The following is a 71,273-nucleotide window of genomic DNA, read 5'->3' as shown; positions in this document are numbered from 1 at the left end:
CAAGTTTGCTGGGAAAGACTTCAAAACCTTCTCTATTTCTCCGGAAGACTTGCTTGCCTTTACTTTTAAGGCTTCCATTGGTGAAGTAGTCGAAGAATTTGGTGCCTAGGTCAGGGCAGCTGGGGATGAAGCGCTAGATGGTGTTACTGCTGAGGGTGCCATGGCTGCTGAAGGTGTGGCAATTAAGTAGTCGTGGAACGTCCAAGCTACTGAGGAGTAGTATTCTATGTAGTCTTTAGGATTTTCTTTGTTTTCCTTGTTGCTTTTGCGTTGCTTGAACTCCTTCAGTCTTTGCTAGTAGTTTCTCAATTTTGCTAGAAATTTAATAAACTTGTTTCCTTAGCTTTTCTCCATCTTCACTTCTTTTATTCATGCCCTAACCTTTAAACTTTATAGACCAGTGGCAGGCGCGCTACTTTTCTATAAGCAGATAGGTCGCGTAGCTTGTGCAACCGTAAGTGTTAGTGTAGAACTTTGCAAAGTTGTTAGCCATAGGGTCGACAACTGGACACCTTACTTACAGAAGCAGACAAGTCTACATGACCACTAGGCTATTAGCCTTGGCTTTCTCCAATTCCGTAGGTTGTGTAACAAGCATCATAACACTTCAGTACTTGGTGTAGGTCGTTCCCGGCTTGGCAGAGGTTAAGCTTATCGACTACGTAGCATGTCGGCAGTAGATAAAGCTTCGTATATGTACACTAGCTTGTTTAACCTTTCATAAAAATATGTGGTTGTATAAGTCTAGCATGACTTTACTACTCGAAGGGCAAGATTAAGAATGTACGAAAAATCTCTTTGTCGTTCAAGATTAAGAATGTACGAAAAATCTACAAGTGAACAAGAAAACGAAAAACCTTGAATGCGAGAGTCTTCTATGAGTGTTTTATCAAGACTCTCAATAAAAGCACCAACAATTATTACCTTAGGTCAAGGCCAAGAGCCTCACGAGACCACGATGAATGGGGGGGGCTTTGGCCGAAGAACCTCCAATGCCAAAGTTAGAATTTTGAGGGAAAAGTATTTGGAGAATTTAGAGAATTTTGCAAGAGGGTTCAACTTGGATTTTTGGAGAAAATGGGGTGATATTTATAGGGGGTATGGCTGGCCCCTTTGGGAGAGATGGGGACCGGCCACTTGGGTGGTTTTTTGGGTGTGATTCAGAATTTATGAGCTCATTAATAAATTAGTTGGGTAATAAATCAATTAATTAGCTAATTAATATAATTTAAAAGGAATGGTTTGGGGGTTACCTTGTGGAGAAGATTTGATGAGCATTGATGCAATAGGTTTTGAATTATTATCTATTTTGTCCTTTTTTCCCTAGAATTCACGCGTCGCCTCCATATTTTTGTCGATTATTTTTGGCTCCACAGTCACCATAGTCTAGAATAACCCCATGCATTGAAAAAGTTGAGTTGGCAATGGTTGGATTCATACAAAGTTCACTAGTTTGTGCCGTTTTCCTCTTCTAGGGTTATGAATCCTTTGAACCAAGGGGTCTGCCATGCTTCAGGGTAGGAGCAGATGATTAGCTAGCCGCAATGTATAGGGATACGTGGTAAGGTCCTTCTGGGGTGATGTTACGATGTATGGTATGTACGTTGATCCTTGCAAGTGCATTTGTAGCTGATATATTTTATCTCATCACCTTTGAAAAATCGGTAAAAGCATCTGGCATGCTTTGAGCAATGCTTCATAGACTAGAATACGACGCACTTCAGTTTCAGAGTGGGTAGTGCGGGATCTAAATAAGACATAGTGAGGGTAATCCATGACAATTCACAGCATTCTTATCTCCCCCCAACGATGGGAAGATTGTCTCATCGAAGTGACAATCCTCAAAAGGTGCGGTAACGAGATCTCTTGTCAAGGGATCTAAGTAGCACGTAATCAATGGAAAATCATAATAGGCATAGGTTCCCATTCTTTTCTAAGGACCCAATAACTAATTGTAATGATAAATGAGGTTGGGTAGCGATGGGCCTCAACGTGACCAACATAGTTGCATGCAATATTACATAGCCTCAGGCAGATACCTGTTATGTTCCTTTCAAGTGCAAATATAAGGATAGTATAATGGCACAAGTAAGGGTGTCGAACCACAAGGACTGATTAGACCTCTGCAAATTACTAGCTTTATGAGAACCCTAACTAAACAATAAAAATGCAAACTGAATTTAGATTTTTGTTTGGAAAGCTAAAGTAGCTTAAAATGCAAGACAAGATAAAGATGAAAGATTGATTCAAAGATTGATTCAGAAATGATGGGAACGGAACTAGGGATACCAATTTCACCATTACAGGTCAATTCCATGAAAATTAAGTCAAAACGCATTCAACTCTCCAATCTGCAACTAGGGTTCGTTTTACTCATTTATGATCATCCATTTGATGTGTGGTTGTGATCAAGTACTCCTAATCTGCAACCTAGTTGTGATGTTCGACTTAGATTACCAAATAAGAATTCATTAAGAACTAGAAAACTTCCAATAACCAAAGAAAACACATGATAGGATGTATGCCTAGCAGTTTCTTTATTCATTTGCATCTCTACCAAGATTAAGCATAATGTGTACTATAACCTTGATCAAATAATTCATAAGCAGCCCTAATGGTGATCAAACATTAAGATTAACAAACAAATTATACTATAAAACCAATGAATTAAACAAGAACATAGATTGGTAGTTTGAATATTTTAACTTCATAACATAGAGTAGGTTTGCAAGGCTACATTAAATTCCCCAGCTATAAACTCAATTACACAACATGACTACAGAATATATAAATATCAAGAGCAACATGAGTGAAATTAAAGTTCATAGAAGAAACCCCCTTGAAGCAATTCTGATGTTGAAATCCTTCAAGAACAGCGCGACTGTGTGATTTCTTCGATGGTAGCGGATGGTGAAGGGAAATAGGGTTTTGTTTCTGGAAGAAAGGCCAAAGAAAGAGAAAAGAGAGAGAGAGCTTTTGGCGACCCCCAAGGGGGCTTGTAAAAAAGTGATCTGAAACCCTAGTATTTATAGGCTAAATTGGGTTGTCGCTGATTGCAAGGTGATCCCAACCATTAAGCCAAAGTTTTGAACGTTTTTCCTTATTTGACTCCTCCAAATCAAGCTAGATATTCCAATTCCTTTCCCATTCTACTCCTGGTCTTCTAACAAGCCATATTCATCTTGGATTCTTTATTTGGGCTTCAAAACAGGGCACTAAACTTCTTTCCACGTTTGAATAAGGGTCAACCCCAAAAATGGTATGTTTTCACTTCTTTTGCCTTCAAATTGATCCTAAAATACATGTAATTGCCCACTAACACAAAATAAGGTAAAATACAACCAATTTAACTCAAAAACATCACAAAGAGGTTAGAAATGGATGGTATAAACGCATGAAATATATGAGTCATCAAATACCCCCAAACCTGGTTTTTGCTAGTCCTCGAGCAAAACTATAACTAAAAACACACAAAAACAATAAAATCTAACTATACCACTTTCGTTGGCTAAACGATTGCAATGAGCATGTGCAACAAGCCTTTCAACCTCTAGGTGTCCCTAGTCGGAGGAGTTATGTCTCCTAAGGGTTTACATTGATGATGCCCACAAAGATCTATAGACTCTGCAAACAAATTGGTTAAAGCATACTTGAAACAAACTAATAAGAACCAATACAAGCTTAGTCATACATCCAAACCAAAAGTCTGCCACTTCAAAGAATTGTATCATATGTAGAGTGTAAAAATATTACTCCATGCCTCATGACTTCAAAGACACCATACTCAAATGCTAAAGATAGAATTCGCCTCACTCTATTCCTCATAGATATCACTCAAATTTTCACTCAGATCATAAGGTGTAGTCTCTTAACAAACATATGTGAGTGAAATTATGTAAAAGGGAATCAAAATTCTCACATATGAAATATGAAATAAAAGCACAATTTTTGAACAGATCTCATAAAATGAATCAAACACTAAGAATATGGATAACACACATACTTACCATCACCTATGAATACATCCCCAAAGATCAGCTAGGTCTTTTACAGGGTTATAACGTAAGGCTTAGGCTATGGGCTATGTAAGAAAGGATAGGAAATACTAAAGCTTGGGACATACCAAAGTATCTTTGTTATGAAATAAGCAAGCTCTTCACTTGAATTGGTCTTTGTTATTTGTTCTTGGCGTCCAGGTCCCATGTATGATAGTGAAAGGATTTGGAAATTGCATTTTCTTTGACATGTCTTTTTTTTTCTTTTCTTCTTTTTTTCTTTCCATTTCTCTTTTTATTTTGGAACTTCTTTTATTTTGTAATTCCAGCACATGTTACCTCGGTACACACTACTTTTTTGATGTATAGCTCAATCATTATCTTTGACTACATCACTTTGGTATTCCCCAAACTATAGGGTATGGCTGTAATGGGCTAAGATGGGTAAGGTTTGGTGTGGGTGATGAAGGAACTAGGCTAAAAGTGTTTGGTTGCAACAAGGGTGAATGGAGCACACAAAGGGATGGGAATTAGGCCTTTTAGTGGTTAAAACATGCATAGCCTAACATCATCTCAATGAGTTCATTCATAGGTGACAATAAACACATGGTATCTGCAACATAGGACTATTCTTAGCATTCAATCAAAGAGAAATAATGAGATCATTTAAAGTGAAATTGAAAGAAAAAGATAGGAGCAGAACACTTTAAACCCTCTCAAAGAAGCAAATAGGCTCAAAATAACTCACTAGGGTAGTCTCCAGAATTTGAGCATGATACTTTTACCATCATAATTCCAAGAGTAACAGCTTTGTAAAAAAAAATAAGATACGAAACTTTTTCATGACAACACTGTAGCCCTCATATACATTCACATTAGTAAGCAAAGGCAAACTTAACCAAAACTAAAAACAAATGAAAATTTTCAATCCCACACCCCCAAACCTAAACTAAGCATTGTCCTCAATGCTTAAAAATGAATGGAATGCATGCAGTGCAAATAGGCAGAGTGTGTCGAATGGAGATAAAATAAAACTAAAATACACGAATAAAATGAAAGAACACAAACCCAACTAGGTTTCCTCCTAGCAAGCGCTTTCTTTAATGTCGACGCAAGACGCAGTGGGTATGATGGATGAACGCCTAGAGTGGCAGGAAGTCAAGGTACCTCCGAACCTTGGTCGGAAGAAGTGGTTTTTTTTTAGGGACTTTGAATATAGTGCGTTGAATTTCCGCAAGGACATGATTGTGATGGTGTTTTGGTCTCTCCTTACAAAGAAGCAGATCCTTAAAAAATTTTGAAGATGTGGCTAGAGCAATGATTTCAATGTATGAGTTTGTGGCTACTAAGGATGAATGAAATTCGTTCAGGGCAGCAATCTTATCATCTAGCTCCGAATCTTCTTTCTTATGGTGAATGGGCAGGAATGATTTGTCATCCAAGTTCAATTTGTTTTCCTCTTAATATGGCAGCAAATCATCTCCAAAAGACTTCAAATATGGCACATGAAAAGATGTAAAACAACATGGAGAATCTGGTATAGATTTTGAAAAACATTCAATTACATTAGAGGATAGAGGAAGAGCTTCAAAAACTATGTCCGACACAGTTTCACCAAGCACATCTATGGGTGACTCATCATGCTTTTGTTTGACAAATCTCCCTGGAAAAGGAATTGGTTGAATATATGGCTCGGGAGGACTATAAGGCTCTTCATCTTCGTAAAACGCAGGAACCTCACTATGAAGATATGCACAGAAAGTTTCCTTTGGTTGTTCCTCCTTCTCTTCTTGATCATCAGCACCAGATTGATGTTCATTTATAGCTTGGACAATCTGACCCACTTAAATTTCCAACTTGGTAAGTGCAGTAGAGTGTTCTTGAATCATGCTACTCGTTGATTGTTGAAATTGTAAAGTTTTTTAAGCAAGTAGCTTCAAACTGTCCTCCAAAGTAGTGTCAAAGGATTCCTGTTGTGCTAAAGGTGCAAATGCTTGATTTGGAGCTTCTATGTTGCTCCAAGAGTCATGATGAAAGTTTCTCCAAGCGAGGCTATAAGATTAAAGTTTCTCCAAGAGGTGCAAATGCTTGATTTGGAGCTTCTAAAGAAACACATGCGGTGTGAATGCTCTCGGACAAATATAGGAAACTTGTCTCTCCTTGGGCAAAATTGAAGAGGATGGCCAGTTTTAGCACATAACGGACATCCGCCATACATCTCTCTATACCACCTGAAAGCAAACAACCTAAAATGTAAATTAAAATTCTAAACTAAGAAAAGAAAAACATATAGGGTTTATAAACCAAACAATTATAGGGGACTGAAATTAGTCCGCGACAAAAGCGCCAAAATTTTGTTGTGTTCCTTTCAAGTGCAAATATAATGATAGTATAATGGCACAAGTAAGGGTGTCGAACCACAGGGACTGATTAGACCTCTACAAATTACTAGCTTTATGAGAACCCTAATTAAACAATGAAAATGCAAACTGAATTTAGATTTTTGTTTTGAACGCTAAAGTAGCTTAAAATGCAAGACAAGATAAAGATGAAAGATTGATTCAGAAACGATGGGAACGGAACTAGGGATACCGATTTCACCATTACAAGTCAATTCCATAAAAATTAAGTCAAAACCCATTCAACTCTCCAATCTGCAACTAGGGTTCGTTTTACTCATTTATGATCATCCATTTGATGTGTGGTTGTGATCAAGTACTCCTAATCTGCAACCTAGTTGTGATGTTCAACTTAGATTACCAAATAAGAATCCATTAAAAACTAGAAAACTTCCAAGAACCAAAGAAATCACATGGTAGGATGTATGCATAGCAGTTTCTTCATTCATTCATATGTCTACCAAGATTAAGCATGATGTGTACTATAGCAGCCCTAATGGTGATCAAACATTAAGATTAACAAACAAATTATACTATAAAACCAATGAATGAAACAAGAACACAGATTGGTAGTTTGAATATTTTAACTTAATAACATAAGTAGGTTTGCAAGGCTACATTGAATTCCCTAGCTATAAACTTAATTACACAACATGATTATAGAATATATAAATATCAAGAACAACATGAGTGAAATTAAAGTTCATAGAAGAAAACCCCTTTAAGAATTTCTGATGTTGAAATCCTTTAAGAACAGCACGGCTGTGTGGTCTTTCGGTGGCAGCGGATGGTGAAGGGAAATAAGGTTTTGTTTCTGGAAGAAAGGCCAAACTAATAAAAAATAAAAAAAAAATAAAAAAAAAAGAGCTTTGGGCGACCCCCAAGGGAGCTTGTGAAACAGTGATCTGAAGCCCCAGTATTTATAGGCTAAATGGGACTGTAGCTGATTGCAAGGTGATCCCAACCATTAAGCCAAAGTTTTGAACGTTTTTCCTTATTTGGCTCCTCTAAATCAGGCTACATATTCCAATTCCTTTCCCATTCTGCTCCTGGTCTTTGAACAAGCCAAGTTCGTCTTGGATTCTTTATTTAGGCTTCAAAACAAACCACTAAACTTCTTTCCACGTTTGAATAAAGGTCAACCCCAAAAATGACATGTTTTCACTTCTTTTGCCTTTAAATTGATCCTAAAGTACATGTAACTACCCACTAACACAAAATAAGGTAAAATGTAACTAGTTTAACTCAAAAACATCACAAAGAGGCTAGAAATGGATGATATAAATGCATGAAATATATGAGTCATCAATACCGGCAACTTGGTTCGCATAACCAAGGTCTAAGTTATCAATTGAAGGCGCTTTATGAAAGCTTCTTCCAGGCCGTTTTGGGTATGAACATGGGGTACTGGATGTTCTACTTCAATCCCAATAAACATGCAATAATCGTCAAAAGTCTATGACGTAAACTCTTCAGCATTATCCAGTCGAGTCGACTTAATCGGATAATTAGGTTGGTAAGCCCTAAGCTTAATAATTGAAGGTAGGAGTTTCGCAAATGCAACATTGCGTATGGACAGTAAGCAGACATATGACATCAAGTGCATCAACTAAAACCATAAAGTATATGAATGGTCTTCAATGTTGGTTAGATAGGTCTACAAATATCCCCCTGAATACTCTGAAGAAACATACAGGGTTATGAATAATCTTTGTAGCCGAGGGTTGAGTAATCAACTTCCCTAGGGAGCATGATTTGCAAGACAGGTGTCCAGGATAAGTTTTCAAACTTTGAGTTAGGAGATGCTCGTGTGATACTTTGAGGATACAGTGCATCATATCTCATCCTGGATGTCCTAAAAGTTCATGCCAAAGTAACAAAATGCTCTGGAACCCGGGCATAGGGTCGACCACATGGTGGGTCTCAATGGCTAGAATGGTCATGATGTATCACCCACTTAGAAGATGTTCCATCTTCTCGTGAATACTCTTCTAGCTATATTCGTAAAAAGTGATACAGAGAAATTCAGAACCATTATCTTCAATGGTTTCAATATGATATTTATTATCTCAAATATCTCTAAAGTTCAACGACATTCTTCCAAAAAGAGAAGAATAGAGGACCTCTTTAATGTTAATTTGGTACCATTAGACAACATTATACGGCCTTTCTGTATCCATTGATCAGGTTAGATGAACCTAAGAGGGTTGTCAGAGGTGCATTTTTAGGTACAAAGTTAGTAAAACAGTGTTGCCCACATAAGATGGTGCGTAGTTACACTATTAGCCAGACAACTAACTTCCTCACAAGACATACATAGAAATAAATTAATTGAATCAGTCACATGCACAAATATAATTCTATTCATTCAATAAACCAATCGAGAAATTTTGAAAGAAAAAAAATAGTTAATTGAGAAATAATATCCATAAAATATTTATCCATAAATCAAAAAAAGCCAAACAAATTATTCCAAATACTTAGAAAATTGTCCAAAAAATTAAACCATAAACTAAATAACAAAGGGTTTTTTTTTTTTTTTGGCGGCCCCGGGGGGGGGGCAGAGGGTTTGGCCACACCTAGTGGTTTAGACACTATGGGGAATCCCACCTAAACATGAAACATGTCACAAAAAATAAACTTATTCTTCCATAGGAGTGGCTTGCCTCCTGAAAATTTGAAATCTCTAAGGTGGTGGTGGCAATATCTTCTAGATTTTCCACTTGTGCAAAGTTAGTCTTATGATGGGAATGATACTTATGTTCCCTTGTTTTTGAAGTTTGAGGCCTTAGAGGTTAGAGAATTACGCTTTTGGGTCGAATTTCCTCCCTTGGCAGGGCCTCTGTTTTGTTGAACTTGGACTCGTGGTTGGGATTTCTTCTCATTTCCACGGCCATGATGGTTCTTCCGTCGTTTGTGGTTACCAGAATTAGTCAGCGTTCAACTAGTGTGTCAAGCTTGATGATTTTTCATTAACAGTTGGTTCTACTTCTCAACGAGAAGTAAAACAGAGATTAAATCAAAAAATTTGGTGAACTTTTGTTCCTTATATTGTTGTTGCAGGACAATATTGGTGGCATTAAAGGTCGAATAGGTCTTCTCTAGGAGATCCTGTTTAGTTAAGTCCTCGTTACAGAACTTAAGCAGTGATTGGATTCTACAAACCTTAGAGTTGCATTCATTCATAGACTTAAAGCCTTAGAAACGTAAGTATTACTGCTCGTGTCTTGCTTTAAACAAGCAGGTGTCTTTCTGATGATTGAAACAATCAGCCAGAGCAAGCCAGAGAGCACGTGCATCCTCTTCGGTTAGGTACTCGGTTTGCGGTGATTCATGAATGTGTCTTCAGATAAAGATCATGTACATAGCTTTGTTAGCTTCATCAACCGAGAGGTCTGTAGCCTTTTTAATAGTGGCTCGAAGACTTTTGGTGGTGAAATGGAGCTTCACATCTTGAACCCACTTCAGGTAGTTTCTTCTAGATACTTCTAAAGCGGTGAAATCGAGCTTGTTCAAGTTCGACATGTCCTTGAAACGGAGGGAGGAAAAACATGGTTATTCATATGGAAAATGAAAGCTTTGGGTTTCATGGCGTACATTTTGATTTGAAAACTTTGAGTTTCAAATGCTCTAAATTCAAAACTACAAGTTCGACTTAGCATGAACTTCTGGTTCATAAAAGGGGTACTTTTAAGACACATAATACAATAAACAACTAAGTGTAGTGAATTTGGGGTTTGCTTTAGGAACCCAAGTGTGAGTGCTTCAGGACAACGAAAGGAAGTCAACGATTCAAAGAAAGAAATATAGTATTGAATCGTTAATGCCAATAAAGTGGACTTCAGGCCAAAAAAAATTTGGATTTTTGTCAAATTAATGGACTACTGGTCCCTTTAATTAATTCAATAGATTGTAACTATGCAGATTTGATCATGGAAGCCAAACAATGACATTTGGGTCATATAAGCTTTGTTGCCTTTGGGCCAAGCGATAACAAAAATATAGCCTAGTACGGCTTTAACTAAAAATGTTCCAAAAATATTTAGATATGGTTAAGAAGTAAGGTATGCCAAAATATAGCATCAGGTCAAAAAAAAGACACAACATGGCAAACATTGTTGGTTGCACACGGGTCACGACCCTGCAATAGGCCTTGTTCTGGGCTTGGGGACACAGGCTGCATAATAGCCCAGATGGTTGCAGGTAGTAGTGGGCCACGAGGGGGCAAGGCTCAGCAACGTAAAGCTATCTCCAACCGAAGGGTCCAGAAGGCCAGAGAGCCGAAAATAGCCCGAAAACCGTCTCCAACTGAGGGCAAGGCCAGAGGGCTCTGGAATCTAAGAGGGCCCCACGGAATCGGAGAGGGCTAGAGGGCTAGAGGGTTGGTTACATGCAGCCAGCCAGCCAGCCCGGGGCTGGCCATTTTTTTTTTTTTTTTGCTTATGTTGGATTTCCTATCGGTTATAACCGACAGGAATTCTTTGAATATTTTTTTTTAACAGTTTTATTTTTTTTTTTATTTACAATAATTTTCCTATAACTTCTATTTTTCATATTTTTTTTTAATTCTATTTTTTTCCTATAACTTTTATTTTACAAATTTGTTTCATATTTGTTTTTAAATTTCATTTTTCCTATAACTTCTATTTCACAAAATTTGTTTCATTTTATTTTAAATTCTATTTTTTTTTCCTATAACTTCTATTTCACAAAATTTGTTTCATATTTTTTTTAATTCTATTTTTTTTCTATAACCTCCTAAGCCATTATACAAATTAAATTAAATTAAGTAACATGAAACAACATTAAATAATATTAATAACATTAACCAACATAAAAATTATACAACATAAAAAATAAAAAAAAACATTTAACAACATGAAACTTAAACAACATTTAAGTTGTAGTTTTTAAATAATAAATTATGTTTGGCCCTATGGCCATTTGGCCCTCGGTTGGAGACGGTTTTTTGTGACATGGCTAAAACGAGCCATCTGGCCCTCGATTGGAGACGGAGGCAAATATGACCACGTAATGTTCATTAAAATATTAATATCTTGGAGAATCTTGGAGGGTCAAAGGGCTAAAACGAGCCCTCTGGCCAGCCATCGGTTGGAGATGGCATAAGGCTGCTGGCAATGGCCTAATGCGCAAGATGCCCAGCAGCTTGTTGGCTTCTGGGATAGGTCGCGGACGTGAAGCCTAGTACCGAGGACCTAGGCAGCAGGCCTGGTCCACTTCAAGCAGCAAGCCCAAAAGGCTGATAATGCAGGACTGACGTCATGATGACGTCGTCCCTGTCGCTGGCTCAAGCTGCAAGCTCGCCGCAATTGGGTTGTAAGCCAGTCAGGCACGGCTTGGCGTTGACGTGGTGTGATGGCGTGACTGGAAGCCGCAGCTCCATCACGATTTCCCTTCTTTTTTTTTTCCTTTTTTTTTCTTTTTTCTTTTGAAATTTTTAGGGTTTGATTAAACCTTAATTGCTTCTATTTTCTTTTGATTCTTTGACTCACAAATTCCACATAACAAATTCATAATTCCATTATATATGAACATATTTATATTGACAAATATACGAATATATACGATATATGTAGTAAGGTAAATATAAATGTAGGAGGTTCGGTTCATATGCATCATAGAGAATGTTTTCATCATTCATGGTCGTTGAAAATATCTAACTGGATTTTAGGAGAACACTTGTCAAGATCCTAACTCTACTCTACATCTTTTTTTATGATGACTTGCCATCTCGAGGATGAGCTATATAACATCACTAACCTGGTTAAGCAATCGGTTTCTCTTTAGTCTTTGCACTGGTCATAACTCCGAAAATAAGTTAGCTTTTTAAGAACCCTAAATCATGACTAAGCTGATTTAAAGTAGAGAAAATTAATATGCACACATTATCATGATTAACTTCTTAATTTAGCCATATCATCATAAAATATTTCTAATATCTTCTTGAAAACTATATGCAACATTTTTGGTTTTCCAACAGTCTGAACTGACTACTCCCACTTTCCACATCTTTGAACTTAACTAATGTAGTGATTACATAGTACTTATAATTGATTAAGAGTTTTTACCTCTGCATATAAAGTTTAGTTCTCCACTTTTTTAATCTCTGGTTCCCCAACATTTTTGTATTAACTAAAAGAAAAAAAGAGAAAATAAAACTATTGAACTATCATATAATTACAAAAATAAGTCTTACCGACCTCTTGAATGTATATGGAATGTTCTCTGATATTTGTATCAATTCTTAATTTTGTAATAAAACTGCTATCATTTTGTCCAAAAAATTAATTGTTTTTCCTCAAAATTCAACAAAATAAGACTGAACACCACTCGGTTCTGCTCTTAACATATTTCTATGTTTCAACAAAAAAGAATTGTATTCCTACATTATATAAAATGATGATATGTATATATAGGGTTAGGAATTGGAGTTGGAGATACCCATTTTTTCACGAACCTTTTGACACCTATTTTGTATGGCCTACTTAATTTTTTTTGACGACCCAAACCATTATATTTCAATTCATCATTAATAGATCATCCCTATAAAAAATTTGACAAATTCAAAATCACTAAGACATTCACTTCACTTGTAGTGATTAAAATGGACAAATATGGTTTTATAAAGAAACACTAAAAATGACTATCATTTAATTCAATGGTTATATAGTTTCGGATTTTGGTGATTTTTGGTAACACATGATCTTATTTGAGGGAAGACCTAAATACGAACGTTTCGGTTCGTTGAAATACATTACAAAATAAGTCCTATACATACATACATACATACATAAATAAATAAATAAATAAATATATATATATATATATATATATATATATCATGTGACTTCTATTTTATTTTTGGGACCGAAGACTAGAATGTTGCCAGTTAATATATAAAAATGGTAAGAATGCATGATTCAAGCGAGAAAGCTAACTTTATTATTGTTTTCTCACTATCTTTGCCTGACTTTGTGGTGTAAACTATTATTGATTTTCTCATTAATTTTTTGCCTGACTTTAGTGGTGTAAACTATTATCGTTTCATGTTAATCGAAACATGCACAAACCACATGACTAGCGTCGAGTAGTTGCGACATGATGAATGGATGGATGAACAAACTAGAGGACTGCGCGTGATGGGCGTGTATGCGCATGGACCTTAAAGCTACAAGTGTTTAACTATTTATATTATGACATATGACGTACTAATCTGTATTTTCAGCATATTGAAAATTTTGATCTTTAAGACAAACCACATGACTAACACGGAGCAGTCGTTATATGATGAATGGATGGATGAACGCTCTAGAGGACTGGGTGATGGGGAGTTCTTAGGTTAGAGGTGTGTAGCAGTATGCGCATGGACCTCAAGTTTTCAAACATCTAACCACTTATACTATGTTATTTGGTGTATCGGGTCGTGTTGAGATTTTTTTAGTGTACCTGGAATACCCGGGCACATTGAAAAATTTCCCACGTGTATCAAGTTGTCCTTCACGTGGAGTGATAGTTTTTATTTTGAGAGAGGTTTTGCACGTTATGCCCACTTTCCCCTTCTTGTTATTTCTTTTTTTAAACAAACAATATTATCTACATTAACGAGGTGAAGGAGTTAGTTAAGCCTCACAATAAACTACCAATAATGTGATTCAAATTCGCTTTTGGTTTGAGTCAACCTAAAATTTCTTATTTACCAGTGTGCTTCTTGTATTTTTAAAATATACATCAATAAAAACATCGACAATATTAGACAAAAAATAAAAATAAAAATTCGACAAGAATATGAAAGTAAAATGCAGTGATGTCACTGCCTGAGGTAGATTACTCGATGAAACTGATAAGGGCGGTGACAAGTGGTGGGGACATAATTGTCTTGCTAAGAAAGATAGTCCGGTTGTTTATGTTTGAAATGTTTAATTAGTTTCTTAATTAGTTTTTATAAAGAGAACTTTAACGAAAAGCTTTCAATACTGTTCACTTTAACGAAAAAGCATAAATTGAGAGTTAGCTTTCCATTGGAAAGCAGATAGTGATTTTTATTTTTTTTTTTTCGAAGCGTGACTTTTATTAATTAAGAAGTTGGAAATTGGCAGCAGCTTGGATAACAGATCATATGGAAAGATTCTTGACAATGTAGTTTTCTTCATCTGGTGACGTATGGTTTATTTTCCAAAGCAAGCGGTGTTTCTCGAATGGCTGACCCTTTTCGGATTCTCTTTGTGAGGATTCAAAAAAATCTTTCAATGACATCCGTTCATCGAATATTATGTTATCAGAAATCATTGTAAATCATTTTATTTAAAATTAAATATAAATAGTATCTGACGAAAACTGACTGCAAGATGGATGATGAACATATGTGATTGGAGGATCCTCACAAAGAGGATCCGGAGAGGATTCTCATTCATGTTTCTCACCCACTGTCACGGAGTTTCAAATGTCTCATATTACACCATAAGGTATTGACATTGTATTAATTTGTATCTTTGGTTTGATTGATTGGGAAGTGTTATTAGCACTCCAAAAATCTCATTATACACTCCTCACAAGTGTATTTTTCTTTCCTAATATAGAAAGTTTGGAATGTAGAATGAGATTTTTGAAGTGTTAATAACAATTCCCGATTGATTATATGATTATTTAAATTGATGACGTGCAAGTCATATTAGTTGACAACAAAATGTGTAAATTGATAAAATCTTAAAACCTTAGGATGCTATGTGAGAAAATTGAAACATCACGGTCCATTTTGGAAATCACTTCAAACTTGAAAGTGTAGAATATTTTTCGTCTTAAATTTTAGTATAACTTTATTCTCTTCTAAAGTTTTTGAGGCCGTTTGATAACCTTTTTTTTTTTTTTTTTTTTAACTGCTCAATGGGAAGAGCATATGGGGGAAAGGAAGGGATGAAAAAGGGTGGTGAGAGGGAGGAGGAGAATGGATGAATGCAAACAAAATTTTGGAAGTGAAAACCACTCATTTTTTTTATTTTTAGTTTTCATTATTTGTCCTTTCTCTTATACATTTCTTCTACATCTCTCCCACTATCGTTACTCTACTCTTTTCTATCCATCATTTTTCATGTTGATGGCTTAAGTTGGTTCAAGAACAAGGTGATATCTAGAGATTGAAGTCAGACAATTCTTCAAAACTAGCTCAACGTGACCGGGTAGAACATCATCTAGAGCATACGAAAAGCAAGATCCATAGGGGAACACTGGTGTTGTGCCAATTAAAGGCCTTCTAATGCCTAAGTCAATCTAGTATGGACGGCATAGTGTATAAAAGAGCTTTTATGTTTAGAGCATCTCTACCTGTTAGTGGAAGGTAAGGGCAAATGGAGGGCAAGAGTAATGAAATTGCCATTATTATTCACTCTAAACAGTAATTGTCATTATACAAGTCTACCCATTTGGAAGAAGGAAGGGCAAGGGTAAGGGCAAGGGTGATTACTATTCACAAGTATGTTTTCTATGTTTTTAATGTTTTCTTCGTCTAATTCTCCACATGTTATTATTACACTAAATTTTTGTTTTATTTTAAATGTTTAATTTGTAAGTTTGTTGAACTTTATAAGTTTTTTTAAGTGTAAACTTTATAAGATTTTTAAAATTTTTAAATAATTTGGATGTATCCTATAACATTGAATTTTTTTCTATTGTTTATATTCTTGAATTTCCATCCCCACCATGGGATGACAAATTTCAATGTTCAACATGTGATAATTTCAAATGCTCCACATCTAAGATTCTAATGGCTACTTTTTTTTATATTTTTGGTGTATGGAATATTGATGTAAATTCATCCTCAAGAGCTAGAAGGATCTTCAAAAGACAATCACGTGGTCCCTCCCACACACCCCCCCCCCCCCCGCCCCCCCCCCCCTTTTCCCCCCCGGGGCGGCGCGTCTGCTGGGCTTCATGCAGGTGCAAGCCCTGGCGTCAATTGGCAGGACAGCCGCAAGAGATCTTGCCTTTAACCCAATCGCCTCCAATTTTTCCCCCGCACGGAGCATTTTTTTTTCGGCCAAGGACAGTTCAAACCAATTTCCCTTGTAATTGGGTGACTATCGGAGATGCTCCTAGAAGTGCATGCTTTGGAGAAACGGCAGTGAGGACTTGATATAATGTCGTTAGATGACCTAATTCATTTAGGAATAATATTCCATAATGATCTCATTTCATCCTTAGCTAATACTTAGGATTTGGTGATAATCTCATCGATCCTTAGCTGATGTGAGTATCCAACTCATTTAGGATTAGAATTATCTTTAGTCTACTACAAGTTGAATTAGTTCGATTCAAAACTTGAGATAATGGACCACTTAGTACTACGGTCTAGTGCTATTCCTCTTCACTTGTAAATGAGAGGTCTTAGGTTCGATTCTCGTCAGAGGCGAGTTTGAACCACATTATTGCTAGTCCATTATGAAGCTAAACTCACCCCTTCTTCTTTAGCGTAGATAATATCGTTTGTTAAAATAAAAATAAATAAATAAAGAACTTGAGATAATGGGTGTAATCCGAAGAAAAAAAAAAAAAAAAAAAAAAAAAACTCATAAGTGGTTTTAATGGAGTTGAAGGTAACAAATTTTCAGAAGTCGGTATCGATGTATGCTTAATTGCTCTCATAGCCCCAACTCATCTTTTGATAGTATCAAATATGGGTCGAGCTAAAATGAGATTCAATCACACTAAGGCCCAAAATCATTATCAATATGGGTAAAGTAAACATATGAATGTTAATTAAAGAATCAAATCAAAACTTGTAAAAACACATGAAATACTTGCCTTTTTGTCTTCATGTGAATTTCTTCCTCATCTGTTTTTTTTTTCATCAACGTTGGAGAGATAGACAAATGGATGTTGAAGGTGGGAGAAGGAGTACTTGATGAACACGTTTCTTTGTATGAAAAGTCTGGTGGGTGTCCAATTTGGACGTACAAGAAATTATGGGGTGTATTCAATTAGAATTTTGAGGATTTTAATTCTTCTAATAAATTTATGGGTATACAATTATTATTTTAAGTGATTCTTAAAAATTCAAAGTATCAAGATTTTCAGATAGTTTATTAAAATCCTTATAAATCTAGGTGTATTCAATTAGTTTTAAAGAAATTTATAACATTATAGATGTATTTAATTAGGAATTGATTTTGAAGAATTTTAAAAATTTGAGAAATTCGAGCAAAGTAGAGAAATTTCGTAGTGTATTTTAAGCAATCACAAATTTTACCTCTTCCCCTGAGATTTCGAGGAAATTAAATCAAAATTTTATATGGAATCTCTACAAATCAATTAACCTCCATCAAAATTCATGGATTTATAAATCCATTAAACTCCCTCAAAATTCCAATTGAATACACCCCCTAAGATTTTGTTAAAGAGTCTAGTAAGTTCTTTGAAGTAAATTAACATATGGGTATAAGTGTCATTTTACTTTTACTTTGAATAAAATTGAAGGGTGCTCCGAGACAAAAGTTTTATTTATTTTTTATTTTTTTGGTCAAACGATAGATTAGCCACTAATCGGGTTTGAACCCACACCGTCATGCAAAAACTCAACACATTTCTACCACTGTTGGGTATAAACATAATTTCCCTTTCTTTCTAACAAAAATTCTCATGTGCCCATGTAGGTTTTGGGCATGGATTGCGCATGAGTCGTATTATATTGTATTGACCATGTGTCTCCATAATAGTATTGATAGTACATATATTGTATGCCATTATATTGTCAATATAACATGAATACAACGTCAATACGGGTCATACACAACTCATGCACACGACTCACGTGTCCAGGAGAGAATTCCTCTGCTTTCTAATTTGAAGTGGATTGGAACACACCTGGTCACCCTTGGGTCTCATTGGCCAAGAAATATTCAGTAGGATTGGTGCACTATGACAGTTTACATCCTTAGAGACCACAAAAAGTGGGTGCAACAAATATAGGGGGCAAAGCTATGTTGTGTGTTTGGGCAAACGGGTCATCAATTGTGAAATCCTGTTCCTGGATTTCACTATTATAATTTATGTATTCATATTCGCGGAATTTTACATTATTTTTGTGCAAATTTAATTTAATTTAGTTAAAGTTTGAAGTTTTGAAATCATTTAAAATCCGTAGACCTTTCGAGGTCACAATTAATGTTTTCAAATATAGCTCGATCCTAAGACCGCGTAGGCGAAGGCCGTTCGTGAATCGAAGCTATAACGAAGAAGTTACGAGCAACGGAAATTGGAGATAAATATTAATTTAGGAATTTCTCTATAAAAAATTATTATTTTTGTTTGGAAGAAGGACCAATCAGATTGTGGGGAAAACCCCATTTAATGGGAGGGTGAACTAATAAAAAAGGGGAGAAGGGAGTGAACCAATGGGAGAGGAGAGAAATGAGAGGAAGAAGAGAAGGGAAATGAGAGAGCCAGCGGGTTGGGTCAGAGACTAACCCGCGTGACTCGACTAGTGACCCGACGGTAGCAAGCTCGAATTCAAGCGATTTCCACCCCCAAATCCTACGAGTTTTGGCCCCATTTTGTGGTGCATAGTGTTCACCCTCCAACGGTGATCCACCATTTCTGAAGCATTTTCCTTCGACCATCACCATCTTTAGCATCCTCTTGAGCCCATGAACAAACCCAAACAAGTTTTTTTTTTTTTTCGGGGGGGGGGGGGGGGGGGGGGGGGGGGGGTGGGGGCGGAACAACGAAGAAGACAAATTGACAACCACCCAATTCTAGGGTTTCTGATGATCCACGTTAGATTTCAAGTATTTCCCGGCTGAATTAGACTTCGACCCAGATATGAAAGTTCTTTCCCTTGTTGTGTTCTACAATCCTGTAAAACTTGGTTTCCATTCGCCGGAAATTGCCGCCATGCGGCACGTGGCCCGAGAAACCACATGATCCTTCTAGGCTAAATTTGATACCCCAGTTCCATATTTGACACCCAATTAGTGCAATTCTGTCATTTAAACCTAGTTTCATTAAGGAATACCACTTAACCATTGTAGAAAACGACGATCCAACCGTTGGATTGTCACCAAACTTTAGTATGTTATTGTACATAATATTTAAGAACTTTAGGAACTTATGGATTGGAAATCTAGTGGACGGGTTTTCCTGATTGGATTACTAGGGTTGACTTTGGTCAAGATGTAGCATTATTAGAGACCTAGTGGAGCCTAGCGGGCCTATCTTAGTTAGCGAGTTATCCTAGGTGATATGCATCTTGATTTACGTGCAAGTGGCATCTTATTATGTTATACATGTTTACTAAACTTTTAGATGATACAAATGAAATGTATGATTGCTAGTATAGAAATACGAGCCTAGAATCTCATTAGAAGTATTATATATAACTTATACGCTGGTATGACAAGATAGTTAGTGGTCATGATAAGTTGATAGTGCAGGTGCTTACATAGTAAATCATAGGGGTTGAGGTAGGGGTAAGTAGGTTATGTGTTGATCTAACTGCACCATGTAGCAGTGGTACATGGATGGTCCTACTTGGTATATCCATGATAGAGGACCATACATATTTCAAGGGTGATCATGATTGGTATATCCACAATGGGTGATCACCGCCTGCACGATTAGACTATGCTTATGGTTATGCTTGGTTTATCTGCAATGGGATGATCATGCTTGGTATATCCACGATAAGTGATCATTACCTAGAGCTATAGGATACAGTCATGCTTGGTATATCCGCGATGAGGGACTGTACATATGTTAAGGGTGATCATGCTTAGTATATCCGCGATGGGTGATCACTGCCTACGTTATTAGACTATGCCTATGGTTCTGCTTGGTATATCCACAATAGGGGATCATACGCATTCTATGAGTGATCATGCTTGGTATATCCCCGATGGGTGATCACTGCATGCACAATTAGATTGTGCCTATGGTTCTGCTTAGTATATCCGCAATGGGGGACCATACGCATTCTAGGGGTGATCATGTTTGGTATATCCGCGATGGCTGATCACTGCCTACCTAGGGTTATGAGGATTAGTTGTACTTGATACAATTCAATAGGTAACCATATTTTAGTTGGATTCCGTTGAGTTGTCTGGAACCCCCGCCCTTACTCATTTCCATAAAGTTTAGTTTGAAACCCTAGATTCGAGTGAATGAGAACTACTCACAGTAGACATCGTGTTTATAATTTAGTTACCATGTTATTACTTGGAATCCAGATAGGGAGTTATGTAGAATTCCTTTATTAAATTTCATGAAATGATATGTGATCTTGATGATTGATTAGCATAGTTAAATGTTAATATTGTGCATCTTTGATTCATGGAATTGATTAATTGACGTGATTGTGGAATGGTGTTGGAAAGCATGTGTCATATGTGAATGACAAAATGACAAATCTTGGAAGGCATATGGTTATTATGTAGTGTGGTACTCTATGTTTCTATTAGGAAGTGTATTGCAAAAAGTTTAGAGTTTAACAAAAGATGAACTACTAATGGCTTGATCCCTATTTAGGGTATGTAGGTAGCCTAACACACGTCTTAGATGGAGCCATGAAATAAAAGAAAGTGATTGTGTGGTTGAACCATTGATTATGTTTTGGTCTTGTCTCGGAGACGAGACATGATAGATAAACAAGGATGTGGTGACGTCACAGGTCGATCTTAGACGTACTTTGGGATCGGGGCGTGACATCGATTCCCACACTGAAGTTTTCTCCTCTTAGCAAGTTTGAAATGAAAAACTTGAAGAAAAACTTTGACTATGGATAGATTATCTGAGCAACAAATGCATATATTTATAAAAGAAAGCATGAACTCAAAAACAAATCTTTGTCCCCTAAAACTCAAGGCCTAGTGAGTGGCAAACCAAAACTGTTTCATAAAAGAAAGAAGAAAGATTGAGCTTTCATACCCTTAAAGTTCATCCTTGTTTTCACAAGATTATTAGCCATGTGAGGAATCTGAAAAGTTCATACAACTTAAGCCTAATGAGCCTTATGGACCAAAGCCCATTGTGCCTCGAGAATCCAAAACTAATTTAAGGCCAATACAAACTTATTTGTATGATTAATTAAATTTTAATTAATCTTGACTATGCTCAATTAAACTATTTTATTGATCTTATAAATCTCATTTATATTTCTTCATATCCTTACATGGTTTACGATCTAGGTTCCAATTAGCGAGGCAGTGGGCGATGGTAACTCTTAAGCGTTTGCGAATTGAAACTTCTTTAAATTATCCCTGTGATGAAGATTATTGATTGCTAATCTTCAGGGCTTGTCCAAACCATGGATGACACCTAACAGTATGTCATGACTACCTAGGCTAAGTAAAAGTGGTTGGATAACCTATTCAGTTACAACTACAATGCAATACGATCCTTCTCTATATCAATACTCTTGATCACATTGTTTGTTTGATAGTTTCTTTCATGTCTACTATCCAATATGATACTTCTCTAAATGATTCTAGTGAATATGATTTGGAACATTTTTCCTAAGTTATATTCATATGCTTTGGCCAAAGACTTTCGAACCATATATTAAAGTACTCTTCTTCCACTATGGAAGGTTAGAGACCCCTTATTGCACACTCACATGTCTTTATGAATAAATCAATGACCCCAACAATGCTAGGAACATTGGCCAAGATAAGGCATGTACTTTATTACACTGTCAAATGATCAAAGGCGTACCCACAAGGCATCAGTGGTGTCTCAAGTCAAATGACTACTTTGCATTATTACAACCAAGGAGTTCTTACATGACATGTATGTCAGAACTCGTTCATCGTTGCTTATACTCAACAACCATTGGAGCACCTACGTGTATGTCTTAGTATCTAACACTAATGACTTTGAGGCCAACCATACTCCCGATTGAGTTGACATAACACATATTAGCCTTAGAGGATTACCAATGCCCAGTTAACAATCCTACGGCTAGGAACATTTTAGAAATGAACTTAATAAGAGAAATGTATCGTTGATCTAACACTTAGATCACTTCTCTCTTAGGTTGATTACAACATTCGTTGGATTTTGTTATTGATTGAATAGATAATACATTAAATAGTGATTAACAATTAACATTGCCCTTCCATTAAATCAAAAAAGATTTTAACAAAAATAAGTATTCCATAAACTATTACATCAAATGAGTGGCCTTAAAGTCATACTTCTAACAAAACTTCAACGCGGTAAATTGAACGAAACTGTACTAAAATTCTGCTGAATTAAAGAGGTTGGTAAAATTAGTAGGGTGTTTTACCAAGACTAGGAAATTGAACTGAATTTGGGTTTCGTTTTGTTATGGGTTGTTGCTATAGATTTGGGTTTTAAACAAATATAACTCGGCCGAGTCTATAGAATCCCCGACAGTGTACTACCGCGCTGCAAGCACATACGGAGCAGAAAACACCTCTACACTACTCGAACATTTCTCGGACAAGAAACAACAATCTACAGATTTCTAAACAACATTCATCGCGCCAACGATGTCCCTGCTTCAGATCCGTCAACGCAGCTTGCAACCATTTAACAGAAAAAATAGCCAACGCAATGAGACTGTCAATGCTATATTCTACAATAGAGCTCTTTGAGGCAACAGATGGTAACAACAAATGTAAGAACCAATAACTGCTGAAATGATAATATCAAGACAGATTCTTACAAACCTGTCGATTCACAAATAATAGCAAGCAAGTGAGCTGATGACCGCTGTGTTGGAATATATCTTAAAACCGTAGAAACAAAAGCTCTCCGTTTGATGAGTCATCTCAGGAAATAAGCAAGAGAGAGATCTGTTCTATGATTTCTATCCATCAAGGATGCACAGTTGATTGTTACATCTCCCCTTTGCATCAGACTAGTCAGCTTTCTTACTCCTATTACATGATTATAAGTTCCTTTTGTTGTGAAAATGAAGCAAAAAAACCAAAGGTTTATTATTTTAATCACGCATACAATTCTTGACATGGCATTTAGCGTCGCCACTCAGAATTAGAGTTTGCATCTTGATATAATATCTTTTACAGTATCAAGAAAAGTACAGGAAAAGACAATATTCTAACACTAAAGCAAACACTGCAGTTTCTAAGACTTTGTATTTTTCAGACTTTTTCCCGTGATTGAATTTACTAACCTTGTTCTCGACAAGACATACATCATTTGGCGTTTTGATTGCTATCAAGTGGTACTTCCTTTTTGTTTAGTGAACCATGGACGACCCTTGCTGCAGCCATGGCAGAATCTGCCCTCTTAACAACTCCCTCAAGCTCTCCAACCTTCTCCGACAACAACATGACATTTGAGTTTGTTGATTGAACTAACTTGTTTGCAGTTTGCAGAGCACTGCATAACTGGAATAAATAAAAGATAAACAGTTCAGAATCTTTACACCATACTATGAGTCACAGAAAAGATACTATTACCCTAAATAAACAAAGGATAATCTACAAGACAAATGAGCATTCATGGAAACGTAAAACAAAAGAATTACGCAGGTGAAGTCCAACTAGTGTTTACAAGCTCAAGTGAACAACCTTTTGGAAACAGATTAGGATATAGGAGAAACCAATGCCTCAACGTCTATGCACAAAGATGCATATCCCCCCATCTTCCTTTTAAGTTACCTTGGAAGAATTCCAACTTTCAAACTCCTAAAATCATGTGAATGTACATCCCCCCACATCCGAACCCATAAAATAAAATGTTTACCATGCAAGAACAAGTTTCTAAATGTTACAAAGCATACTAGACACTGCACAAATTATGGAGAACAATTAATAGCGTGGCAAGAAGAAGTGGAACACTAATCATCCTAAAACAGAAGGACTTCCATTGGAATCCCTATCTAAATTAGGACAAATTAGATAATCTTTCGTTCATATATACCTAGTTAATGTCTAATATCACATATACATGCCTTTCCCTCATACCGTAAACCAAATATTGTATCTTAGATTCAATGGGATTCAAGAATCCATCCTTCGAAACATGGACAAGAGTTGATTCCCACTATGAGAGTCAAACTAGGAACAAGAACCCATAGAGTTCCATAAACCTCTTTTAAAACTTCTAATCTAGAAAACGAATTGAAATCTTGAACTTCCGGTATATCAATTATCATTTCAATGATCAACTTCTCCCATAATGATATCTATACTACTTAGTATCGTCATGATATCAGCAAATTTCATTATTTTGACAAACCTTGGAAGAATTTGCAAATTGATAAAACCCGGCGGGCGGATTTTGCGTCTCCAAGGAAAACCACTCTGATCCCCTATGAGAAAAATTCCCAATTCTCCCTTTGGGGCTTCGACTCTCACATAAAGTTCTTATTTCGGCAATTCAAATGTAGGAGACGGCTTTTTACTAATAAATTGATATTCAAAATCATTCCATTCCGGATTCCTTTCTCTGTCAAAGTATCGCAGAATCTATAGATATGTCATTCAAACATTCTTATAAAGATCATCCATCACCTTCAAAGTAAGAGCCGCCCATGAGTGGTCGGTACCGCCAAGCGCCTCATTCAACTGCTCATAGTTCTCCTAGAACAAAGATAGAATATGGAGTAAGGAACACTCACAGACAACAACAAGGGAAATGCAAAACTACTTTTCAAGACGCAGAAAACTCAGCTCTTTCAGAGCAACAGAAGTTTAGCAAAATGTACCAAGTTAGCCCATGATCTCAAAAGTCTAAAGGCCTGTTTGGGACTATGTTTGGGAGAAAGACTTAAAATTGCTTATGGGTCATAGAAGTACTTTTATTAACAAAAATTTTGACCGTGTTTCTAGTAAAAGCACTTCTAGCAAACGCGTTTATGAATTCACAAATGTGTTTCTAATGAAAACGCTTCATTTTTTTTTAATAAAAACTTCAACATATTTCTAATAAGAACAATTCTAGCAAATACGTTTATGAATTCTCAGACGTGTTTCTAACAAAAGCACTTTGATTTTTTTCAAAACAATCCCAAACGGGCACTAAATTTCACACATAAGTTCTACACTTTCACGATCCATCTTCCTATAAAAAAGAATACTATATCTGAAAAATCCACCTAACCACCAACCTGATTTTGCAATTCACAAAAAGCGAATAAAAAAAGCAAATGAGACTGTAAAACATGGAAACCTGAAACAACTTGGTGAGGTCCAAGCTCTGAGCGGAGCTGGAAACAGACGAAGACGACGGCGAGGGCTCATGTTGTTGCGGTGGTGGCGAAGCATCTGACTCCCCCACGTCGCTCAGCAGATCGCCAATGCACAGAAGAGGACCTCCTACACCTCTCATCATCTCTCTCCTGTTCCCCTGTAAGAGACTGAAACTCCTTTATATTAGGCGGGCCGATCTTTGGGCTTTTTGAGTTTGAGAATAAACCCGACCCGGAACGATTCGGCCCATGAAACCAAGGACCCGAATCGGGCTCAGGGGCACAAATTCAAAGTTTCACTCTTTGAGGACTGTGATGAAAGCATCTTCGTCTTCCCGGCTCCGTGTCTGATCAGGTGAGCTCCATTTGCTTGCATTTCAATGGGTATTTTTGGAATATTCAAAATTGAATTGCTTTTTGTTCAGAGTTAGGGTATTGCTTTTGATTTGGGGTTTTACAGTTTCTCTAGGGTTTCGGTGATTAACGATATCCGGCGTTATCATTTCTTTCATAACTCTAAAATTTAGTAAAATGGGGAGGAGAAAGTTTAGTTTTTGAACTGACTAAAGTGCGAGCGGTTGGTCAGGGCAGTGTGCCCGCCATTGTATTTTAAGTTTGAATTTCCGTGTCCATGTAGATTAGAGTAGTTTAAAACCTCGCTTTGTCGAAATGACAGAAGAGTGAAACAGGATTGAAGTGGATTGCTTGCAGCTGAAACCAGAGAGGAATGGGAAATCAAGAGACTGTGAAGCAGCTTGAGGATTGCTCAGTTGCCAAGTCAGTTTAATCTTTCTTCCTTCCTGTGATTTTATTTAACATTATTGTTTCTGCTTTGTGCTTGGATCTATACTTTTTCGATGTTTGCGGATCGCTACTGATGTTGCGGAAGTAATGTTAGGGGATAATTTCGTGTTCAATTGTCTTTGAAGTTTCAGTTTTTTAGCCCATTTAGAACAACACTGACTGCAGATTGTTTTCAAATATCCGTAATAAGACATCAGGAAATTAGGAATTCATTGGAAGCTTATGGAATTGGTGAAATGAGCTAAGATTTAAATGCATTCTACCTTTTTGATCATGCTTTCTTGGTTTTTTAAACTTCGTTTACGAACATTCTGCCATTTCTTCGGCTGCAGCAGACCCAAAAAGAAAACCATTTCTTCAGCTCTGGAGGGTGCCACTTGTTTTCTAGTGAAATTTACTTCAAATACTGGATCATGACACAATTCATGATTAACATATCGAATGCTTATCTTTGACAGTATTGTGAATACTTATGTTTTTCGGTTTATGGAACCATCAACCGGTGTTATTCCGTAGGACGGTTTTGTTTGTTACATCACCAGAGTTTTTATTATTTTGACAGGAAAAAGCTTATTTTGGTTACTCAGAGACTCTTAAGCTGTGCATATCTTAGGACAGTTTGATCGATATAATCTCATACCTATTGGTGTTCACCTGTCAAAAAGAACAACAAACAATTTGTTATTGAAAATTAGGTTAACAAATCTCCGCAGAGCAAGGAGATCACCAATTTTCTTTTAAACTGCTTGGTTTTGTTATAAACCAGGATATTTATGCTCTTCTACAATTGACATTAACAACTTCTTTCTAGCATCGAGGATTTAGACCTATCTAGTGAGAGTTGTAGAGGTGTTCGGAACATGTTTCACAATGACCCATGCTGTTTTCTTCCGTTCTACTTTTTTATGGTTTGCAATCTGCAGAGATTTGCTTTTCTTTTTCATTGTATTGCTTGTTTTATTGATCCATGCTGTTTCTTGGAAGAGAAAAGTGATTTTCTTTCCTTTATTACCCCTCTCCGATAAAAATGAACATTCGTAAATAAGATATCAAGATACGTTTGTTATTACATTCTGAATGTCATCTGGCTGAACCAGCAATTCATCGCTCAGCTTCATTATACAATGTCAAAATCGTTATATAGGCGTATTTCTCTTTGTCATCGTAGATACTGTCTTTCCCGCATTAGCTTTACCCTGTTTTATTTGCTACCTTAAGGGACAGTTGAGTAATACCGTGTACCTGATTATCTGCAGTGCAATGGGCACTTGGGTATTCTCAGTGACAGGGGCTCTACTGGCAATTCCGGTGGGGATAAAAAGGAAATCTCTAGCTCCGCTTGTGTTCTTCGGCACAACAGGTACCATGCTCGATATTATTATGGGGATCACTCAATGTGAAAGAGAACATGCAGAACGCCAAGCGAAGCTATTAGAAGCGCAAACTTGTGCAACTGATGCTTCTTTTGCTGAGACTGGGGCAGAGTCATAGTTTTAACTCGTAACCATATGGACAGTACACTCGTCTTTCGCTGCTGTCAGTTTTCTCTTCAAGTTGCTTTACTGTTTGTTTGAATTCTGTCTTCCCTTTTTCATGGGTTAATAATCACGCGAAAGTTGTTAATGATATGACGTCATGTCTAATCTCCATCGCATGGTGGCGATTCCATGAGTTAATCATTCGAAATTGCTCTGTTTTTATCTATCTTGGGAAATACCTGAACGAAAAATCACTTTAAAGGTGTATAGCAGCAAATGTTGTGATTCATACGATGCATAATTACGAAAAGAAACTCTTAATTCTTCTGGAGAAACAATAAGAGTGAAGATTATTTGGTTTCAAAGCATGGCAACTGTACAGAAACCATTTCAAACCTCCCATTTTCCTTGTCTAAACCGGCATTTACATCGACTGCAAATTTCAAAGGGCTGTTCTTTCCTTTCTGCAGCATTGTTTTCAGAAGAATCAACCAAATCCTGTAAAAGTGCATAGTTTCCGGAAAACAATGTTTTCCCTTTGATTCCGAGCTCTTCTTGTCTCCATCTGCTGAACAAGAAACCGGAACACCTCCCCCAGCCGCTTTAGGTTGCCAGGCCGCTTCTGCATTTAGACTAGAATGTGTTGGGACATCTTTTGAATCAACTTGTCCGGCTTGCTTTTCCCCCCACGAATAGACTCTTTCAGCCTTGATGTTCCCGAACAAGAGCTCTGCGGCCTTGTTTCTGACCAGGAGCGGTGCATAATCCGATTCATCCCACACATATAGCTGCAGTAAAGAGAACAGCCGTGTTTAACATGTATTTAACAAACAAGAACTCAGAAAGCAATCAGATTGGAACAAATCATGGGGAATAGTAGGCGTAAACTGAATTCGGGGCAACACGTGATCAGTGGGAAAACAAACCCCTACCATGAAGGGCCTGTATATGGAGCTTATGACATGAAGGCGGTTCGAGCTTTCTGAACAGTAAAGTGCTACTGCATTCTGCTTAAACATGTTCTCGCTGCAACAAAAGGCACCAAAACATTCGCCATCAACCCGTAATCATCTCTATTTTGCAATGGAACAAAGCGTATGGTAATCTGATTTCAATTCGTACCTGTCGAGCTCCAGAGGAGAACCACAAAGCTGGCAGCCTGTGCAAATGAGATCTCTCGCCAAACCACCATCACCTGCTTTATACAGTCTCCTACTAACAAACATGTCCTCCTTGTCGAAGGACTTGCACTGAACATGAGATGTCGAGTTGAAGGGCAGAAAAATTTCAGCAACAGACGCGTAAAAGAGCGCCTTGCAAGAACTGGTTAGAGTCGATAACTGCAAAAGTGAAAAGCAGTCCTCGGGTTGTTTCCTCTCCTCCGGAGGCTTCCAGTTTCGCGAGAGTCTTCCCTCCTGCAGTTGACATCCATGGAGCTGAGTGTTCCTCTTCTTCACCCATTCCACTACCCTTTTAAGCTTTTCCTTTGTTGCTACCCCATCTCTACACTCCTCTATCAAGTCATCGACCCCTGAATGTAAAAGCAGTCTTAGAATGTAGTCTCGAAAATTTACGACCACGTATTATCTTTTATCATACTGTTTGATATGTTATGTGGTCTTACTATCGATCAAAATCATTCTTTGATTGAATGCAAGATCCGATTGATAGTGTGACAACTGTTTCTAAACGTAACGCTTGCTACAAAATTACTATCATACCCTTTGTAAGGATGGATTCATAAGGGTGGAGTAGACATTTTAGGGATGAATACTGGTGGGTTCTGGCCTCAACAACATCACCATATTTCGTTATCTTCACATCTGTTGAATCAAATTAACCATAAAATAAATAAAAAAAAGAAAAAAAAAAAAAACTGATTAACAAAATTAAACTGGATTATTAATCACTAATAATAATAATTAGTAAGTGTTGGAGCTTCGCTCACTTTGAAACAAAACGACGTCGCCGGCTACGGCCATGGATCCCATTGGCTTCTGCCAAATGGATACGGAGAAGAAGGGCCTCGTCTCATCGCCGACTTGGATGTCAGTTCGGATCACCTCTCCGCCTTTCGCTAATTTATACTTTTGGAAAAACAAAAATTTTAATTTTTAAAAATAAATAACAATGAAAAAAAAGAAGAAAGAAAATAGCAGAGATACGACACCTGAAGGGGAGTCGTTCGGTGGACGTAGACGACGAGCTGAACGTAATCGCCGACGTGAAGCGCCGCCTTGGACAAGTCGATGAGCGGTCCGTACCATCCGATTACTGACGCCATCTTCTCTCTTTGGTAGATTTTGCCGCTAAAACTTTCTTCCCCCTTGTTTGGCTGCGCAATCGGCCAACTTAAGTACTTAAAAAGCACTTCGAACAAACAAACAAAAATAAAAAGAAAAAGAAAAATAAAAAAGAGGTAAATCTCAGTTTACTACTTCAACTTTTGTAATTTTCAACATTTGATATGTCATATTCCGTCCCAGGCTCCATCACATCCTGAACTCGAATCTGCTGTAACACTATATTGTCCGTTTTGAGCTCCGACCATGCCCTCACCGTTTTGTTTCGGGGAACTTACATGAGAACTTCCCAGTGGATCACCCATTTTGGGATTGCTCTAGTGCAAACTCACTTAACTTTGGAGTTCCGATGAACTCCGAAGCCAATGAGCTCCCAAAATGCCTCGTGCTATATGAAGGTGGGTATGTACATATAAGGCATAGAGGATCCTCTTCGCTGGGTAATGTGGAATCTAACAATCCACCCCCCTTAGGGGCCCGACGTCCTCGTTGGCACACTTCCAGCCAGGGATTGGCTCTGATAGCAAATTGTCACATCCCGACCCGGGCTCCACCACATCCCGAGCTCGACTCCACTGTAGCATGATATTGTCCGCTTTGGGCCCCAACCACGCCTTCACGATTTTGTTTCTGGGAACTCACACGAAAACTTCCTAGTGGGTCACCCATCCTAGGATTGCTCTCGTGCGAACTCTCTTAACTTTGGAGTTTCGATGAACTCCGAAGCTAATGAGCTCTCTAAAGGTCTCGTGCTATATCGAGCTGGACATGTACATATAAGGCATAGAGGATCCTCTCCCCTGAGTGATGTGGGATCTAACAATAACTGACACACCCCGACCCGAAAAGTCCACTTGGACTCCGAAATCGAGTTGTGTCAGTTTGTTATCAGAGCATAAGTATGGGCAATATTACGTTCATCACACGCGTGATGTAAGCATTCTTGGTTCTTGAACCTAAGTGTCGAATCTTGTCACCTCGTTGAGCACGAAAAACGTGTTAACTCTCCCTAAGTTTTGGGTACTTTAGACGACTTATCGTCATTTTAGAAATTCATTTTGGCAATCACCCCTAAACTTTAAACGATGAGCTCCCCTACCAAGGAACTTCCGTTTTGGGAAATGAGTTGCTAGCCCCACAGCCAAGCTAATGTATCAAAGGTTGAGTATCACCAAGGATTTACCGATCAATCCTATCGCTTTTTTCCACCGTTTCTACCTACCCTTCGAGTTAGGAAACCATAAATGGTTTTGTTTCTTTGGTAGCACTTATTAGTTTACCCTATCTTATAATCCTTACGAAGGTTATTTTGTCAAGATTCTAGAAATGTCTGAAGTGACAACCTGGTGCTAAAATGGTATCACTTGACAGAAGATCGTGGACAATCAATTTTGGTCCATGTTAACACTAATATCTTCAAATGTACTGGTGTCCATGTTGGATCTTCAGGAAGAAGATCGACTCCTGATAAAGTCTTTTTCAAAGTAGATCTTTAGCAAGGTCTTTTTCCAGCCCTGGAACTTTCTAACCAAACGCCAATTCCCAGACTTTCCTTTCAATGTTATACTCGTCATTTGGGTGAGTATAAGCTTGCGAGTATGAGTTGTCATATCCTGGGAGTAGTAGAACTCCCAAAAGCAGTTACCAAATCCTCCTTGAATCAATGAACTACTTCACTTGACTAGTTCCTTCCCAATCATTCAAAGCTTACTACTTGAATAGGTTCTAACCTATAATCAGCCTACGGTGGCGCTACTAATTGACAATGTTGTCTGATATCCAGAGACCGTTAACCAATATTCGGTGGTATGATTTCTAATACTGGATGCAAGTACTAGTATCTGGGAGTGATACCTTTAACCTAGAATGCCATTTCACAATTTTAGATAGCAAATAATATTAAAATATCCTAAGCACGTTAATTAGTGACGCAATTGATAAACTGATCAACAGTGGCTACTTGAGCCGAATAGATAAGGATCATGGAAGCTTAGGAACAAGCTTTGTATTAGGACAGTAAACTCATGGTTGTTTTTACCTTATCACCTACCTAGGTAAACGAAACATCTTCAACTAGCCACCTTTTGATCACTTCCACAGGTAGACAGCAAAATTGACATAGGGATAATATCTCACTGTTAGAGTGATTTGAGTGTCAAGGAAATTGTGAAGACCTTTTAGTTCATGTTGTAGAGTTGGTTAGTGGTATTGTACGTTTCGAGGACGTATATTTTTGGTGTCATATTCCAAAATCTTAGCTAGGATATCACCAAATTGTGAAGTGAGGTACATCATCGGCCAACTTCCTAGTATTACACCAATTTTCCTTGCTTCATATTGAACGTTTCTGACGTCATTGAGAAACTCAGTTACAAAGTTTACCAATCAGGAATTTACCCAACCAGGGACTAAACACTTTATCTTGGGAACCTCAAATCTATCCATAAAGAGAAAGGCTGAACCTTAGAGTCGTACCTAGACTTCAACAACTCAGTCGGTTGACGACTGAAACCGTTAGTCCTACTTTGAGTTGTTCTCTCCGATTAATTTTTGGAAACCGAGAGTTCTTTCATAGCCTGATGAAATTCGGAGTAGTCTTACCAACGACTCTCTCCCCAAATTCAGCCTTATACCGTTCTCTCAAGTAATCATTGTTAAGTTGGTATTTTCTTGGAAGATGTGACCTTAGTAAACGATATTTTTATCTTTTTCCAAAAAAGGTTTAGCGGAAAAAAGCTAAAATTCTCGCAAAGTACTGCAAAGCTAAGATATCTTTGATCTTGTCGATTTATCGAAAAATTGTTGGCGAACTTTCCGCTACAGTGTTTTCCTTACTTACTGTAAACATGAATTTTCCTGAAACAAGAACACATGTACAAAATATATTTTTTATTGATTTTAGGGTTACAATCTTTTTTACAATTTGATCCTCTGATTCTATCTTCGTAAGTGTAGATCTGTGGATGGGTTATTGATCGAAAGGGCCGTTGGGGCTTGATCTAGGGATGAACAGTTATGTGGATTTGTTGATGTTGTTGATCCAGAGGGCCGTTGGGGCTTGATCTTAGGATGAACAGTTGTGTGGATTTGTTGATGTTGTTGATCTAAAGGGTCGTTGGGGCTTGATCTTAGGATGAATGGATCTTAAGGGGTTTTAGGGCTTGATCTTGATGAACAGTTGATGAACGGATCTTTAAGGGCTTTTGGGCTTGATCTTGAAGAACGGGTGTGTGGATTTGTTAATGTCGTTGATCCAAAGGGCCGTTGGGGCTTGATCTTAAGATGAACAGATGATAAACGATGAACACTTTCTACAAGGGTCGTTGGGGGCTTGATCTTGAAGGTTGAGGGAAGTTTCTTCAAGGGCCGTCAGGGCTTGATCTTAAGATGAACAGATGATAAACGATGAACACTTTCTACAAGGGCCGTTGGGGGCTTGATCTTGAAGGTTGAGGGAAGTTTCTTCAAAGGTCGTCAGGGCTTGATCTTGAAGGAGGGTTTGACGAAGAACGAAGAGGGTTTTCTTGATCCTTTAGGATTTGCTTGAGAGCTTTAGAGTTTCAAAGCTCCAAGGTTTTGGTGTGATGTGAATTGGTGAAGTGAAATGAATGAAATTGGCTTCTATTTATAGACTTTTTCAAGGCCTAATTTTGAATATAATATTCAGATGAAATAAATCATTTCTGCCAAGTGTTGACACATGTCCTATTTGATGAATTTTCTAATTTTGTTCGATTTTTTGTTGAGTTACATGATACGTGAACGTTGAAATTTTAATTATTGGTCAACATTTATTTCACCAAAATTTTGATGTCTACAAATGCCCCCACTTCAAGGAGTGTCGTATACATGTGTTTGTCATGTGTAGGAGATGCGTTTTGAAGTCCCTTAATATAGATGTCGATCCAAAGGCCTTCAAGGCTTGATCTTGAAATGGACTGGAAATTTTTTCAAGGGCCGCTGAGGCTTGATCTTAAATTGGGCTGAAAGTTTTCTTCAAGTGCCGTTGAGGCTTGTTCTTGAATTTGGTTTGAAATTTCTTCATGGGCCGTCGAGACTTAATCTTGAATGAAATTGGACCACAAGGAGCTTCACGTGGTAAATGATCTTTGGCTTTGGTAGTGGATGAATCGGCACGTATTTTGTTGTGCTTGTTGACTTTCCACAGCTTTGATCTTGAACTGGGTTGGAGGATTTTCTAGTTTCCTCCAATTGTTGACTTTCCACAGGCTTATTCTTGAACTAGGCTGGGGGGTTTCTTCTGCCAGACTTGCACCAAATGTCTGAATTTACTCCTTTTATGTAGAGCTGAATTTGATTTAAGGGTGGTGGACATTTGATTTTGAATCGGACTTGTGATTTCTTCAAAGGCCGTTGGGGCTTGATCTTGAATTTAAATAGGATCACGAGCAGTTTCAGGATTCGGACACATGGCAAGCAGGCACGAGGTGAAGGTGATGGTCTATTTCTTTGTTCAATCTTTCCAATTCATACTTGTGCAGTTTGGTTAACGGTATGATCTTCAAGGGTGGTGGACACTTGATCTTGAATCAGACTTGTGATTTCTTCAAGGGTCATCGAGGCTTCTCGAGCTCTTTGATTAGAGCAACGATGTCGAGCTTGGATTTGATTTAGATTATTCTGTTTGGATTATACGGTTCTACAGAGAAGGGCATCGTGCTATAGTGATTAGTTACAGCTCATCATGTTGCATTCTTCTCTGCTTGTTTCTTTTGCATAGCAGAAGTGGTGCGCAACCTTTAACCATTAAATGGTCCTTCAGAGCATCAACTCCCCGCGACTCGTCCATGTTTAGCAGCTTCAGTGTAAAGAGCCAACATCATATCAATTGTCCTGAAGTATTCGCTAAGGAAATTCGAGGCCTATCAACAATTGAAGACAAGCACTCGAGAGCAATGCTAGATAAACAACCAGGCAAAGGTTTCGGGCAATCAGTTCCAGATTGGAAGTTTGATTTCAGGTTCCGACTGATTACTTTCTTTCCCCTCGTCTTGAGGTAAGAGCAAGGGCAAAGGAAAAGCCAGGGGAAAAAAACATGATATGAGATACCTTTACTTTCGACCCTGATGATATACGATACTTTTGCTTTTGAAGAAGTAGCGGATGAATCAACACATATATTTGTTGCGCTTGTCTCCACATGCTTCAATCTACCGTTTCCATTTGCCTCATCAGTTCTCCAGGCATCTGGTATCTTCTTTGGAGGTACATCAATAGTTGAAGATGAGTACTTGAAAGCAATGTTGGGTAAGCAATTAGGAAAGGGGTTCCAGTCAGTCGGTTCTTGACAGGAAGCTTGATTCCAAGTGCTGACCGATAGCTCTCTTTTTCCTTGTCTTGTAGCGAATAACAAGAACAAAGGAAATGACAGGGAGAAGGCATGCTATGTGACACTCTTACTTTCGACCTTAATGATATAAAATACTTTTGCTCTGGTGTGGCCTGGTTGAAGAGGTATTTCTAGGGAGGAAGAAAACTGAGTATGTTAAGAGGTTTGGTTGCAGATGCATTTTTGGCAAGGAAGAAGAGTCAGGCGTTTTGGAAGTGTGTCTTGCCATGGAGGATGAAAGTCAACATATACAGGGATTTTCCAATAGCAGGTAGTAGTGCGGGTGCGGCCTTGTCACCCACGCTTGTCGGTAAAAGTGTGGTAGTTGGAATAGTGAACTTTACGTGTTTTCAACTTTGTCAGAGATCTTTGACAAAGTTACACGTGTTATCTGACAAGCTGAGGTTGCGTTTGAAAAATGTTGACGAATTTTATACAGGAAAATCTGGCTTTTGAAATTCGGAAAGTGGTGTCTCTTTGATTTTTGAATTGGTTGCTGCGTTGCCTCTCCTTTTATAGAGGTATCGATCACATCCAACATGCACACTTTGAAGATTGCCTGTTCGTGAAAATTGTCTCTGGTGTATTTATGAGATTTTACTCCATCCAACCCTTTTCTTTTACCATTTTTTTGAAAATGGCGTACTCGTCTAACATCTGCTTAGATTTGAGTCTCGGGAGCAACACAGGTATGCCGTGTTAGGGTAATATATGGCGCCCGTCCTTCTTATCTTTGAACGACCCTTTTACAGTTAAAGACTCTGTGATAAGGGATGCAACAACGACTATGGTAGTAGCTAGAAACCTCCTTACTCTTAGAGATAATAGGCTGCTTTCAAGATGGTCCGATGAGTTGGCTGTCGGAGACTCCCTGACTTTCAGTGTTTAGTGCATGGGCTCCATGTCTGATATGGGCCAACATCTACTTGCTCAAACTCGCCAGGTTGAATTATTGACGGCCGAGGTGGCAAATCTTAAACAAGAGATCAAACAGCTCAAGCGCGAGAATAGAGATTGGCACCTACTTGCAAATAATTATTCGACGAGCATAAAGAGGAAGCTTGATCAGCTGCAGAACTCCGAAGGTCGGATTCAAAGTGACTATCAGAGGTTTGTGGCTGTACTCCAAAGGCACTTTTTGCCTTCGTCATCTAGAGCTCAACGAAGTATTGAGGCTCCGAATAATCAACCTCTTGTGCTTCTTCTCCTTGGAGTCCCGCCAAGTACTGGGGCATCATGTGAACAACCTTTGTAAAGGCTTCCTTTTTTTTTGTTTTTTTTGTTTTTTTTTGTAATTTCTCGGAGACATCAATAGGCATGCTTTATTTTATTCAATGTATTATGCTAAATACAATAGAGCATATATTTCACTAAGATGTGGTACTTTCCTTTTTTTTTTCTAATTATATTTTTTTAAATGATGCCGTGCACCATCCCATAACCCTTTTTTTTTTCTTTTTTTTTTTTTAGATGGTGCGTGATGCACCATCTGCCCCATTTTTTTGTTTCTATCTTTCAATGATTTTGTCACCATCATCCCTCTTTTTTTTTTCTTTTCTTCTTTTTCTTTTTGACTATCCAATAGTAGCATGCAATTGTGAGTGGCTTGAAGATGGCACTATTCCTCAGTGGGATTCCTCGTTGTATTGCATTCTCCACATGCAAATAATTTTCATCTGTTTCTAATGTGATAAATAATAGCACTCAAATTAAACCATCTTATTGACAATTGTAGTAAAGATGTAAGTAGGGATCGTTATAGACCGGGGATTAGGAGGGATTGCTAATCTAATAAAAACTAACTCAAGAATACAAAGCTAGGCTTAAAAACACTTAAATAAACTCAAAGACTCTTAACTAAACTAATATGAATCAAAACAACATAGAACAATCAATTAGACTCAAACTAGACTCTAGGACTTAATTTGGACGAAAATAGAATTGGTTTTGACTCAAAACACTTAAAAACACACAATAGGACATATTTGACACAACAAAGTAAAGGGGATTGGGTTTTTAACGAATTTAAGGTAAAAACAAGTAACTAAAAAACTTAAACAAAGTTTGGATGAATTTAGGAAAAACTATGGATGATTAGCTAGCTAGAGGATTCTTTTCCACACATGATACATTCGAACACAAATTGATTTCCAGTTGCTTTCTCAATAAACCACGAACCTCAACACCCCAAATTAACTGTGATATCACTAATTAATCCTCAGATTCTCCTTTAGTTATTGGATTGGATGACATCATTCGACAATCCAAAGCATTCTTCAAAAGTTCCCTACATGACATCATAATAGAGATACAATCAAAGATCATTACGTTATATGAAAATCATAAGTATTGACAAAGCATTCATAACTATGACATCATGATAGGAATTTAACTTAACATGATTGTGAAAACAATCTTAAGTACTTGTGAATATAAGTTTGTAACTATTATGTGAAACTCCCTTATATTCTAGCATCAAATTCAAGCATGCAAATTAAGTGTGCACCCTTAATCAACAAACAAGAATAAGTTCTCAATCAAACGGTTAAGTAAATTGCATTCACAATTTATGAAATCACAACTGGAATTAATCAATTCATATCACAAATATAATCATGGTTTCAAAGCCTCCCCTAGCTAAAACAAGTTTAGCTCCTCATGTTTACAGCAAAACAAAGAGAATATAAATTAAACATTAAAACTAAGATAGATTACACCTAGAAACGCTCCAACAATCCAAGCTTGAATGGCCAAAACGTCCAAGGCTTCTCCTATCTTCTTTTTACTTCTTTGTTACGGCACAAGGGTGTTTGGGTATGAATTATGGTGATGGATGGATAGGTTGGATGGTGGTAGGGGGTGGATGATGGCTGAATGAATGGAGAGAATGAATATGGATGTCTAGAATCCTTAATATGTGCGGCAGATTATGTAATATATTGGGAGAAAGATTAAGGCATTAATTAATTAATTTGGGAAGGTTTTAAGACTCCAAATCCTCCAAGAAAAGGGTAATAAATCAGAATCCTAAGAGGAAAAAGGAAAGAAACATGCGGCAAGGACAGGAAATAGGAAATAGGAAATAGGAAAAGGAAAGATGTTGCCTTGCACGGCAAGGAAGGGAAAAATGACTCTTTGGCTGGGATTAATGCTTCTAAAACTTATATTTAAGTGTCCCAAATCAATTAGGAACCCTCATTGCAGCTGGGAATTAAGTAGGAAAAGATTAGGATTGACTAAGTCAAAACAAGGAAGTTTAACTCATGTTTCCTTCTTTGTGATTGATTCCTTTTCTTCCAAGTCTTGAATTAATTTCTTCCATCTCCTTAGCAGATTTCTAGCCTCCTTTGGACTTCAATTTCGTCCATCCATCTTGCTCCAAGCATATGTTATCCAATCCAAGCCTAAAACTGCTCCAAAATGCACTTTCTTGCCACTTTAGTCAATTGGACCTACAAACACACAAAAATAGCTTAAAATACTAAAATAACTAAGAACTAACTAAGTAAATGCAAGGAATTAAACTAACAAAGTCGCATAAATATGCTCCTATCAGTTTCTTTGGAGACCATTATTTGCACAGTCACCGCACCAATAATAATTTTTTTTTTATGATATATATATATATATATATATATGTGCTGCATGGAATGAAAGGCAGCCACCTGCAGCAGGGGAGGAGAAGCTTGCAGAGGCCAAGGAGGAATGCCACGGCAGCTTGGGCGATGAGGAGTGGCTGCACGTGCTGCTGAAGCTGATGGGCAAAAGGAGAGGTCTTGCAGAGGAGAAAGAATGCACAAAAACTGGAGCAGCAGGAAGCTAGCCATGGTTATTTGAAGATGACGGAGAAGACGACGTCGCAGAGTGACGAGCTTGAGGTAGTGCATAGTGTCAAGAAGGAGATGGATGTAATCCAAGTCCCACGACATAGCAGCGAGGCAAAGAGATGTACGTAAAACATTGGTTAATCACATTCAAAGGTAGCAGCAGAGCAACAGAAGCACATCAACCTTCGAACCTAAGCCCAAGACATCAACCTTCGAACACTTCGGAGCTAAGGATCTTAACCAGGAGACTATTGAATATCTGGCGGTGATTGAAGGCAGAGATGACACCTAGTGGAGGAGCTATTGAGGTGATGTTGGAGAATAGTTTTGGCATTTGAAAACTGGAGTAGGGCAGAGAAGGAGGTCGACAGTGACCTTGATGTCCGATCCAGCTAAGGCCCGAAGCACGGTCGGGTCGAAGTGGAAGACCTTGACCCACTCCAAGCCTTGGGACTTCAGAACCTGCACCGCCTTGTATGTCGATGAACCACCGACGCTCGGACTTGGTCTCGCCGGAGCTGAAACTAGCGGAAGGGTTGGTGCCGAGATGGAAGATATGTCGCTGAGGAATGTCTGCCATTACTGGATCCGCAGGTCAAAGCCCAATTCGATTGTGGTGCACGCAAGAGGTCTCGGGGCATGTTCCGGTGGTTTGGGGATGGGTAGCAACGATGTTAATGATGACCGTGATAGCAAGCGAAACAAGAAAGCCTACCCTTACTTGCTGCAGTCTGCGGAGATAGCAGAGAGGAGAAGGAAAAAGATAGGTTGTGGAGATAGAAGTTCGCAGCACCAGGAGTACCAGAGCTCCAGGAATCCATGGAGAAAGAGCACCGGTGGGCCTGCTCCGATTGAATAGAAACCCAGATCTTGTGGCAGTGATTTTTATGCAAATCACAGCTTTGCACACCTCACCGATGCCGATTATGGAGAAGTCGAGGTCGGTAGCTCGTCGGATGACATGCTTTGAGTCGTTGAGGTCCAGTTTCCTTGCTATGTAAGAGAGAGTGTAAATCTCTCTGCACACCCACTCTCAGAAGCTTCCTCTGGCACCGCTGTGATGGGCCTGGACGTTGGACTTGACCCAGGATTAGGCCTAGGCCGGGTTTTGGACCTTGGAAAGGTAATCGATTCTTGTTTGAAGTTTAACAAGCTGCCTCACAAACTCAGGCCCAATAAAAGGATTTGTCCTGATTGCTGCACCAACTGGATTTAGGACTGATTCCATCCACTTTGGTCTGGGGACGGCATTTAAAGTAGGGAAAGACCCCACTTTAATATATATATATATATATATATATATATATATATTTTTTTGGGTCGTACGAAGAAATTGTTGCCCTTGTAATAAAATTGACTTTAATTAGTCAAACCTTTAATAAAACCCTTATTTTTTTTATTTTGACTGAACTCGAAGTTGAATGTTTGAGCTGTCTACGTACCCTTCCAAAGAAGAGATCAAGTCATAACGTAGTTCAAATGAGCGATGGTTTGCTTTTGACGGTTTTAATGGTGATTTTGATGATGATTTTGCCGTACACAGTTTATGCTTTTGCGGGCCAGGAGCGTTTGTTGTCACCTTTTACGCTCGTGAGGACAATGAGCTTTTGGTGCCGTTTGCAGGTTTAGCTCATACAGGCGAGAATCATTTGGTGCTATTTACAGTTTCAACTCGTGCAAGCAATGAGCTTTTGGTGCCGTTTGCAGTTTCAGCTCGTGCAGGCAAGGAGCATTTGTTGTTGCCTTTTAGGCTCGTGCGAACGAGGAGCTTTGTGAATTTGTCAAACGAACTTGGAGAGGCATTCCTTGCAATCTTCATAGCACAGAGTCTTGACCAAGTGATTGAAGAAGTCTTTGGGGAAGAAATCGCGCATCGTGATGGCAACAAACGATCTTCGTGTCACAATTTCATCATCCTCAACACTTTCATGTAGCTTTGGAGGTTGACGAGAGCTGCTTTGCTCCCTTTCCGATTGGTGAACTTGTGGATGAGACATATGCTTCTTGTGCATTTTCTTTGGAGTGACATGAGTCCATCCTTCAACTTCACTTGACTTGACTGACATGGTTTTAGAGCATGCCCCCAGTGGTTAAGGTGAAGATTTTGAGTCGAAAGAGCCAGAAGTGACAGTAGTAAAGTTTGACTTCACCACATCATCAAGATCTAGCTCGATGATTCCTTTCTGAGCTAGCTTCATGATGAGATCTTTTAGCACGAAGAACTTTTCCGTCGGATGTCTGATGAAGCGGTGGAATTTACAGTACCTTGGATTGTCAGTACGATTCATCTCTTCCGGCCGTCTGCACTTAGGTAGGTTGATCACCTTTTTGTCAAGCAAGTCTTTCAACATGGCAACCACATCAGAGTCGGGGAATGGATAAGTCTTCTCCTCAAGCTCCTTCAAAGTGCATCTACGCATCTCTTGATCACAAAAAGCTTCGGTTTGAATCACCTTACCTCATGTAAAGATTTTGACTGGAGTTGTGTTGATCGTCATTGCTTCCTTGGTGGGTTTCCACGCAACTTTATCCACCTTTGGCCCCAAAACTTTGTCATTCTTGTAATCGGCGATTGGTTCTTTTTTCCCATGATGGGCGATGCTTAACTCCATATCATGGGCGCGGGTGGCTAACTTCTCAAAGGTTCGTGGTTTGATGCCTTGAAGGATGTAATGTTGTCCCCACTGCATGCCTTGAACGCACATCTCAATGGCGGAGGTTTCAGAAAGCCGATCTTTACAATCCAGACTTAATGAACACCATCTATTGATGTAGTCGACGATAGGTTCATCATTCCACTGTTCCGTACTGGTCAGCTCCAGCATGGTCACAGTACGGCAAGCGTTGTAGAAGCGGTTGAGGAATTCCCTTTCTAGCTGATCCTAACTGTTGATAGACTCGGGCTCGAGGTCGGTGTACCAGTCAAATGTGTTACCTTTTAGCGAGCGCACGAACTGCTTAACAAGGTAGTCTCCTTCCGTCCCAGCATTGTTGCAAGTTTCAATAAAATGGGCGACATGTTGATTTGGGTTTCCCTTCCCATCGAACTGTATGAATTTTGACAGCTGATAACCCGTCGGCATCCGCACGCTATCAACCCTCTTGGTGTATGGCTTTGAGTACAACAGTGCACCCTACGAAGTGCCTCCCACCTGTGTTCTGACAGTGTTAGCAATCATGTCCTGGATATGCTGTATGGAAAGATAGCCTATAAGCGTCATTGCTTGGTCTGGCTTCTCCTTGACTTTCTCCACTAAAGGTTTCTCTTCTTCGTCGGCTTCTCTCTTTAGTGGATCAACCTTTGGGTCGCGGTTAACTTTTTTGTCATGCTGCGCCTCCAATCGGTTGATGAGTACGGTGATTTGCAAGTCTTTCTCTTCTGCGGTCCTTGTGAGCCTTGCAATTGCTTCACTTATTTGAGCTAGTTGTTCTTCAATGGAGGTAACACCGATGGTCATGACTTATGCAACCAATAGACATAACTTTCCTTTAGACATCCAAGGTGGTGACGAAAAACCCCGTTGGCTGTTTTGGGATGTTATCTTGTGCGCCTCAGCAGCATGCTTCGGTGCCCCCAGCAAGGTCAGGTTGATGATAGACTCGCACCTTTGATGCTCCCCTTGGTCCCTTAGTGGCACCAAATTCGAAGCGGCATGTTAAGGAGCGGTTGTGGAGCCAATGGATTGTCTGTTCGTGCCGGAAGTGCTCAAAATCCTTCCCTTGGTGGTTGCTAGAATGGCTTGTCCCTTGCTTGATGCCATGGATTTTGAGGTGTGTTTGGATTCCTTAACAGAGAAAGAGATGAAAGGTAGAGATTGTCCCACCGGGCATGCCAAATTTGTAAACATAAATTTTCGTGAAACAAGAACACGTGTACAAAATATATTTTGTATTGATTTTAGGGTTACAATCTCTTTTACAATTTGATCGTCCGATTCTATCTTCGTAAGTGTAGATCTGTGGATGGCCTGTTGATCCAAAGAGTCGTTGGGGCTTGATCTAAGGATGAACAGTTGTGTGGATTTGTTGATGTTGGTGATCCAAAGGGTCGTTGGGGCTTGATCTTAGGATGAATAGTTGTGTGGATTTGTTGATGTTGTTAATCCCAAGGGCCGTTGGGGCTTGATCTTAGGATGAACGGATCTTCAAGAGGCTTCAGGGCTTGATCTTGATGAACAGTTGATGAACGGATCTTCAAGGGCTTTTGGGCTTGATCTTGAAGAACGGATGTGTAGATTTGTTAATGTCGTTGATCCAAATGGTCGTTGAGGCTTGATCTTAGGATGAACAGAGGATAAACAATGAACACTTTCTTCAAGAGGTGTGGGGGGCTTGATCATGAAGGTTGAGGGAAGTTTCTTCAAGGGTCGTCGAGGCTTGATCTTGAAGGAGGATTTGACGAAGAACGAAGATGGCTTTCTTGATCCTTCGGGATTTGCTTGAGAGCTTTAGAGTTTCAAAGCTTCAAGGTTTTGGTGTGATGTGAATTGGTGAAGTGAAATAAATGAAATTGGCTTCTATTTATGGACTTTTTCAATGCTTAATTTTGAATATAATATTCAGATGAAATAAATCATTTCTGCCAAGTGTTGACATATGTCCTATTTGATGACTTTTCTGATTTTGTTCGATTTTTTGTTGAGTTACATGATACGTGTAAAATTTATGTGATACGTGAACTTTGAAATTTTAATTATTGGTCAACATTTATTTCACTGAAATTTCGATGTCTAACTTACGACCTAGGAAAGTTAATTTTGGTTGCGTTGTTGAAAATGAATAAAGTTTCTGACAACTGAACTGTTGTCTCACCTTACCTTTGTTGTACACCTTCCGATGACTTTGATCATTTTGGAAATCCATGACTTTGATCATAATGGAGTATCACTTATATTTCCCAACAATTAGAATCGTTCGAAACGAACCATCTTATACATGACTTGGAGTCAACAATCATCATCTTTATTTGAAAGCTGGATGACACTTATCTGTGGAGAAACGTGTTCAAAATCTTCACCAACCTCACAAATTTCTCGAGTACCCTTTCGTTGGGAAAGAGCTAAATTTCTAACAACGATGAATGGAAGAACTAAACCAACGTCTACAATTGCACTATTGTGTATTATCCCGGTAGTGCAATCATATTTACTGCTACAACGACAAATGATGCATCTACCCTTGAACGTTTTTAGCTTGTCTTATCCCATTCTAATTGGGATTTGCGAGTATCGATTTGATGCATGATTTATACGCACACAAATTAAACCCTCTTTTTGACAATTGTAGTAAGTATGTAAGTAGGGATCGTTCTGGACCGGGGATTAGGAGGGATTGTTAATCACTTGGATTTGACTCAAAAACGTAAAAACACAATATAAAACACTATACTAGACTCAAAGAATGCAAAACTAAACTTTAAAACACTAAAACAAACAAAAGACTCAAACATCACCCAAAACACTCAAAACTGCCTTAAAAACACTTTCTGGGCAGTTTTGAGCACTTTGGTGAATTTGGACGAATTTGTGTAACAAATTGAATCAAAACACTTATAAACACAAACTAAATTGATTTCTAACTAAATTGGACATTAAAGTAAAGGGGGATTAAGGTTTTGACGAAACTAAATTAAATGGACAGATTGCAATTAAAACAGAATGTAAATATGAAATTGATGAAATAGAATGAATGGATGCTAGCCAAGGGGTTCATCTCCACACATGTTACACTTGCATAATAAAATGATTTCCAATTGCATTTCAATAAACCATGAATTCTCAATGCTCCAAGTTAATTAGGTCCGCTTAAATTAACTTTCAGATTTCCCTAGATTCATTGGATTGAATGGAATACGCATTACAACCAAATTATTCCTAATCAAAGTCCCTAACTATGGAATACGCATGATAGAGACATTCAACAAAGATCATTAAGTTCAACGGAAATCATAAACATCGACTAGGCATTCATAACTATGGAATACGCATGAAACTTATGCCAAGAATTCGTTTAACGCGATTGTTTATAAGCAACCTCCACTACTTGTGAATATAAGTTCATAACTATTAGGTGAAACTCACTTATATTCTAGCGTCATATTCATGCATGAAAATTAAGCGTGCACTCTCAATAAACATACATAAATAAGTTATCAATCAAACGGTTAAACAAATTGAATCCACAACTTATGAAACGTAATTAGAAGTAATCAAATCAAAATGCAAGCATAAACATATATTTCGAATCCCCCCCTAGCCAAGGGGGGTTTAGTTCCTCATACGTACAAAACAAAGAGAATCAAAGAAACACCTAAACATTCCAACAACTCGAACTTGAATTGTATGAACGTTTAGGTCCTCTTCTCTTCCATTCCTCATTCGTACAAAACAAAGAGTATTGAAATTAAACATTGAAATCAAAGAAACACCTAAACATTCCAACAACTCAAACTTGAATTGTATGAACGTTTAGGCCCTCTTATCTTCCTCTTCGTTGTAGCACAAGGTCTAAGGATAGTTTGATGGTGTGAATGGTTTGGGGAGTGGTGGAATGGCTGAATTTCTGGTGGTGTTTGGATTAATAGGGAACTCACGACCAAAGGGCAGTTTTGATGTGTGAATGGGTGAATTTCTGAAATGGAAGAATGAATGAATTGTGGCTGCAATGGATGCTTATTTATAGGTGAAAAAGAGGGAACATGACAGCTAGGTTATGATGATGAATGCATGTGCAAAGTTGGTTGAATGATTATGAGTGCATGTGGCTGAAATAGCATGTGGAATGGCTGAATGTGGTGCAATGATAATGTCTTGTGGCTGAATGGATTAAAGAATGGGAGTGCATGTGCAAGGTTTTAGTGTGAATGATTGAATGTGCATGTGGCTGATTTATGAAGAGTGAATGCATGTGGCTGCAAGGTGTGAATGATTATGGGTGCATGTGGCTGCAATGGATTAGGAATCCTTCAATTTCGTCCATTCCTTTTTCTCCAAACATAAGCTATCCATTCCAAGTCCAATTTTGCTCCAAAATGCTCCAAAATGCATCTTTTTGCTTCCTTAGCCATATGAACCTAAAAACACACGAAAATGGCTTAAACTACTAAAACAACTATGAATTAACAATATAAATGCACGAAAACAAGCTAAGTAAGTCGCCTAAATATGCTCCTATCACGATTTGACGATACTTAAAAATGATCAAAAATTGTTCAAGTCGTTATAATCAATTCCTATGTCTAAATAGAGATAGGAAAATATCATTATACGCTCCTAGTACGAGTTTCTTGTATATGTGGAGATTTTGGTGATGTATGGTGATTATCGATTGATGTGACAAGTTAATTCGCTTTCTGTTGGTTCAAAAAGACAACATTTTCACCTCTTGGTGCTGTAAGGTATTCTAGTTAACCTTGGGTATGTGTCTACCCTGCTACACTTCGTATTGCCTTGAAGCAGAAGCACTGTTTAGAAGAACCGTTGACGTTGGAAGTACAGTCGTGACCATTAATTATTCAATCACCCAACAAATGCTCGGTTGAATGAATCTTTACCGTGGTGATTGAATATCTCGAAAACTACCATTGTAGTTGATGTTATGCATTCAGTCCAATTTTCTCATACTCTAGATTTGATAGACTTGCTTTGATCCTCAAATTTTCAAGTATTCTTCTAGCCTTCTTTACGTAGTTACTTTCTCACTAAGTTCGAGAGAACTTCACTATGAATTTGATTGCTAAGGCACTACAGACTACGTTGGCTCGACTAAATGATAGGTATGCCACTATTATATCTTATCAGGATACATGTTTTATTTCCAAGTGTTTGGGAAGCCTTCTTGAAGGCCACATGTTGTAAGTTGTAGTTGACTATATATTTCCCTCAGACTAACAACCAGTCTAAACAGACTATCCAGACTTTCTTGTTGTGTTATGTTTATCTGCTTTATAGTTGTAGCATGGTCGTATTTGATACTTATCTTCACTAGAAATACTTGTAACTAGGGTTACAAAATTGTTGGTCTTTGTTGTGATACTATGGAGATTTGGAATGGAGATTCTTTGCTTGGCACTTGCTTGACTAAGGAGTTTTACAAACAAGTGTTCAATTGTGAGAGTGCACGTTATAGAAATGTTATCTTATTGTTGTTGTTACCCAAAAGAGGTAGTGCGTGAGCACGGTAGAGGCTTGACTAGACGTTTTTTGTGCATTTCCCAAAGGGGACATGATGGTAATATTGCACCCTCGGGAGTTATTTACTTGCTTATCATCACAATAGTAATTGTCACATCCTAGCCCAAGCCCCCACCACATCCCAGGCTCGACTCCACCGTAGCACGATATTGTCCGCTTTGGGCCCCGACCACGCCGTCACGGTTTTGTTTCTAGGAACTCACACAAGAACTTCCCAATGGGCCACCCATCCTGGGATTGCTCTCTTCCGAACACACTTAACTTCAGAGTTCCGATGGACCCAGAAGCCAATGAACTCCCAAAATGCCTCGTGTTTGGTAGAGATGGGAATATACATATAAGGCTTACAGGATCCTCACGCCTGGACGATGTGGGATCTTACAATCCACCCCTCTTAGGTAGACCTGGCATTTTCAACCCGACCTAACCTGACCCGTTAAAATTAGTTTTCGGGTGGGTGATAAACAAGTCAGGTGGTTAACGGGTTAACCCGTTAATCACCTGTTTCACCCGTTTATTGAGGACTTTTGTGTAATTTCAATAGTTTTAATAGAAACCCTCAGACCTCAGTCCATCTCCACTCTCACCAGCCACCGCACAAATCAACAAACAAACAGCTAAAACCCATAAACGGGTCTCGCGCACGCCGTGCTCCTTCCCTTCTAGCATCGGGCCTCCGGTTATCTCCCTCATCATCTTCTTGCAACTTCTCTTTTGTCCCTCCTCAAGATTGCTCCTGGTAATCCTTTCTCTCTCTCTCTCTCTCTCTCTCTAAATATGGGTTTTTTGTTGTTTTGGATCCGATTTCTTATGTTTTTGTTTCTAGGTTCTTCTAAAAGTGTGGATCTGGTTTTGTTTCATGCTGCTTTCGTTGTCTCTTTTTTGTGGGTGTTCAAAATTAAAATTGCTTCATGGGTTTGATGGTTTGAATTGTTTGCAAAATTGTGGGTTTTCGATTGTTTTCTGAAATAGGGTTGTGTGAAATTGGACTACTGGGTTTTCGATTAGTTCTTTTCATACTTGTGAATTTCATACTTGTTGCCACTAGATACTGCCAAAATGAAGACTATTTTCATACTTGTGAAGGACTCACGATCCTTCAAATTCAATAGGAAGATAGCTGCCACTTAATGAATAAAAGAAAGAAAAAAATAGTTCACAGACCATACTTTGTTATTTCACGATTATTGTCCTCTTTTACATATATCTATATATAGTTTATCTGTCATCAGTTTTGAGACGTTTTTCAAAGAAGAATTCTTGAGAGCCCTACTTTCTCACCAGTTTCCTGAACATCAATTTGAGTTTGGAGTTTATACTCCCTCAAAGTGAACTGCCTATAAGTTGATGGTTCATTACCGCAGTTTCGGACCACACACTTTCATTTTGAAGACCATTTTAAAAATGGTTGGCAACAAGTCTTCATTAGTTCTTTCTCTTATTACTTGTGAATGTAATAAGAACTTGAAATTTAAGAAAACTATGAAAATAGTCTTATAAATATAGCTAATAGCCTAATCCCCAATCACAGGTTTTTGAATGGCTTGCATGGGGTAAAAAGAACACTCTAAAAAGAAACATAAAACCGAAGGAAATAGGGATCATCCACCACAACAAGAGAGATTCATCCTGCTTTTTATTAAGTTAACTGTTAACTAACACACTGCTCTGCATTTTCGTTGTCTCAACTTCCTTGGCATCTGATGCATCTTATGTTTATGGTTAGTGCAGATGGATATTGAGGAAGAGAACATTGAGGCTATGGAAATGTCAACAGTCAATCTAAGTGATACACAAGGTACAACAAGTGCACCAAGTCCTTCAAAGAGAAAGGCTAAAGGTATACAAGTGGGTAAGATATGTCAAAAGAGATCTCGGGTTTGGACTTTGTTTGAAGAATTGCATGTTGGTCCTGATAATAAACAACATGCAAAGTATAAAAACTATGGGATAGTTTATGTATGTGACAGTAATTGTGGGACGAAAAACCTATTGAATCATATGGATTCGTGTAGTAAAAAACATCCCATTGATATGAAGAAATCTCAAGTTGGACTGCATTCTCCTCAGTTTAACCATATTAGTTTTTGTGAGCTATTGATTGAGGTTATAGTGAAGCATGATTTGCCTTTTAGGTTTGTTGAATATGAGGGCATTAGAACTTTGTTTAAATACATCTCCTGATATCAAACTGCCCTGTAGAAATACCGTTAAGAAACATATGTTGAGGATGTTTGAAGATGAAAAGATAAGACTTCGAGATTGGTTAAATACAATTGAGGGAAGAATTTGTTTGACATCGGATCTATGGTCTTCTGTTGCAACTGATGGATATCTCACACTCACAGCTCACTTTGTTGACAAAGAATGGAAAATGCACAAAAGAATTTTAAATTTTTGTCATATGCCTCCTCCACATACCAGGGTTGCTTTGTCTAAAAAAATTAACGCCTTATTAGTTGAGTGGGCGATTGAAAAGAAACTGTTTTCCATTACTTTGGATAATGCCTCTGCAAATGATTGTTCTGTTGAGCTATTGAAGAAACAATTACATTTTAGAGGTTTGCTGTTAATGGATGGAAAGTTCTTCCATGTTCGTTGTTGTGCTCACATCCTAAACTTAATAGTCCAAGATGGACTAAAGGAAATTGATGGATCAATGACAAAAGTTCATGAGTGCATCAAATTTATAAAGTGTTCAGAAGCGAGAAAAAATAAGTTTTTTGCTTGCGTTGCACAAGTAGGATTGGCAGGTAGTAAAAGAAGGTTGAGACAAGATGTGCCTACTAGATGGAATTCAACATATACAATGCTGGATAGTGTTATTTTCTATCGTCGTGCTTTTCTCGATTTGGCACTTGTTGATTCTAATTTTAGTTCATGTCCTTCATTGGAAGAGTGGGATAAAATAGAGAAGATTTCCAATTTCTTGGGGTATTTTTATGAAGTTACTTGCTTATTTTCCGGAACAAATTACCCTACATCAAATTTGTTTTTCCCAAAAGTGTTCAAATTCCATTATTGTATTCAAGATGCTATGGAAGATTGTGATGATTTCATGAGACGGATGGGGAGTTATATGAATTTGCAGTTTGAAAAATATTGGTCAGAGTATAGTTTGATTCTTGCTACTGCAGTGATTCTTGATCCTTGCTATAAATTGGAATTTGTAGAGTGGGCTTATGACAAGCTTTATGGTAAGGATTCCAGAGAGTTGAAGGATGTTAGTGGCACATTGTTTGCACTCTTTAGTCGTTACATGGACAAGTTCTCTCATCTTCTTGTATCCAACCCAATCAATCAAACTCCTACTCAAACAAAAGTTGGAGACAAACTTTTTGAGGTAGTATTCATATTTGTTATTCCTAGTTTTATATTTTCAATATGCATCTTTAGATTGTTCGTTGACGTCATTGTTTCTATTTTGTTTTTATATGTAGGAATTTGATAATATTTACCAAGATGGGTCAACTTCAAATGAAAAAACTGAATTACATCTATATCTTGAAGAAAAGAGACTTGATAGAAAACAAGAGTTGGATATTCTTTCATGGTGGAAACTGGAGCAATTTCATTATCCTGTACTTTCTCGTATGGCTTCTGATGTGTTAACAATTCCCATCTCAACTGTTGCCTCGGAATCAGCATTTAGTATTAGTGGTAGGGTGCTTGATCAATATCAAAGTTCTTTGTTGCCTGAAACCGTTCAAGCCTTGCTCTGTACTAGAGACTAGCTTTTTGGCAAAGGAGGTAAATTTTATATTACTTTGTATTTTTTTCTTACATAATAGATTATAATTGTTTTCCTTTTTTTCCTTTTATGTTTAGCTTTAGAGAAAGAGGGTGCTGACTTGGAAGAACTCACTGAAGAAATTTTTGACATGAGCCTTAACGAAAAATTGGGACAATGCTCCAATAGTTTTAGTCTTGATTAAGCATGGTATGTATTTTCCACAATAAAGTGAAAACCTGTTTTGTTTGCCTATGAATTCACTACTTCCAGCATCCTTGTTTATTTGAATTTGATGTACTGGGTTGAGTTTAATTGTGTTTTGTGGGTGTGTTGCAGATTTTTGGGTGTTCGATATGCAAATTCTTCCTTGAAGTAGCGATGTAATTGGGCGGTACATCTTGGTGATGTTGAATACGGCATAAGATGTTAGACTGTTAGTTAATTAGTTGATTTGGAAAACCTTTACGGAGTTTCATTAATTAGTTGATTTGGAAGATTTTTGGGTGTTCGATTGCCCCATGGCGTATAGCTATGCTTCACATTTTGTAAAACCCTTATGGGCTGATTGATTGCCCCCATGGCGTATATGTAGTCTGATACATACATACATACATACATACATATATATATATATATATATATATATATATATATATAAATTGTTAGACTGTTAGTTAATGTTTGTAATTTTGGGTAAAAGATGTGTAATTTGTATTGGAATGCAAATGTAAAACAAAAAAAACAAAAAAAACTGTTAACGGGTGAAACGGGTGACTTATTAAGCTTAACGGGTTGGGTTCGGGTGACCCGTTAGCTTAACAGGTTGGGTTCGGGTGGCCTGTTAGATTAACGGGTCGGGTTGAATCAGACCCAAACCCAATAAACCCGGCCCGTTTACAGGTCTACCCTTAAGGGCTCGACGTCCTCGTCGGCATACTTCCGGCCAGGGATTGGCTCTAATATCAAATTGTCACATCCCGGCCCTGCCTCCGCCGTAGCACAATATTGTCCGCTTTGGGCCCCGACCATGCCTTAACTGTTTTGTTTCTGGGAACTCACACGAGAACTTCCCAGTGGGTCACCTATCCTGGAATTGCTCTCACGCGATATCGCTAAATTTCGGAGTTCCTATAGAATCCGAAGTCAGTGAGCTCCCAAAAGGCCTCGTGCTATTACTTACTTTCGGAGTACGCAACACTCAGGAACGTAGTTGAAAATGTTATTTTCAGTTTTAAGTATCAGTACAACTACTCTAACTTTATGTAGTTATATGTATGTATTTTTTACGGGACGTTAGTACATATAAATATTTTTTACTCTTTGTTTTTGAGAAAACTATTATATTATAGTATTGTACTAGAGAAGAAAAAGAGTATGAATTGGAGGCATGAAAAAGAAATAATGCACTCTGAATCGTGACGAAGCGGCATTTTCCCTTTTTGTACAACCACTCGGACTTGATTTCTTCGTTAGTACATATATTTTATTCTTCCCTATCTTTGAGTCTTGTGTAACTAATGATTTTAAATTTCGGGGACGAAATTTTCTTAAGAGGGGTAGATTGTGACAACTCGTCCCTAATTTTACGTTTTTATTAATTTTAAAAGTGTGAATTTACGAAAATACCCTAGAGGCAAGGACTTTGACTTTCGTTGACCATCGTCTAGAGAGACGTCAGACTTATTGTTTTAGCGTATCCTCATAGTACTCGTTGGTACGAATGCATAGGCGAAAGCCGTTTGCGAGTCCGGATTATAACGGTATAGTTACAGACGTTTGAAATTGGTTATTCAAAGTGTAGTTTCAATTAAATTGAATTCCCACTTTGTGGGATGAGGCCCAATCAGCCTTCAGATAAGGAAATGGTGGACCAATTAAATTAAAGGGACAAGGAACCAATTAGAAGAAAGGGAGAAGGCAGCAGGCAGCAGGCAATCAGGAAAAAGAGGGATTTCACCCCTCCATTCCTGTCAGCCTTTCAACCCGTGCAACCTAGTTCGACCTCCCATTTTCCAAGGCCGATTTTGACCAACTCCGGTGGAATTTTTCAGCAGCAGCACCACCATATTGAAGCTCTCATTCCCTTCTAGAAAACCCACCCAAGAACCACCTTGATTAACCACGGGATATGTTTGAGGCCACGAGAGTCGACGAAAATCAACAGTGCTCTGACCACTCTTTTCAATTTTTCGGCGAATTAGCAAAGTGAAGGCCAATGCCACCACTTGGGCTTTGTAGCCCATTATCCCTGGAGCAAATCCCAACCAACCTTGACCTCGTTGGACCACTGTAGATGACGAATCGTCGCCGAGAAGCTTTAGGCACCCACCGGCTTTGTGGGCAAAATTGACCATCTTCCGTCCACTTTTAGACTTTGTGGCAAGTATGAAAGTTGTTCCTCTCTTTGAGATCTTCATTTTTGTGAAATTTGAGAATTTTTAGAAATAGTGGAATTTTCCGGCAAACCGTGGCGGCCAACCACCGCGTGCGGTGGCGCGTGGGCCGGGACCCCACCTGACCATCTTAGTCTAATTTGGATGCTCCAATTCTATATTTGACATCCGTTTCGTGAAATTACGATGTTTTAATGTAGTTTCGTAGTTGACCACCTAGTTAGCCGTCATGGGGTCCTTGCATGAATTGACGATCCGACCATTGGATCGTCACCAAACCTTAGTACCTTATAGTACATAATATTTGAGGACCATAGGAACTTACAGATCAGAAATCTGAGGTACGGATCTTCCGGATCGAATAAAGTAGGGTTATGGACTCTACCGCTGACGTTTGACTGACGATTTAGTTTTTGTCAATGGGTTTCAAATCATTCTAAAAGGTCCTCAGGGATGTGTTTTACATGAGTTGTGTGTTCTATCGATAAGAATCCTGAGTTGTGATTTGATAATTGTTCTAGGCGACGATCGTTCGTGACGCCTTGACATTCGTGCTAGGGAGTTGTAGCGTGGACTCCAGGTGAGTGGACAGTTTGTTTTTATACCTATACATAGTTATAGTTTCCATAAATGCGTATTTACTTCATTTTTACACTTATAATTACCAAGTATTCGTTATTGTGATATTAAATGTGATAAATGCTGTTATATGGTTGGGATATTACTGTCATGACGTTCATACATATTTGTACATGCTCATCTATCGCACTCCGGTGTTAGTACTCTGCCCAGAGCCAGGGCCAGTCCTTCACGTGTATATGTTCACATCCGCACCATTCGCTCACCTTAGATCCAAGTTAGGTGCCAGTCATATCGTACATATTGCATTAGGCAATTCCGACTCATATGTGACCGCGCCTCGGCGCCAGTCTTAACATGATCGTAGTACTAGAGCGTATTGATTACACCCAGTCCTGTCGTGCAGGTTGCATTATGAAACTCCGACTCGTGTGCTAGCATAAATTGATGAGCAATTGATTATACTTGATTATCACATGATTATATTACTATGGCATTTGATATATCATGACTTGGCATATTTCTAGTTATAATGTTGTTGTATTATTGTTTACATGCTTACATAGTTTGTTTTAAGGAAACTATACTTGTTTTACGGCAAGGGGTTAGTATATTCGAAAATAAACGTCTTTACAAAATGTTGTTTTGCTGACCCACTCAACTTTGTTTTTCACCCCTCCAGGTTTAGTAGTTGTGCTTACGTGTAAACGAAGATTCTGGCAAATCGCAATAGATGGTTATCTTTAGTGGTATAACCCTTACTCTAATTATTGTACTGTTCTTATGCTCTACCATCACGTGTGAAATTGGTACAATCCCGCTCACCTGCACTCTTTTGTTTAGGCACTTTTAGGTTTAAATTTATTTACATTTTTTTTCCACTACACTCCACTTTATGGCTTTGTCACCCTTCTGGTGTCGGCCAACACAACTCGATTTCAGAGTCCAAGTGAACTTTTCAGGTCGGGGTGTGTCATGGTACATGAAGTTTTTTTGGTCCTAGAGTCATACCTAAAGTGTTAATTTTGGGACAGTCTTATACATCCGTTAGTCTAGCTGTTACATCTCCCGTTAACTGATGATGTGGCACCATGTTGACAATGACTAGGCGCCACATGTCATTAAAGGGTCCACGTCGAAATTAAAAATTCAAAAAAAAAAAAAAAAAAAAAAAACCACTCGTCTTTTACCTCCCCCGAACCCCCTCCCTTCCTTATTTCCTCTGCAACCCGTACCCTCCATTTTCTCTCTGTAACCCGTACCTTCCCTTCTCTCCTCTGCAACCCCCACCCATCCTCCCTCATCTCCTCTTATCACAATTTGCATTTGAAAAAACTAATTAAACTGAAGAATTCACAAACCAATTTAACAATTTCAAAATTCAAAATCACCAATTTCAATGAAATCCGCATTAACCAAAAACTTCAAAAATCTAAACTTTGATCTTGAACAGATCCCAATCAACTTTGCTCATCGAAAACACCACCGATCCCAATTTTCTCAATGTTTTAAGATAATAGAATATAGAAGCAAGGAAGAATCTGATCAAAATTTCAATCGGATTGAATTGAATCAATTTTGATTGACAAAATCAATAATGGAAGGAAAATATGTACTTTTTCCTCCCATTTGCTTTCACAAGAATCGGGAGCGCGTTGAGCATAGACGAGGAGATCTCAGGTCTACCGAACTATGACGGCGGGGGTTTTGGGCTTGGACTTGAACATCCCCTTCATCTTGTTGATGTTGGGGCTTTGGCTGCGACAGGGCAGTTTATCCTGCTGATGGTGGTTTTGCTGTCGATGCCGCTGCGGAGGTTGCGGAGGTTGCTGAGGTTGCGGTGGTCGCTAAAGGAGTTGAGGCAAGCTTTGGATTAGAGGAGATGAGGGAGGGTGGTGCGGGTTACAGAGGAGAGAAAAGAGGGATGATGGGTGGGGGTTGTAGAAGGGAGAAGGAAGGGTAAGGGTTGCAAAGGAGAGAATGGATGGTACAGGTTGCAGAGGAAAGAAGGGATGGAGGGTGTTGGGGGGAGGTAGAAGACGAGTGGGGTTTTTTTTCTTTTAATTTTAATTTCCATGTGGACCCCTTAATGACACGTGGCGCCCAGTTATTGTCCACATAGCACCACGTCATCAATTAACGGGAGACCTAACAACCAGACTAATGGATGTATAAGACTGTCCCAAAATTAACACTTTAGATATGACTCTGAGACGAAAAAAATTTCATGTATCAAATGTTGAAAACTACTAAACTTGAAGGTAGCAAACTAGATTTACCCAAAAAAAAAAAAAGAGCACTTTATTTACAAGTGCTGAGTTAGTAGTACGAATTTTATGTAAAATTATCAAATTTATAGATCTTTAAATAAAAAGTTTAATTGTAAATTTTTCGCATCATTCAGTACTATAAAATAAGAAAATTATTTTATTAGACAAAAATGATCATTTTTATTGCAAAAACTAATTCTATAGCTTTTAAATAAGAATTGGTAGGAAAATGAAAGATTCTAGATTGAACTACATTGTTACAGAAGAAAATGGATGGACTATTTTGCATACAAGCGGCATTACGGATCAAGGAATTTGAACTCGAGATTTTGAGTGCATATTGAAGCTCTTATGACTGATTTGGAATTGTTTATTTTCGTAAGTGTTTCTACTAAAAGTACTTTTATTGTATAAACATTGAAACTTCTTATATAAATCAAAATGCTTTCTAAAATAGCACTTAAAAGTAAATTATTAAGAAGTACTTAACGTGTGCTTATCTAGAGAACGTTTGTACAACCTATAATCATGTGCAATTTTGTCATTTTGTTATCAGTCTCAAATATTGTCGTTTGACCAACTAAATATCTAAGACGTAAGAAATAATTTTTAAGGAAAATGATAAATAAAAACTATTTTTGACTTCTCATGCACCCACATTTAATTATATCCCGTTATTTCAATTTGATTTATTCAATATAAAGACCAAAAATAAAAATGTGTTGAGCAGCTAAAATGATGCGTGAAAATCACTTTTTGTTTTAGTAACAAACCCTAGTAATGATTGCTTGTGAGTTCAAATCTTCTGCACTCAGGTTGTGTGGTCACTCAGTAACTTCCATCATTGATTGACCCGTTCATAAACTTTAATCTCGTTAGCTCTACTGTCGTAACCTTAACACATGTCAATTAATGATAAAAGCTACCAAGAGTCCACGCACAAAGGACTGTAGAAGATTGGCTCTCATTGCTCCTTTGGTCGATATCAACTTAATGTGAAGAATCATATTATTTAAAGAAAATGTAATTCACACAAGTGTTGTGCTTTCATATGAATCAACTGGAGACTGCCAGTCACTCATTTATGTCACTAGAACAAACCCAGATCATTACCCCTAATCCTGGCCACCCAAAGCCAAAAACCTTATTGGGCAGCAATCCAGGAATAACTACACAGAGAAAATTAAACCCACAAATTTGGCTTATGAAACTCGGTGTCGAAACGCCAGACGCTGGCAGGACACATTCACCGAGTTACACTGGATGAGACGGGCCAGCAAAAACAGAGACCTATTCCAGCAAGCAGCTCTATCAAAAACAGCTGCTAAAAGCCAATGACAGAGACTAAGACACACCCCCTTCTACCATTATCAACACCCTCCCACAAAACGTTTCGGTATGAGATAACCCATAGAGCATCAGCGGAGATCTAAACCGAAAATTATTATTTTTCTTAAACTCTATCCGGACTACACTAATGTCCTATCTACAACAGAACCTGCCCATTTCCAAGAAGAGCCTTGTTATCATTCATCTGTAATAAGTAGGTCAACCAATTCCAAAGCTCCGTTATCCATTCATCTCCGTAAGTTCCAACCATCGGCAACTAGGTTAACCAGTTCAAAACCCAATCTATCAGAGATATGAGCTCATGTACAGCCTTGCCCCAATATCAACGGGTCCATCATCCCCCCCGATTGCATGAAGCACTACAGGAACTGTTGAAAGAACACAGAGTGTAAGGGGGAAAACCACTGGATCAATTTCACTATGGGTGGCTACGCCAACATCTTGGACCACGGCACCCTCTTTAGGACTATTACCAGTTCCGCCTAGTTCAGCTTTGAGGTCATAAGGTCTAACAACCAAGGCAACATCTTCAAGCGCCCTCCACTTACCAGGACTACCTCTCCTATGTGAGCGTCTGTTAGAACATAAATTCAGCACCAATGTGGATGTAGCATCAAGCCATTCTACCATTAAGCCTTCAACTTCATCATAATATATTCGACGTTCAACCTGAAGACATGTAGTAACAGTAAATTGCATATGGGTTCCCATCCTATAGTCGCATAAAAATTACACAACTGAAAACAGCTACTTACAGCAAGCTTGTGAATATAAATGGACATGAATCTAGGCCCCACACCCAATACTCTTGCTTCTGATAATACAATCTGCAACCGATAAATGACAGCCAGACATTAAGCACAGAAGACAACTAAAACACCTAAAGCGTAAATGCAAAATGAAGGCAGCACCAAAGAACAATAGGACTGCTTGTATTCAAACCACCTAGCTCAGCTAGACAAGAATCAAGAGAAGGGTGGCATAAAAAGAGGACACAATGGGTCTGGCAACACCATTATATGAAGTCAGATAATGCTATGGTCAATACGAGACAGCACAGTTGGTCTATTATGGGAGTCATTACTTGTAATGGCACATAAAACAGATGATGGAAATGAGGGGCAAAATTTCTTAGCACGCTGCCCTCCAGCTAAAGAGTAACAATGAAAACAGAGATTTAACATTTAAAAATAAATCAGAAAGTATAAGTAGAAAACAACCGTACCTCCTTTTTCTTCAGCAGGGCCCACATGTAGAGCTTATCACAAGCATCCTTGACATGTCTACTAGCCAGCTTTCTTTCATTGCAATAAGCAGCAACATCAGTAAGCATTTCAGAGCAGGGAACTCTATGCTTTATTGCTGCAGCAGATAGTGCTTCCTTGATTTCACAGGATTCAGCAACATTCTTATCAAAATAAATACCAGTGAAACATCTCATTTTAACTTCATCCCCCCTACTAAAATTATTCAACAGTCTCCGATGTTTCAAAAATAACTCCTCTGCCTCTACGGCTGCAGCCAGCGTGCGATGCACCACAATATCTGGATACCGACGCAGTGGAGATGTAAAATGAGTGTACAAAGGAACAGCAAGTCCATAGTGACCCCAATCATTTTCTCTGTCTTTTAATTCACTGCTACAAAAATAAGAAGCCAACTGCATTGGTTTTGTAGCATAACTCATAAGAATATTGAATAGAACAGCATCATCCTTGAGCTCTTCCCTGATTCTCAGCAATGATTGCTGGAACTGCCCAGAAGACGACGTATCCAATTCCAAACCATGCTTAGAACAAAATGCTTCAAATTCCCTGAGTTTGCGCATATTAGGTTCTGGGTGCCTCCGCAATAATGCACTCTCAGGAAAAGCTCTAGATATGACTTCAGCCGCAGTTGTATTTGCCAAAAGCATAAACTCCTCAACAAGAAAATTTGAGTCCTTCCGTTCAGAATACATGCTATCATATGGAACTCCACATTCGTCAAACAGAATAACAACTTTAGGGCTCTCAAGCTGAAGAGCCCCATCACTAAACCTCCTTTCCTTCAAAACTCTGGAAATTTCAAGAAGATCTTTAACAGATCTAATTACATCAGACCATTCAAAATGGCCATGCAACTGAGGACAGCCGTTTCCTAAAATGTTAGAACTTTCCAAATTAAGTTTCCCATTGATAATCTCCTGAGCATGTTCATAAGAAAGTTTGCAACACGATCTTATCACAGTGCGGCCAATCCATCGGTCAACAACATCCCCAACATGGTTGATGTCCAAGAAAATTGAAAATGCAAGTCTCTCTACCCCTGGGTTAAGCGAACCAATATTCTCTGAGAGCACAGGAGGCAACATTGGTAATTTCCGCTGTGACATATACACACTTGCTGATCTAGATTGAGCTTCTTCGTCTAACGGTGTATCGGGCAAAACAAAATACGACACATCAGCAATGTGGATACCAACTCTGAAAATTCCATTGGATAATTTCTCAACTGAGAGTGCATCATCCAGATCAGTAGCAGTTGAAGGGTCGATGGTTAATATGCATAGGTTTCGAAGATCCTTTCTACTTTTGATTTCCTCCTGAGGCACCTCCCACTTGAGATGAGGAAGACAGGAAATTGATTCATGAGAAAAATCTGATGAATTAATTGAATTTTGGAATAAAATTGCTTCAAGTTGTGGCTGTACTTCACCTGCCCGGCCAAAAGCATTCAAGATGACAGCTTGGGGAGCAGAACTTTCCTCATCCCATTCATCTATTCGGGCAGCAAACAACTCCATTTCGATTGACTCATCACCATTCTCCAATCTCTTCTTGATTGAATCAGGCAGGGTTCTCACAAGGACCACCATTTTTGGAAATCTTGGGTCAGTTGGGGTCATCTGAATGCACTCGTCACTAGAAAATAATGCATTTTTGTTCTTTCTCATGTTGTTTCTGCAAACTTCCCTGTAAGCAATCCACTTCTTAACATGAAGGAAACCAACAACAGAGTCTCGACGTGGAGACCTTTCAATGATAGCAACAACCCTGCCAGTTGGTCGTTTTGAAGGGAATGAACTGATCATGGCACATATCCTCTCTACTGCAACTGCAACTTCATTCTGCTCACCATGAGAACCTTCTTGTAAAAAATCTGAAGCCGTGGGGTACCTCCCAGCAACATGATCATAACTTGTTTGTCCAATTGGCTTTGAAGTAATAGATTCACCAGGATAAGTACTTTCCTGAGGAAATGAGCCCCTCTCAGGAAGCAGGCTTCTTCTACCATTAGCATACAAATCCACCTCGTCTACCTTAGCTTTACCTTTGCAGTTGAGACCAGAAATTTCATTAGCTTCTTGTGGTAAGTTAAAATCCTCCACCAGTGCAGAACTGGTACAAGTCCCAGCTGATCCTTTCATCCTCGTCCATAATGCCAAGGGATCAACCTTAATCGCCACAATGTCTCCTTCCATCTAAATATAAAAAAGTCAATGCCAAGCAATTGTGAGCTCATTGAACTGTATTCCCAACACAAAAGAAAGTCACCATAAAAAAATACATAGAAATCATGAAGGCTATGCGATCCAGTAAAATAATGAGGCTGTCAACTCCTTAAAAGTATAGTAGACGAAAAAGCAAACAAGCCAAAAGGTTTCCAAGTGAAGATGCAGAATGTAAAAGAAAATAATTCCAGACTTACAGCTCTATTCTGCTCAGCAAGTCCATCAATGAGAATGTCTGTTGGTACACCATCAATTTTGCAATAGGCCTACAAGCACAGAACACAGTATGCATACTACATAAGAAAGGTATGACGGTGAAGCATTGGGAAATACTAACCCCACAGAATATATCCAAATATAAACATAGAATAAGATCACAAACCTCAAATCGGTTGTGTGCATTGACTCGAAACAAAGCTTTAAAAGCATCACCCTTCTGAAAAAATAACATAATAAATGAGTCACAGTGATCATTTTCTTCAGCAACCATACAACTTCAAACAGGTTCATATATAATGATTAATGAGTAAACAGATTCCATGGAAAAATGAGTAAACACAAATCAAGACCAAATAAATGTACCTCTAGAGCGTCATTAACAGCCTCCATGGGCCAGTGTGAAGTAAAACATTTTCTTCGAGCATAACTCTCAGCATGATGAGGAGGGAAATCCTTGAACATTCCAGGCGATCCTCCACAAGCCACAGGTTCAGGACAAGAATTTGAAATAAATCTTCCAGCAGGATCACATGGGATAGAATGTTGATTTACCGAAATTTGCACATCCTCGTGGTTGACTTGCTCATTGATGTGCACTGTTGGCAATGAATTGAAGGCCAAATTAGATGCTTTTATCGTTCCGTGCTCATCTGGAGGATGCATGTCTAACTGAGGTTGCTTCAAGGATGTGGTTACATGATTAGAAATTCTTCCATTTGCCAGGCACTCAGATACTTCAGTTCTCGGAGTAGCTGCTGCAATTAAACAGACAAAGATAAAATTCAGAACCAAAGAACACAACGAAGATATAGAATAGAAAAAGAACAAATCACATCAAAATAATGCTTCACATAAGCATAAGAAACAAAATTCAGAAAGATATTCACTGCTAAGAATGCATATAACCCACTAAGCTTTTCATAAAAAAAATAAATAAATATATATATATAATATTATCTGATTAATTTGCACTTATTATTCGAGAGAGTAGTAGATACCTCCATCAAACTCCAAATTTATCCAATCAGTCAGTGATTACCTTAGCATTTGCAGGATAATCTCACTCCTTGACCAGGACTTAGATTACCCAGCAGCCAAACAGCACCAATAGGCTAGTGACATAAGGGATAAACAGAAACAACACAAAAACAAGAAGAAAAATACCAAAAATACACAGAAATCACCATTCTATTTTAACTAATTCAAAAAAACCTAGTTTGCACCATCAAAACTCAGTAATTAAAATAAAAATTTAATCTTTGCTCAGTGAGAAAAAGGGGAAATTGATCAAAGTACCTGAAGTGGAATTTTTTTGTCTGGATCGGCGACTGGGTCGGCGATTCTTCTTCTTCTCCTTATCGCCGTCTTCAACCCTTTCAACCACCGCTTGAACAACCGCGTCTTTCATAATTTAAAGAACAAAAAAAAAAACCCAAATTCCAAATAAACCCAGAAATTAAAACCCAAAAAAGATAAGATCTTTTGGGGAAGATCTGAATAGAATTGGGGCGTCTTCCGATTGGGAAAAAATATACACGGAAGAAACCGCAGAGAGAAAGATAGAGAGGAATTAAATTAGTTAAAAAAAAAAATTAAAACGCAAAAAAGGAGAAGAAGAAGAAGAAGAAAACGAGAGGGAAGAGAGGAACTAAGGGTTTTATAAGAACAGAGAGTGTTAGAGGAGTGAGAGAGAGAGGGGGAGGGGGGGCTGTTTGGTGGAGGAGGGGTGGGGAGGGGAGGGGAGGAGGGGTGGCCTCTGGTGGGGGAGAGGAAAAGGACGTGATGATTGGTCGGCTAAGCTAACGAGACATGACTCATGAGGCGCCGACTTTCGATTCCTTTGTCGTTTCCCTTTCCTTTATCTCTCTCTCTCTCTCTCTCTCTCTGCTTTTGCTTTTCTTTTCTTGCTTCCTTTTCTTTGCGTATGATTTTTCCTTTTTTTGGAAATGCCTTTGCTTTTCTTTTCTCGCTTCCTTTTCTTTGCCCTTGATTTTTTTTTTTTTTTAGAAATTTTGGTTATTAGGTGGTTGACAATAATTTAAGTGTGTGTGATACTAATATTAATATCACACTTAAATTTTACTCATGAGTTCAATATATTAATATCACACTTAAATTAATATATTAATATCATACTTAAATTTTTCGAACCATTATAAAAGTTTGTTTTTTATATGAGCTAATACATCAGTATCACTCTCACTTTTTCCTTATATGAACTTAGAACAAAATTTAAGAAGAATGATATTTGACACTTGTTTGATAGTTATGTGGTAAAAAAAATACATTTTTAATACCTAGTGGGGGGTTTTAAAAAATGTTTTTGGAGTTGAATATAAGATAGTTAGACAAATAGACATGTTTATAGTATGGCATTCTATTCACACTTGAAGTTTATGCAAATAGACATGTTTATAAGACAGTTAAAAAAAATTAAAAATCAAAACCTCCGTATAGGGATACAAATCTTAATCACAGAAATGTCATGATAGGGATAAACACACTTGAAGTTTATGCAAAAATCCTCAAGTGTATTGGTTTATTCATTGTCACTATTTCCAATTGTTAAAGAAAAATGTCACCATGTGTGTCTAAAAGAAATCCAGCTACTTTCTACAAATTATTTTTAATTTTTATAAATATGTTTTTTATTTTATTTTATGTTTTGCAATTAAATTAGTTTCAATTTGAAAGGGCCTAAGGTAGCTTGGGCCTAGTATTTTATCGGCCCGGCGTTAAGGCGAGGTTCAGTGATTTCATGTAGACATTGGTTCCGACCCTCTTTTTTTTTTCTTTTTTATTTTTATGAATAACGGTGGTGCTATCCACATATCATAAAACTACCTCAATTATTACGTCAGTCACAGTTTCATACCCTTTTAAAAAAAAAATTCAATATCATACCTTATCTTTGAATTAGTTGCAATGTCATACATTCCGTCAGTTGTCTGTCAATTCTTTTGTTAAATGCTGACATGGCTTAAGACGGGGTCCACTTTTTATTAAAAAATAATTTACCCTTAAAAAACACCAAAAAAAAAAGAAAAAAAAAACCCAAACACCCATCTTCCCTGACCCCTTGCCCTTCCCTGCAACCCAAATCCAAAACCTAGATCCCTTTCCCTTCCCCTTCCCTGCAACCCCCGACCCTTTCCTCACCCACGCCAACATCTACCCCCCCCCAGACCCACCTCCTCCTTCTCTACCGCCCACCCTTCTCCCCAAAATGGACCAACCCAGACGCCGTCGACGAAGAGGGGAGGAACATCGAAGGTTGCAAGGAAGAGGAAGGGGAAGGGATATGGGGGAAAGGGTCGGCAGAGAAGGAGGAGGTGGGTTTTTTTTTGGGGGGGGGGGGGGGTGGGGAGATGGCGTGGGTGGGGAAGGGGTCGAGGGTTGCAAGGAAAGGGAAAGGGAAGGGGAAGGGATCTAGGTTTTGGGTTTGGGTTGTAGGGAAGGGGAAGGGGTCGGGGAAGATGGGTGTTTGGGTTTTTTTTTTTTTTTTTTTTTTTTAATGGTAATTTTTTTTTAATAAAAAGTGGGCCCCACCTCAAGCCACATTATCATTTAACAGAGGAATTGACAGACAACTTACTAAATGTATGACATTAAAAAAATTTAAAAAAGGGGTATGAAACTATGACTGACCTAATAGTTGAGGTAATTTTATGTAATTTACCCTTACTTTTTTTACAATTTTTTTAACTTTTAGCCGTCGATTTAAAGGTAAATGTATGTCTAGATAGCACCACCCATGAATTTCATGTGAGAAAATGATAAAATCAGAACGTGAAATGACTTATGATAGGGTTTTGAATGTATTGTCCTCCATTTATGCCTAGCCTAGCTTTAGCTAGCTAGCTTATATTGCTTTATAACTTGAAAGAGTTGGTCGTGCCACTTCTTTTTTAGTCATGCCGCACATCAAGAGATATGTTGGAGCCAGTCATCTATTACCACAAGCTTCTTTTACCAACTTCATTGCAAGACTACTTGCTACGCCACAATAATGGGTTTGTTTCATTCTTTGGCATGATAGCATAAAAAACGTTTTTAAATCTTAAACTTTGGGAATTGATTTTCACACACTAGTTTTATTCTCTTATATCTTTCTCTTTATTCCTAGTCATCGAAATTAATAATCAAACAAAAACAACGCATGATTAAACATAAGTTTGTAGGAGGAGAAAAAATATGCGCATTTTTATCATTTATCTAAATTTTGCCTTGAGATATACTTTGCCTCCCTACTTTTTTTGTCAAACTAGATAACTTTCATTAATTAAAAAAACTAGTATATAAAATCTAAAGCCTAAAGGCAATTCAAAAACAAGCATAGTCCAAAAGTAAATACAATAGGAAAGCCCAAAAATATCAAGGCCACAACAATACAAACACTAGATCTAAAAGATAGGAAACTCCACCACACCAATTGCCTTACCATCACTGATCCACCATCACCACCAAAAGCAAAAACTCACCTTGAATATAAAAAAAGGGAGTGAGCGAGTCACCCGCTCACAAAACGTTGCCATAATCCTACAAAATAATGCTAAAAGCACTTTAACAACCACTTAACACCGAAGTGTGCCACCAAGGAGAGACATGTGACGGCTCGAGTAGAAGAGGTCACCGATGAAAGATTAAAGACCGGAGAAACATCAGAGGAAAAAATGGGCATAAAAGCCCAAATCTGAACAAGTTAGTGAGATTGAGACAAAAATTCAAGAAAACTTGAAATTAAAGGCTAAAAGAAAAGGATATGCAAAAGCCAAAGAAGAAGAGGAAGGAGTGGCTTGGATTGGCAAGTAAGAGGAGTTGCCATTGACCCACACCAAAAGTAGGAGTCAGCGGCAAGAAGGGGGCTTACGGTTTTTTCTTTCGGCGAGGGTCGAGAGGAAAGAGAGAGCCTTTTTCTTTTACTTTACCTCGCTCTAAATGTTCTTTTATGGTGTTCAAAAAAAAAAAAATGTTCTTTTATGTATCTTTTGGTTTTTTTGAGTACCGATTTTTGTACTTTGGTGTTGAAGCCTTTATCACTCATTCTTCTTCCTTGGTAAGATCTAGTTGATTACTCAAAGGAAGGGAAAAAGAAAGTGAGATATTTAGTGCAATGTTTTGCAGCTAATTGATAAGCCAAGGCCCAAGTATGATGTATAGGACACATAACGGACGGTTAGCATCCCAAATTAACAATATTGTCTCTTAATTATAAATGTTATAATATGTCACTTAATCCTACAATTAGTGGTATTTTTTCACTTGTAAGTGTCTTAAGTTTAAATTTCATGATCGGTGAGTTTGATACTAATTTATTCATTCCATCTTTTAATATAAATATATATCATTGTATCATATACATGTTACAATGCCATTTATATTAGCTATTTCTCCATTCTCATGGCCTATGTATGTGGACATTTTATTTATGTAAGTCTTTTATAATACCACACTTCCAAAGAAAAATAGAACTTCAATTCTAATATTTTAGAAGTAAGATTTAATTAGAGCATGAATTAAAAAAAAAAAAAAAACTTATACTTGTGGAGTACTCTTCTAGTTTATTATATTTATTTTAGGTGATTAAAAAAATAGGTTTGTTTAGAAAAAAAATTGTGGAGCTTTAGGCAAAAAATGTTAAAAGGGCTTATGAAATATAAAAGACATTTTAATGCTTTTTGAAGATGAAGTATTTGAATTTAATAAAAAAATTGAACGTGCTTCTAACAACGGTACTTTAACAAAAAAAAAGCTCATAAACACAGTACCTAAATTTTAATAAAAGTCTCAAACGTGTTTAAATAACTTTGTTGGAGTAAGTACTTCAAAAGCGACTAGCGGAAAGATCAATCAATGGTAGACAAGACATACATTTAGCTACTCAGAATTTAAATGAATTTATTATAATTATTATATAATAAAAAGAAATCAACCAATAAACTTTTTCCTTTAGGCCCCATCCTTTTGGATTAACAACTTGAAGCTATTGGCGAGACTTGGCCCACAAAACCGCACTCCTTAGAACCAGACAGAACAAAGACAAAATATCACATGACCATTCCAATCAAGTTGGAGGCCATAGAAAATATAGCCCAAAGCTCAGGTCAGTGCCCAAAAATAGGCAGCGAAACTTCCAAACTTGAATCCCTCGAACACTCATTGAGATAGGAGGGACCAAATTTTGAGAGATAGAAACTAAAGAAGTGAGTCGAAAGCTGAGAATTTGCAACACTTCGACTCACAAGAATTTTACGATTACATATATTTGTAGTGAATTTGATACCTAATTATAGTTGGCCTGTTATGGTAACGCAACTAAAGTATCTCATTCTATAGCTTGTCCAAACACAAAGGAACAATAAAGAGAGTGGTCAACCGCGTAGAGCCTAGGCGAGGTCTACGCAACGCAAGGTTGGAATTTTTAAAACTATAATTTGTAGTGAATTTGATACCTAATTGTGGTTGACGTATGGTGAAAACGCAGCTGAAGTATCCGGTTCTATAGCTTGTCCAAACACAAATGAACAACAAAGAGAGTAGCCCTAGTCCTAATCCTTTCACGTCCCACTCCTATCATGTTGGCTAGTATTCAATAATTTCTTTGCCATATATTGCCACCCATGATATAATATAAAAGAGTATAGAATGAAGACTCGCATCACAATGTTGTTAACAAAGTCGCATTCAAATTATTTAATATCTTAATAATTCATTGTTTCTTTTTCGTACATTATAATATAAGATGAACGTGATAGTTGCGCGCAAGTATGAATCTTTAAGTTTTAAACCCACAAGCAAGTTACATTTTGTCACGTACGTTAAGCTATGTGTGACAAATTTGTTAATAACTCTAAATTCAGTGTTAATGTCAAAAGAGTAATAATATTATACTCAAGAGAATTCCAGAAGAAATTTTATACAGCAGGGGTCGGTCTAGTTGGTATTATTCATTATTGTGATTAATTAATTAATTTAGTTTTACTAGCCTTCATGCCCGCTTACGCATGTGTAGAAGATATTTTTTGAATCACGACGTGCTAAGCACGACTAACATATTTTAAATATAATTATATGCGTAAATTGACAAAAGGAAAGTCAAATATTTGAAGTAAATGAATCATTTTAGATCATGCTAGAAGTAACATCTCATAAACCAATTAAAGCAGCTGAATTCACATAATAAAATCGGTCTCTATAGAATTTACATTAAGAATAGAGAAAATAATATTTAATAAACAATTGATTGAATCACATTATTGCTAACCATTGTGAGGTTAAGCTCACCCCCTCTTCCTTAGTGTAGATAATATTGTTTGTTTAAAAAAAAATATTCATTTGATAATTAATTTAATCACATTATTATCCGCTTGTAAAAGACCTTTTTTATAACCAGCATTACATGCTTCTTACGATGTTTTGAATGTGTTTAAAAATACAGAAAATAATATTTAACAAATAACTGATCAAATCACATTATTTCTAGCCCTTGTGAGGCTAAGCCCACCCCTCCCCTTAGTGTAGATAATATAGTTTGTTACCCAAAAAAAAAAAAAATCATTTGACAATTTATTTAATCACATTATTATCCGCATGTGAAAGACCTTTTTTATATTACGTGGGTACCATCAACTTTGTTATTTGTTTATTATTTTTTCTTTTCCTTTTCATTTTTTCATTCTTTACACATGAGACAAAAATTTTGGTGTCACCCACTTTAACAAAAATTAATTGGACCAAACTACCCCTCAGCCCACAAAAATTCAAAACTTGCCCAAAATCATATTTCAAATTATGCAAAGGTAAATTGGTAATTTGGCCATCAAAAATTTGATCTCCACTGTGCTGCACTGTTCATCACACCTCCGGCTTTATATATAATAGATTTGTAGTATTTTATCACAGGTTGCGATTTTCACACACCCTTAACTACTTTTCCCACACCTCTCTATATTTTTTAATACTTAATTTGTATCCTACTATTTAATCTTCCATATATACCCCTCCCTATTTAATCTTTCATTAATTACTATCAAAAAGTAGGAAGGATATATATGGAAGATTAAATAGTAGGATACCAATTAAGTATTAAAAAATAAGAAGGGATGTGGGAAAAGTAGTTAATGGTGTGTGAAAATCATAACCTTTTTATCACGTTGGAGTAAAAACAACAGCAACAATTCAACGTGTTTGTATGGTGGTTGCCTTGGTCCATTTTGGCAAGCTAGATGTGATATACTTTCACGCACTTGTTGAATGAAAACGGTGTTTTATGTTTAGGTTTTTTCAGTTAAAATCAATTTTGAAATTGACATAACTCTTTACTTTGGTTATTAAGATTTAAAATCGATAAAACTAGTCCTTGAATTTGTTTCCATTAATCATTTTGGTTCTTCCATGAAAAATCTTCGATAAATAAGATATAATGACGAAAGTACCCTCAAATTTTATCAATTATTTTGATCTATTGTTCATTATATTGAGGGTATTTTTATCACGGACCTTATTTAACAAATTTTTTTTTAAGGAATGATCAAAATGATTAATAGTGGACTAACTTAAGGACCACTTCTACAGATTTGAAAATCTCAAAAACCATTTTAAATTAAAAAAAAAAACCTATATTTATTATTGCTTCTTATTTCTATGAAGTTTGTTTCATGAGCCGGGCGTATTAAAGTTTTTCTCCAAGAAGTTGTAAATGTGAGGCACACGGTTGATGAACCATGAAGTTCATTATGTCAATGACGAATTTGAACCACATTATTGCTAACCCATGATGAGTCTTAGCCCATTTTTTTCTCCTTAGTGTAGATAATATCTTTTATTCAAAAAAAAAAAAAAAAAAAAAAAAGATTCCAAAAAATTCAACCTATGCGGCTGTATGACCTTTGAATTTCCTGCACTAGTTCTGCCCATCAACAGGATTGATTTCTCAATTAATGTATGGCCTCCGAAATTATAGGTCAACTTTTGCATTTCTATATTTTAGTTTGGTTTTTATCCAAATAAAATAGTAAGAGTATGATCATGTTTGATTAATGTTTATCTTCAGGGTACACATAGTTCATTTTTTATTCTCACACATTTCTCTTAATTTTCGGCCATCGAATTAAATAAATTAAAGAAGATACGTAACTAAAAGTAAAGAACCCCCCAAGTGGATACCCCTTGATTGGGTGTGACTATTGCAGATGCTCTTTAGACGAAGTGATTGACGAGCGTGCCTTTCTTTTGCTATGGAAATGAGTCAACAATGGTTTCCTTCTCGGCTTAGTTATCTTTTGTGTATAATTCTGCTGCTAGGGGCTTGTGTGGCCTCGCTTCTTAGTGATGGTTTTATGTGTTCTTGGGTTTTGGATTTGCCAACACCGATTTATTGTGGCCAATCTATATCGATGTTTCTTGTGTGTTTCATTGTTCATTGTAGTTGCCATATAGGGGATTAACTAAGTTTGCTTATAGTGCGCTTATTATATCTAGATCGGGGATTTGAACACTAGAGAAGATGTACTCAATTGGCATCCTTATAATCGTGTATTGAATTTTTCGTATCAATAAAACATTGTTATTGCTTGTTAAAAAAAAATGAAAATTTTATTATCATCTCATGTTGAAATCACATTAGCCCACCTCGAGTAAGTGGATAGAAAATCAAAAACAATTCACGGATTCAGCTAACAAACCCTAATAAATTATCGTCCA

At 37.7% G+C, this 71,273-nt stretch overlaps 5 protein-coding genes and 1 pseudogene across 7 annotated transcripts; 2 read left to right on the top strand and 4 right to left on the bottom strand.

The window, feature by feature from the left end:
* Positions 1-23,337: 23,337 nt before the first annotated feature.
* Positions 23,338-25,804, bottom strand: LOC137717925 (histone-lysine N-methyltransferase). Its single transcript, XM_068457430.2, has 3 exons — positions 25,562-25,804; positions 24,904-24,972; positions 23,338-23,775 (listed from the first exon to the last, which is right to left on the bottom strand). The coding sequence occupies exons 1-3, from the start codon at positions 25,721-25,723 to the stop codon at positions 23,581-23,583; spliced, it is 426 nt and encodes a 141-aa protein (XP_068313531.2). The 5' UTR covers positions 25,724-25,804; the 3' UTR covers positions 23,338-23,580.
* A 77-nt stretch (positions 25,805-25,881) lies between these two features.
* On the top strand, positions 25,882-28,086 carry LOC137717926 (uncharacterized). Its single transcript, XM_068457431.2, has 3 exons — positions 25,882-25,935; positions 26,270-26,357; positions 27,641-28,086. The coding sequence occupies exons 2-3, from the start codon at positions 26,308-26,310 to the stop codon at positions 27,873-27,875; spliced, it is 285 nt and encodes a 94-aa protein (XP_068313532.2). The 5' UTR covers positions 25,882-25,935; positions 26,270-26,307; the 3' UTR covers positions 27,876-28,086.
* A 16-nt stretch (positions 28,087-28,102) lies between these two features.
* On the bottom strand, positions 28,103-30,202 carry LOC137717924 (uncharacterized). Its single transcript, XM_068457429.2, has 6 exons — positions 30,033-30,202; positions 29,811-29,949; positions 29,584-29,685; positions 28,985-29,393; positions 28,795-28,888; positions 28,103-28,650 (listed from the first exon to the last, which is right to left on the bottom strand). The coding sequence occupies exons 1-6, from the start codon at positions 30,144-30,146 to the stop codon at positions 28,213-28,215; spliced, it is 1,296 nt and encodes a 431-aa protein (XP_068313530.2). The 5' UTR covers positions 30,147-30,202; the 3' UTR covers positions 28,103-28,212.
* A 10,921-nt stretch (positions 30,203-41,123) lies between these two features.
* Positions 41,124-42,032, bottom strand: LOC148694691 (uncharacterized; annotated as a pseudogene).
* A 6,114-nt stretch (positions 42,033-48,146) lies between these two features.
* LOC137717104 (zinc finger BED domain-containing protein DAYSLEEPER) lies at positions 48,147-51,837 on the top strand. 2 transcript variants are annotated; one of them, XM_068456413.2, is made up of 6 exons: positions 48,147-48,273; positions 49,266-49,374; positions 50,708-50,877; positions 50,975-51,194; positions 51,363-51,474; positions 51,604-51,837. In XM_068456413.2, the coding sequence occupies exons 2-5, from the start codon at positions 49,266-49,268 to the stop codon at positions 51,467-51,469; spliced, it is 606 nt and encodes a 201-aa protein (XP_068312514.2). In that variant the 5' UTR covers positions 48,147-48,273; the 3' UTR covers positions 51,470-51,474; positions 51,604-51,837. The 2 variants fall into 2 exon arrangements, 1 of the variants encoding a protein (XP_068312514.2); XR_015965683.1 differs by lacking the exons at positions 48,147-48,273; positions 49,266-49,374 and having other exon boundaries at positions 49,696-50,877; positions 50,975-51,284.
* A 5,662-nt stretch (positions 51,838-57,499) lies between these two features.
* LOC137717957 (DIS3-like exonuclease 2) lies at positions 57,500-63,476 on the bottom strand. Of its 2 annotated transcripts, none has more exons than XM_068457477.2 (7): positions 62,868-63,476; positions 61,935-62,323; positions 61,735-61,788; positions 61,550-61,618; positions 59,085-61,322; positions 58,615-58,686; positions 57,500-58,528 (listed from the first exon to the last, which is right to left on the bottom strand). In XM_068457477.2, exons 1-7 carry the CDS (start codon positions 62,977-62,979, stop codon positions 58,145-58,147), a joined length of 3,318 nt encoding a protein of 1,105 aa, XP_068313578.2. In that variant the 5' UTR covers positions 62,980-63,476; the 3' UTR covers positions 57,500-58,144. The 2 variants fall into 2 exon arrangements, with proteins under 2 accessions (XP_068313578.2, XP_068313577.2); XM_068457476.2 differs by having other exon boundaries at positions 61,935-62,326; positions 62,868-63,454.
* Positions 63,477-71,273: the final 7,797 nt, after the last annotated feature.

This window comes from Pyrus communis, chromosome 8 (genome assembly GCF_041283825.1).
Source record: "Pyrus communis isolate YQ-2024b chromosome 8, ASM4128382v1, whole genome shotgun sequence".
Lineage (NCBI taxonomy): Eukaryota > Viridiplantae > Streptophyta > Magnoliopsida > Rosales > Rosaceae > Pyrus > Pyrus communis.
This window is presented reverse-complemented; position numbering and strand designations above follow the sequence as displayed.

Bases quoted from the DNA above. Each gene is read 5' to 3' on its own strand.
- LOC137717104 (XM_068456413.2), top strand. From the start codon at position 49,266: ATGGATATTGAGGAAGAGAACATTGAGGCTATGGAAATGTCAACAGTC. The intron at 50,878-50,974 runs GTAGTATTCATA...TTTTATATGTAG, and splicing joins TTGGAGACAAACTTTTTGAG to GAATTTGATAATATTTACCA. The intron at 51,195-51,362 runs GTAGGGTGCTTG...TTTTATGTTTAG, and splicing joins ATCAGCATTTAGTATTAGTG to CTTTAGAGAAAGAGGGTGCT.
- LOC137717924 (XM_068457429.2), bottom strand. From the start codon at position 30,146: ATGGCGTCAGTAATCGGATGGTACGGACCGCTCATCGACTTGTCCAAG. The intron at 29,394-29,583 runs GTATGATAGTAA...TTTTACATTCAG, and splicing joins TGAATCCATCCTTACAAAGG to GGGTCGATGACTTGATAGAG. The intron at 28,889-28,984 runs GTACGAATTGAA...CTTTTGTTGCAG, and splicing joins TCTCCTCTGGAGCTCGACAG to CGAGAACATGTTTAAGCAGA.
- LOC137717925 (XM_068457430.2), bottom strand. From the start codon at position 25,723: ATGATGAGAGGTGTAGGAGGTCCTCTTCTGTGCATTGGCGATCTGCTG. The intron at 24,973-25,561 runs GTTTCCATGTTT...TCTTTGTTCTAG, and splicing joins ACCTCACCAAGTTGTTTCAG to GAGAACTATGAGCAGTTGAA. The intron at 23,776-24,903 runs GTGATGGATGAT...TATTTATTCCAG, and splicing joins GGGCGGCTCTTACTTTGAAG to TTATGCAGTGCTCTGCAAAC.
- LOC137717926 (XM_068457431.2), top strand. From the start codon at position 26,308: ATGGGAAATCAAGAGACTGTGAAGCAGCTTGAGGATTGCTCAGTTGCC. The intron at 26,358-27,640 runs GTCAGTTTAATC...GATTATCTGCAG, and splicing joins GAGGATTGCTCAGTTGCCAA to TGCAATGGGCACTTGGGTAT.
- LOC137717957 (XM_068457476.2), bottom strand. From the start codon at position 62,979: ATGAAAGACGCGGTTGTTCAAGCGGTGGTTGAAAGGGTTGAAGACGGC. The intron at 61,323-61,549 runs GTAAGTCTGGAA...TTTTATATTTAG, and splicing joins TTGCTGAGCAGAATAGAGCT to ATGGAAGGAGACATTGTGGC. The intron at 58,687-59,084 runs GTACGGTTGTTT...TATCGGTTGCAG, and splicing joins CCCTGCTGAAGAAAAAGGAG to ATTGTATTATCAGAAGCAAG.